At 41.4% G+C, this 60,948-nt stretch overlaps 3 protein-coding genes across 3 annotated transcripts in view; 2 read left to right on the forward strand and 1 right to left on the reverse strand.

The window, feature by feature from the left end:
- The window catches only part of LOC133367457 (vomeronasal type-2 receptor 26-like), a 10,230-nt gene extending 1,853 nt beyond the window's left edge, over positions 1–8,377 (reverse strand). The window contains exons 1-3 of the mRNA XM_061591559.1: positions 8,087–8,377; positions 5,481–5,598; positions 175–306 (exon numbers count right to left, since the gene is read on the reverse strand). Of these exons, the coding sequence (XP_061447543.1) occupies positions 175–306; positions 5,481–5,598; positions 8,087–8,377 (541 nt within the window). The remainder of the gene's footprint in view (positions 1–174; positions 307–5,480; positions 5,599–8,086) is intronic.
- Positions 8,378–26,169: 17,792 nt separating this feature from the next.
- Positions 26,170–37,159, forward strand: LOC133367458 (vomeronasal type-2 receptor 26-like). The gene is made up of 6 exons (XM_061591560.1): positions 26,170–26,420; positions 27,685–27,976; positions 29,768–30,625; positions 32,057–32,284; positions 33,815–33,941; positions 36,249–37,159. The coding sequence occupies exons 1-6, from the start codon at positions 26,170–26,172 to the stop codon at positions 37,157–37,159; spliced, it is 2,667 nt and encodes an 888-aa protein (XP_061447544.1).
- Positions 37,160–41,966: 4,807 nt separating this feature from the next.
- Positions 41,967–59,883, forward strand: LOC133367459 (vomeronasal type-2 receptor 26-like). The gene is made up of 5 exons (XM_061591561.1): positions 41,967–42,217; positions 46,302–46,593; positions 51,739–51,966; positions 54,651–54,777; positions 58,973–59,883. The coding sequence occupies exons 1-5, from the start codon at positions 41,967–41,969 to the stop codon at positions 59,881–59,883; spliced, it is 1,809 nt and encodes a 602-aa protein (XP_061447545.1).
- The last annotated feature ends 1,065 nt before the right edge of the window (positions 59,884–60,948 follow it).

Below are 60,948 nucleotides of genomic sequence, written 5' to 3' on the forward strand. Positions count from 1 at the left end.
TTTTTAAAATTATTGACAATGTTTGGATATTTATTTATTTATTTGGATTGTATTGCTTTGCATATTTTGTATGTTTGTCTTTCTTGGAAATGGCAACTTGGCAGGTATTTTAAAATAAAATAATTAAATAAGGGAACAAATAAGAACCATATTTCTTATAAGTGTTTGCCCTACCTTCCTGGTCTGAGATCATGTCTTCTGGACATGGAGAACAATCGTAGCAACAAAATTTCTCCCCTTCCTTCTTTTTCCTGCTGGAGCCAGGGTAGCATTGCTCATTGCATAAGGAGAATGGAGGCACCTGTTCTTAAAAAAAAAGTGGGATTTAGCATTGGATATTTGGAACATTTTGCTTTACATATAGAGATCAGTAAAAGCACAGCTGATGACATGAAACATTGACACCTGTGAACGCAGAAATGGCATATTCAGCGGAATTCCCATTTTTAGCCAGACCAATAGTCAATCTTCCTCAATACACCCAAACAAAGTCAGAAGACCAATGGCATGATGAGGAACAATATCAGTGCTCTGTTAGCCACCAGCCCCAGTATTCTGAGATGTCCTATTGTGATTAGCCTTTCTCAAGTAAGAAGTCTACACTACACATTGTAAGTTACCATCCTTTTTAATAATCACTGTTTATATCAATGGTGATCACGTTATGTTAACAAAAAGCATTAGCATTGCATGCAGATAGGCTTCCATTTATTTCCCATAAAAATATGGATGAACATGGATTTTATTATTTCAGACACAGTGTTAAATTTGCCCACCTGAGTCAAGTTTCTGTGCCACACAAGTATTTCCTTGTCAATGGTTAATGCTTTGTCTGGAGGAATGTGAGGATCTAGCCTTCCCACTATGGCTCTAACATAGGAGTTATTTGGGAAAGTGACCAAGTTTGTAATATCAAATCCAGCTACTAATTCTCCATGTTCATTAAACATAATGTTATCTCCGGCAGTGTTGTTGAACTGGATATCTCTAAGCAATGAATGGAGCTACACGGGGAGAAAGTTAGAATGAAGAGGATAGAAAACATTGCTGTGCTGAAGTCTACTCTCCAAGTCTCAAAAGTTTTCTTCCCGTGTGAGAGGTTTCCATTTTCACCCTTGTTCACAGTTACACTTTAGCAATTATTTGCAATTTTGCTACCTGTGAGGTTGAGCTGACATTATTGATGGGAGGGGGAATGACACTTTCAGTTCCACATTTATCCTGCACTTCCTGATCTGAAAAAAGCCTCATGAAAGGAGTTGCCTCATGAGATCTTCCCTTGGGCTTTGCAGGAGACAGGGAAGCTGCAGAATACAAACCACTGGTAATATAAAACTGGGCAGGCTGTCTACCAAGTGTCTGGGATTGGTTTAGTCCAGACTTTCCCAACTAGTGGGCCACCAGATGTTGTTGGACCACAATTCCCATCTTTCCTGACCATTGGCAATGCTGGCTGAGGCTGATGGGAGTTGTGGTCCAGCAATACCTGGTGGCCCACTAGTTGGGAAAGGCTGGTTTAGTCACACATTTTGATTTAAGGGAAATTTCTTGCACTATTGTATTGTATTTTGCACAGAGGGAAATAAAGAGGCACAACGACTGGATGAATTGGGCCACATTTATTTATTTAAGTATTTAACCCCAAACAGATCTTAGGGGAACTAAGGTGCAGGATCTAACTGTGGGTGAGCCAACCCCAACAAGGAGGAGAGGCTTCTTCACCTCTACCCCTTCCCTTAAGCACCACTCTTTCAGGTGAGTAGGGAAACCTTCCTGCTCTACCCCCTGCTGGGTTCTCACAGCTCCAGGCAGGTGTTACACATTGGACCTAAAGGCGTTCCCTAACCATGCCAGAAAGACAAACAGTCCTTGAAGGCAAGACTTAGGATTACACCTTTTAAAGGTGCCTAAGCATGCTCATCAAACCTTAACTACCATATAACCTCCCCATATGCTTTAATTTGGATTCCTGCGTTGAGCAGGGGGTTGGACTTGATGGCCTTATAGGCCCCTTCCAACTCTATAATTCTATGATTCTATGACGTGTACCTGCTATGGAAGGAGACAAACCTCAGCTTTGTCCCCCAACCCCAATTAATAACCTCAAGGACACCCCCCCTGCACATCTGATAAAAAATATGCAGGGTGGGATGAGCTTAAATAGCCCCAACAGGAGCCCCGACCCAGCTGGCACTAGCATTACATGTGTCCACACACTGAAGCCACTGCCAGCCTTCCTTCATTCCTTGAGTGGCTACAAAAGCCACTTGCCACCGCAGCCTCTTCAGGTGTGACAGGTGTGGGAATCTCTTTACAAATAAATAATGTAAAAACAACAGCAAGAATGAACTAATGCTAGGAGCACAGAGAACAGCCTCCTTGGCATGCCCTGTACTTATAGGAAAGCCCAGCTGAGTATATCATGGGGTTCTCAGGAAGTGCGGGCAGCTGGGGAATCTTAACTAGACAGACCACCAGAGAGATGATTCATAGAATGACACAAAAGGCACTCTCACAGACATTCACAAGCCACCTTGGAAGGAAGATAAGCACACACACACACACACACACACACACAAATAAACTCCCCACAATACACCAATGAGAATATCTTCAAATTTTTCTCTCCCCTTTTAAAAAAATTGAATCTGATCCTTTTTTTCCTAACTTGAGGGAGAATGTCCTTTTTTTAAAAAAAAAGCAGAAAAATATCAACACAATACTGTTATAAAGAGTTGGAATGTTCTCAGTAAGATTTCTGTGATGGACTTGCAGTATAATCCCATGCATCTCTCCTCAGAAATAGGTCTCACTAGGGATGGAAAGATCTGTCAGTTTTAGTTCTGTCCATTTCTCATTTTTCCAGTCTTAAATTCAGTTCTGCAGTAATTTGATGTTTTTAAAAAAAACATGAAAATTGAGCATTTTTCTCCTACTAAACACATTTTGTATTAAGTTTTGACTAATGTACACATTTTTTGCAAGCTATTCCTCCTAATATAATGCATTTTGTATGCTATTTTCATGAATATATTCATGCACATTTCCCCCTAATATAAGTTTTTGGGTAAACTTTGGTTGGAGAACTGCATCACAAAATCGGGGTAAGTGAAAATTTTGAAGGATGTCTGTGTTTTGGTTCTTATATTGTTTCAGAAAGTTTGAATATGATAAACTCAGCTTTAATATGAACCAAACCAAATTTGTCCCCATTCCTAGATTCCTCTATGTGAATTAAAACTTAATCCCAAGAAAGTGTGGTTAAGACTGAACCAACTTATGTTTGCAACTATTAGTCAATAAAGGAAAGTAAACCACTTAAGGTACCAGACACAAGGTACCATGTCAATCCGTGCTATTTCATCATCAACAACAACAACAATAATAATATTGTTGTTTTGCTGTCTGCTGGGGCAGATTACATAGAATTAAAAATATAAAACATGCATAAAAGCATACATAAACATCCATACAATCCTTAAACTCCTTAAAACTCCTTGGACCCAGATAACCTGAACAACTATGGACCTGTGGCGAATGTTCCATTCCTGGGCAAGGTGCTAGAACGGGTGGTTGCCGGCCAGCTCCAGGGGCTCTTGGATGACACTGATTATCTTGATCCATTTCAATCCGGTTTCAGGCCCGGTTTTGGCACCAAAACAGCCTTGGTCGCCCTGTATGATGACCTTTGTCGGGAGAGGGACAGGGGGAGTGTGACTCTGTTGATTCTCCTTGATCTCTCAGCTGCTTTTGATACCATCGACCATGGTATCCTTCTGGGAAGACTCACAGAGTTGGGAGTTGGGGGTACTGCTTGGCAGTGGCTCCGCTCCTACTTGGTGGGTCGCCACCAGCAGGTAGTGCTTGGGGAACATTGCTCGATGCCCTGGACTCTCCATTGTGGAGTCCCGCAGGGATCAGTACTGTCCCCCATGCTTTTCAACATCTACATGAAGCCACTGGGTGTGGTCATCAGGAGTTTTGGGGTGCGTTGCCATCAGTACGCTGATGACACGCAGCTCTATTTCTCCTTTTCATCCTCTTCAGGTGAGGCTGTTAACGTGCTAAACCACTGCCTGGCCACGATAATGGACTGGATGGGAGCTAACAGACTGAAGCTCAATCCTGACAAGACCGAGACGCTGTTGGTGAGTGCCTTCTCTGCCCAGATGGAGGATGTTCATCCTGTTCTTGATGGGGTTACACTCCCCTTGAAGGAACAGGTTCATAGCTTGGGGGTTCTTTTTGATCCTTCCTTGTCACTTGAGGCCTAGGTGGCCTCGGTGGCACGGAATGCTTTCTACCATCTTTGCCTGGTAGCCCAGCTACGTCCCTATCTGGACAGTGACGACCTCGCCTCAGTTGTTCATGCTCTGGTAACTTCTAGACTGGACTACTGCAATGCGCTCTATGTTGGGCTGCCCTTGAAGACTGTTCGGAAACTACAACTAGTCCAGAATGCAGCGGCCAGATTGCTGACGCGGACCAGAAGGTCCGCTCATATAACACCTGTTCTGGCTCGTCTGCACTGGCTTCCTGTTTGTTTCCGGGCTAAATTCAAAGTGCTGGTTTTGACCTATAAAGCCCTACACAGCATGGGACCGCAATACCTGGTGGAACACCTCTCCCAATATGAACCTACCCGGACACTGCGCTCAACATCTAAGGCCCTCCTCCGAGTGCCATCCCATTGAGAAGCTCGGAGGGTGGTGACTAGAACCAGGGCCTTTTCTGTGGTGGCCCCCAAACTGTGGAACAGCCTCCCCGATGAGGTGCGCCTGGCGCCGACGCTACTATCTTTTCGGCGCCAGGTGAAAACCTTTTTATACTCCCAGGCATTTTAAAGTGTGTTTTAATAGCATTTTCATCATTATTTGTATTTTGGATGTTGTTTGGTTCTTTTATTGTTTGTTTGTTTTGTTTTCTTGATTTATTGTATTTATTGTATTTATACATTGCTTGTTTTTTATCTTTTTGTACACCGCCCAGAGAGCCTTCGGGCTTAGGGCGGTATATAAATTAAATTAAATAAATAAAAAAAATAAAAAACATCAGTACAATGACATAAAGAGGTAGAAATTTAACCAAATGCTTGCCAAAAAGATGAGTCTTCAACAGCCATTGGAAAAGAGGTGATGCTTAGAAAGTTACCATTGTTAAAAGGTTTGTTTTAAACACTGTGGTCTTGTAATATCTGGAAAGGGGAGGAAATTGAGAAGATGGCGCCAGTTTGTGGTTAATGAGATACTGATTATTGTCTGTCATACTGCAGTACTCTACCCCCTAATCACAAGACATTACCTGCCAGGGTTCTATGATCAGTTTGCCAGCATTCTCCATTGTTCTGAATTTGGATCTTGATGAGTATATGATATGTAAGGCATGTGCCACAGCATAAACAGCATTATAGATGTTGTAGCTGTGACCTGTCATGCTCAATTGAAAAAACTGACCAGGAAGGCTCTCCAGTCTCTCCTCACCGGTACATGCTCCATCAATATCTGTGGGTCCGTTGGAATTTGGAACAATGCAGTCAAATGCTTGCTCCCAGAAATCTTTTATAAAACCATCTCCTTTGGGCTGGGTAGGCTTTACCGTCTGAAGAAATGTTTGAAAACCTGGAAGCTCATTTGAAGGAATTGTAAAGGAAATAGCCCCATGAAACATTTGGATATCCCAGCTCCTTTGCACTGTAAAGAGTGCAAAATCAATCTGGGCTGTTGTAATCCATACCTTTCCAAAAGATGTCTTCTTGTATGGAAAATCAGCTGCAAGTGAATCCTTTATCCCTAAGATAATGGCAGCCAACCACCTAATGTTGGCAGTTTCTCCATATATAATAACTGCATTGGCTTTGCTCTCCCTGAAAATTGGCATACTGTCCATAATGTATTTGTTCATATCATTCATTTGCAATATACGCATATAAATTGGAGCTTTATTTATGAAGGCTGAACACATTCCATTCTTGGAAAGCATTGGCTCTATGGTCTGCAAGAAATGCTCTCCACCATCATCATCAAAAGTCATCAGCCCGACCCACTTCCATCTGAAATGAAGAATCAACTGGACAATTCCTTCATACTGAAGGGCTTCATTGGGGACCATGCGGTAAAAGGAAGGGAACCTAGTTTCATCTTTTATTGTTGGTTGAAATGAGCCATATGAAAACTAAAATAAATAAATAATGGAGGTATATTTTGGAGAAGGAATATAGTAGGGCCTGGTTGTGCACCAACCACAAGATTTTGTTTAGATCTATATCTGTTGCTTGGTAAGCAGCCCAAACTGATCCAACCTGCTCTATGATTTGTCTGATGCATTCAGATCCAAATCAGGTGTTTTTTTTAAAATGAAGCTCTCTTTCCTACCATTCACTATTAAGGGGAATTAAAAAAAAATCTTCATGGAATGGCTTCAGTCCTACACTGATAATAATAATAATAATAATAATAATAAATTTTGTTAGTCGCCTATCTGTCCAAATTAACGGACACTCTAGGCGACTTACAACAACATAATAATAAAATACAATATACAATCTAAAAACACAATCATCAATTAATCTAACATCAAATATATCAAAAAGCTAATCTACCCCAAAACTTCAATGATAACTTCAATGCAGGTAATGTACAGGTCCTTTGGATTCTAAGCTCAAAGTCAGCACTTGGAATTATACTCAGAAACCAACTAGGAGTCACTGAATTATTTCTTTGTGGTGAGCACCAATAAATAATCCACCATGTGCTCAACTGTAGTTTCTGAACATTTTCTCATAGCAACACTATATATACATATATTGCATGGCAAAACATTTTACTCAGGAGTTCTCAAGACATGGCAACATCAAGATTAGCACTGGAAAAGTAGCCAACAATGCTGAAAAACATGGTTCAAGAGCACCTCCACAGAAATGCAACCTCATCTAACACTGACTTAATACTAGCTCCAAGGTCAGTTAAACTACTCAGTAACATTTCCCCATCTTAAATATTTTCAGTTTTACTTTTTCAGCCCTAGTTTATCCTGTTAGTGACTCAAGACACAAATTCTGCATCTTGCCTTACCTGGTAAGAGCAAGTCAGTTTGTAACCTCTGATGACTTTGCCCCTTGCTCCAAGCAATAGTGTTCTTCCAACTTGGGTCCCAAGATGTCATTGGACTACAACAGCCATAATTCCCAGCCAGTTTAGCTAATCATCAAGGAGATATGGCAGTTGCAGTCCAACAACATCTGCAGACCAAGGTTTGAAGAATACTGTTATGGAGGACATGAATTATATGAGTATAACACAATTTAATAGTTAGGAAGTACAGCAGAGGCGCCTCAGAACCAGCTTTTGAAATTTACCCTCGAAGTAGAAGTTGAACCATTGCAATGCAGTGCCTCCAGCTACCAATACAAAAAGGTAGTGAAAAAGAATGCCATAATCAATAGTAGTGAAAGCCACTGTGAGGTTAAGGAAAATTAACAGGGTTATATCCTCCCATTTGCTTCCTAAAGCAAACCCTTGACCAGAATAATCAAGACTACTTCCATCCTAAAACCAAAAAGATACCATTTAATAGTGTATGAAAGAGATGCCTCAAACAAGTGAAACCATCAGCCAAGACAAACATGGAACTCTGTCAAGTAGCTCTCTCAAGTAATTATACATATATTTCTGGATGAACTCCCTTTGAATGAAACAGATCCAATCATCAATATGATCTGGAATCTTCTCCCTCTTCTGTAAAATATAGTTCCTTTTAGTGGGAAAAAAGCTTCAATAACTTTTGAGACGCATTGGACAACCACTTCACAAAATACTAATCCTCAACAACTTTGAAGCACCCCCTTTCTAACATGCATTAAACAAGCACTCTTGATTTGTCCTCCATTTATGCATATAATAGCTCAAAGGAACTTCACATATTTCACTTCTTTCTCCCACCTCCACTCCAATCATGCTGTTTTTTCCTTTATTTGAAGAAGTCCTGTTTTGCAGTCTATAGTTGCAGCCTGAGAGGGAGAACTGAATTCCTACCAAACAGAGAAGGGAAGAGTGGCTTATTCCCCATGAACACAATCCATAAATCCTACCTGTGGAATCTTGTAAAGACCTAAGACATCTGCCATCTGTGTGGAAGTATCAGCATTAAGTCCACCAATGACACCCATCAGACGTGTCTGGGTGCCACATTTATAATGAGGAAGAAAATGATGTAATTTGAATAGAAGATCAAGTGTGGTACGATAAGTCATCCTTGCATCATTGTAACTGTCATAGATGTGGAACCCGAGTGTGACATTGGGCAAGATGTAGGGATTCTCATTGATCTCATAGATGGCAAATGCCAAGGCAAGGACATTCTGGTAGAACTTTGGCACCATACTAGAAATAGATTAACAAGCTCTTTTTACAGAATAATTCGACAGTATGTTAAAACAGTTTATTGACGTATAGGTCCAGTTCGGCTGTATGGTATTTAGTTGTCTGAGTGAAAGGAAAAGGTACAATCCACCAAAGACAGTTATGAGTCATATTTCTATTTGACACAAAAGTAAATCATTTATGGCTCACTTTTTCTGGATTGTTCCCAAAAGAATGTACATGCTAAACATATTTTTGAAGTAAGAAACTGCTGAGATTTCAGCTTCCATCATATGTATCAGAACATCCATATAGAATGGTGGGAAAATGTATCTTTTCCTGAAATTAAAATTCTTACTTTTTATGAGATAATTCAACAAGGCATGCAAACTTTTTTTGTTAATCAAGGTATGAGTCTGCTCTGGCTCTTTGATGCTGAACTGCCTGAGTGTAAGAAGAAGGCACATTACACCCCAAATTATAGCAGAGCATATACATTAAGGTGGAGCAAGGTAAATACCTTTTCTTTTTTTAAAAAATCACTTCTTAAATTTCAGTATTTCTATCCAAACCATCGATATTTCTTTTAGGGATCTTCACAGCAAGAACAAAGGCCAGAACAAGTTCTTTTTTTATTACACTGTAGGTGGCAACAAACATACATATTCTGCTAGAGATCTATGCTAGACTCCATGAAACCACTGCAAGTATCTTTTTGCTCTTGCCAGTGTAAAGTATGCCAGATTGAAACCCTATTGAGGAGTGAGGCTATTGCCAGCTCAGCCAGCCAAAGCCCGGCAGAGGGAAAACAAGCCTGTAAAATAGAGTTTGACTTTCACCACTCCATTTGCTAGCGTAAATTTAACTGGCTTGGCAGGTCACATGACTGAATTGAATCCAGTGAAAGTCCCCCCACCTTGTTCTCACCCTGCCACTTTCCTAGAACATCTGTTGGGGGGGGGCTACACCAGTATGTTACACTGGTCTCAGCTCAGATGGCTGAGCCCCAGCTGAGATAGTACAATCAAGTCAAGTTGGTGTATATCCAGTTGAGCCAGGATAAGCAATTTATGCTGGCATAGCCCAGCTGAGATGGGAACCAGCCAACTGAACCACAGATTTACCAGATCCTAACTTGCTCATCCCAGTGGATCTTGGGTGGGGATTGTGACCTACGTACTCACCATTAAGCACTTGCCTTTGCCAGGAACTCTCCTCCCCCACTGAGAGATTCACTTAAGGGAGTAAGGAATTTCAGTTCCAAATAACTAAGGATAACTGGAAGTGGTGAGCTGTCAATTTCAATAAGGTTAAGGGCACAGCTTTCTGCCTGTTTATTCAGAAGGAAGCCCTTCAGTAGAACTTCCACATAAATGAGCTCAAGACTGCAGCCTAATATTTCTTTAATCAGGGGACAGTTCTTTTTCAAATATTGCTTGGCCAAACACTTCAGAGTTGAATAATTTCATATTGACTCCTATGGAACAAGTTAGCTCTTGACTAATTTAATTCCCATTGCTTTTCTAGGGAACTTAGTAAGGAAAAAATTGAATCTGACTTTATTCATTTGTTCATAATATTTGTTACCTGCTTTCCATTATGAAATCATTCCTTTATAGGTACAGTGCCAGTAAAGCACAATAAAATCATACAGCCAACCTACTGCTGAGCAATAAAAAAGGAAAACAGACAACAACATGTTAGCAGTCAAATAACTATTTAGAAAGTGCAGCAACACAAATTCAAGTATTGACTGGATGGAAATAATGATAGCAGAACTCACAACAACAATAAACATTTTTATCAAAGTATCTTTCCCATTTTATTTAGTTGGTTAGGTTTTGCCCCCACCCCCAGGTATTCCACAGCCCTGCAAATTAGAACTATTGTGCACATGTTTGCTTGATTGTACACCAGTTTGGTGTGATTTAAAAACAAAAGACAAAACAAACAGAGAAACAAAAACTTGGTACTGTATACACACATTCCCCTCTAAAAATAGGATGACTCCGCATATGTCTATAATCTTAGTAGAGTGAAATAGTCTGATAGAGGTCTGATCACCCACAGGCCAGTGAAGGCACAGTTGATATATACCCTTTTGTCTGAGCATTTTATTCATCGCATCAACAGTGCTTAGTGTCCAATTTTAATTAATCATTTGCAGTAATAAAATATGGAGAGACACCAGGATAAAAGCAAGAGGAAGGAATAATCCCTTACACTTGGAAGTCAAACTCCTCCTCCGAAGGGTGTTTCAGGAAATAAACTTCAGGTAAAAGAAAGTAGATATGTGAAACAATTCCACCAATTATAATTTCACTTGGCTGGTACCATGTGTGTGGAATTTGTAATGGATCATTTCCAGTGCAGTTGAAATTTGGTACTTTGCAAACCATATGAGGAAGCAGTAGCAACAGCATCATCACCAATACCATCCTCCCAATGGCACAAGTTTCTTCCAGACCCAGATGCCCTTCTGACACTGCAGCTTGATTTCCTGTGTCTGCCTGACTTGAACAAGCTGGCTTGGACGGTTGCCTACTCTGACAAAACAATCTTGGGACCTGTATCAACTTTAACTAAAGGGTGTATCTAAAGGGTGACTAAAACATGCCTCAAATGGCCTTTGAGAGATAATGGTTCCAAATGTGACTTATGCAAGTAAAAGGGAAACTGACAGTGTGCAAACCTTGTCTGCCTCTAGTCCATAACTGTAGCTGCCGATAGCTCAATGGATCTTATAAAATCATATCAGACATGCTTATTCATTTTTCCCCTGTTGCCTTCTGGAAAGCCACTGGAGTTTTGGCCAGCTGTATAAAATACAATGATTCCAGTAATTACAGAGCAGATAAGAATTACTGCTGTGTTTTTCAGATCTGGGGGTATCACCAATAGCAAACCTGCTGATGCAAGCATGTTTGTGATATGTTGTCAGTGTTCTGCTGCTCCCTAGTGAGATTGCAACTGATCACTTAGTTGATACTGAGTTGATACTGATCTACTGTGATCCCAAGAATGGAATTGGCCTGGACGTTACAGTATTTGGAACAAAAATTACAATGGTGCAGTTGGTCTCCTCCCATTCAGTAACATTATTTAAAGCATTATTATTTATTATTATTATTTTTAAAACTTATATACCGCCCGACTAGCAATAGCTCTCTGGGCGGTTAACATAAATACAATAAAATACAATAAAATACAAAAACATCACCATCTAAAATCAAATTTCACAACCTAAAAAACTGGATAAGCTAAAATCAAATTACAAACATTACAATCTTTAACAAAGAATTAAAATGCCTTGGAGAAGAGAAAGGTTTTAACTTGGCGCCGAAAGGATGATAGTGTCGGCGCCAAGCGCACCTCCTCGGGGAGACTATTCCATAGTTCGGGGGCCACTACTGAGAAGGCCCTTGATCTTGTCACCGCCCTCCGGGCCTCCCTATGGGTCAGGACCCAGAGGAGGGCCTTCGTAGCAGACCATAGTGTACGAGCCGGTTCATAACGGGAGAGGCGTTCCGACAGATATCGTGGTCCCGTGCCGTATAAGGCTTTGTAGGTTAGTACCAACACTTTGAATCTGGCCCGGAAGTGTATTGGAAGCCAGTGCAAGTGGGCCAGAACAGGTGTTATATGGTCAGATCGCTTCGTTCTTGTTAGCAGTCTGGCCGCCGCATTTTGCACCAGCTGTAGCTTCCGAACTGTCTTCAGAGGTAGCCCTACGTAGAGCGCATTACAGTAATCCAAACATGAGGTTACCACGTGTAACCTCTTCCAACCCACATCCTGGTCCTAATTTCTCACTGAGCATCTGAAGATAAATTTTAGATTATTTAGGTTAGGACAACCACTGGAGGTCTCTAGGTTTTCATTAGCAAGGGGCTTGGCAGGCAGAAATGTTTAAAAGCAGAGATGATGTGGTCCAGGAAGACCTGGTGGATATGGGTGCCCAGGTGCAGCTTCTCAGTGAACTCTGATAACTTGGATAAGATATATATTTCCAGGGGTGGCCTTTTCCTTCATAGTACTCCATTGAACCATCTCAACCATCTCTACTGAACTTGTGAACCAAATTTGCACCAAACACAAAAATATTGATTATAAAAGGATGCAGTGATTAAGTGTGCAATACTGACTCATTAAGGGCCAGTAAACTGAGAATCAGTGTAGACAAGACAAGGATACTGTTAGTGGGCTTCCCCCCCATAACAGTTGGGTAGTGTTCAACCTGATTTGAAGGAGTGGAGAACCTTTTGAAGAGATGGACAACTTTTTAAAGTTGAGGTCTGCATTCTCTCAGGGAATAATAGTCATGAGGCATACATGGTGGTGAGTGTTGCTTGTAGTGGTGGGACCAAATCCATACTGGGTGGGACATGTCCTTGTTTGCAGTGGCAGTTGCAGTCCATTGGAGCTGTTGGGAAACAATGCAAGGGGAGTAATGAGTATGGGTGATGAGAAAGAGTATTTTGCTGCTGCTGCTGCTGCTGCTGCTACTGCTACTGCTACTGCTACTGCTACTGCTACTGCTACTGCTACTGCTACTACTTTGCCCCCATCTCCCAGCCATCACCATTCCTGCCATCCACATTAGTGTGCAGCTGCCTCTGCAAAGAAGGATGTGTCAGTAATAAGTGGCCGCATATGCCTTTCCTCTGTCAATCTCTCACATTTTTCCTGCATACTCTGGACTGAAGTTCCCTTTATCTCTTCTTACCATCCATCGCCTCTCCACCCAAAGCCAGCAATTTGTGCGATTGCAATCTGGGAGTGGGGATAATGCAGGAAATAATGTGGGATTTATGAGAGAATGAGGAGATGCATCAGATGACTGCCCTGCAGATGGAGGAGGTGCTGGAGCGGATGCCATATGCAGTCTGTTGCCCATAGGTTGCCAGCTTGTGCCGCAAAAGATCAGATGTGTAGTTTGGTTATGCTCTTGGATCCAGCAGTGTTTCTTGTATCAACGTGTACCTTTTATCAGCTTAAGCTGGTATCCTAACTGCGATCTGCTCTTGGTACAGTTATGTACAGATAGTCTGACTTAATTTGCTCATCCCAGCTCAGTCAGCTGAGCCAAGACTGACATAATTTATCCTGGCGTAAGCATTCTGGGGGAGAGGTGGTGGGGACTTACACTACATTTTAACTCCATTCAGCTCAGTCACATGATTTGGCAACCGAGCTGAATTTACACCAGCAAAAAGAGTAGTGTAAATCAAACTCTATTTTACAGGCTTGTTTTCCCTGTGCAAGACTTGGGGAAGCTTAGCCAGCTGTAGCCTCACTCCTGAATGGGGATTGGATCTGGCATACTTTCTGTCATCTTAACATAAACCAGCATAAATTGCACTGGCTTCCATGACTCAGCAGTGCTCTGTAGATTAGGTTATTTAATGTCAAGGCATCTGGTCTGAGTAGGAAAGACTTAATTGAATACAACCAATCTTTAGATACATATGCACATAAAACCAAAGCAAGTAAAACATCTCCAAGGGAGCAATCTCTATGGTCCATGGAGGGCATCCCAGCACCCATAGAATGTTCAGAGTACATGAGCAGAGTAGCCCATCCAGACGTGACTAAAAAGGCTCTAAACCAAGCATGATGGGTGAGCCAAGGACCAAATTTTGCTTTAGATTCAAGTACCTTGCTGTTGTTCCTCCATTGGTGGAGAGGACAAAAGAAGGTGTTTCTGGGGATGGGAGGACTTCAGAATATGATGATTCTGGGGATGGTGCACACGTTTTCCTTCAAATTGTTCATTTTATGCTAGTATATTTCTACAAAATGCAGTATAATATAATAATGTATTTCAACACAAAACAATCAGCACAGGGTCATTCCTTCATGGCCTTCCAATTCATTTATCCTTGTAAGGATACTAACAACATAAATGAAAAGAGAAACTGACCCATTATTTATTTATTTATTTCAAATTTAAAAGTTCCCTGTTGTTTAACTCAGGCTTCACCATAATGGATTTTATTTTTTAAAAAATGATGTAGCATTTTGGGAGAAAAGATGCAACCCAGTAAGCCTGCACCAGATGACAAGGAGATTTCCACAATCACCATGTATTGGTGCTCAGATAGGTTGGAACAAATGACAGCCAAACACTTGCAGAAGACCAACATGCTGAAGGTGATGAACTTGGCTTCATTAAAATTGTCAGGCAATTTCCTGGCTAGGAAAATCACCCTAAAGCTGATGGTTGCCAGAAAGCCCATATAGCCCAACCCAAAGTAGAACATGGTGACCAACCTTCATTACATTCTACAATGTTTTTACCACTTAATTAGTGTATTTCCAATTTGGGAATGGAGGAGATGTATTCAAGCAAATAGCACAAATGCCTACTTGAACAAAGGAGCAGTACAAGATGATTGAAAGTGCCAACCTTCCCATCACCCATTTCTGGAAAATGTTTCCTGACTTGGAGGCCATGAAAACTGCAACTTGTGTAATGATTTTGGCCAAAAGAGAAGAAACAGCAATGGAGAAGATGGTGCCAAAAGCTGTTTGTTGAAGGAGGCAGGTCACCTTATTGGGCTGTCTGATGAAGATAAGATCCACCTCCATACCTGAGGACTGGAGAGTGGCCAATGTAACACCAGCCTTTAAAAAGGGATCCGGGTTGGGGGGGGATCCTGGAAATTACAGGCCTGGGAACATCTGTCCTGGGAAAATTGATAGAAAGTATAATTAAAAACAAATTAACCAAGCATATAGAAGAACAAGTCCTGCTGAATCAGAGCCAGCATGGCTTCTGAAAAGGAAGGTCCTGTCTCATTAACCTATTAGAATTATAAGAGAGTGTCAACAAGCATATAGACAGAGGTGATCTAGTGGACATAGTGCAGAGCTTGGAAGTAACTCGTTACTTTTAACGAGTTACTTGTAATTCGTTACAATTTTAAATAACGAGTGGGTAATTCCATTACATTTGGCAAGTAACGGAACAACTAGTAATTTCCCTACTTTTCAGCTGCAACTTTAACGTTTCCACATTAGGCTGGACGTTACTTGGGGGCGGGAACAAGGGGAAGTCAGTTCCTGGCTGTGATTGGTTAACACAAGACATGTGCCTCACACTGATTGGACCTCTGTGCAGACTGTCTCTTCCCTCATGATCTGTGTTAGGAGGCATGAGGGAAGAGGTGAATAGGCAGGGCCTGCTAGCGTCTGAGAGGAAAAAATGGACACCGGAGGAAAAAGCCAGGGCAAGGACAACGGAGGAGAAGGCAGCAGCAGAATGGCGAAGAGCTGTGGAGGTGAGTGACAATGATTTGTGTGTGTGTGTGTGCCCCCCCGCGGCCCCTTCCACCCCCCCATGGCATTTCCCCCCCCGCTCCCATGGCCCCTTCTGCCCCCCCACTGCCTCTCCTTGCCTCGTTGCCGCCCCCTCCATCAATCACAAGGCACTTCTGAAACTTCGGCCTATCAGAGCTTGGAAAAGTTACTTTTTTGAACTACAACTCCCATCAGCCCTAGGCAACATGGCCACTGGATTAGGCTGATGGGAGCTGTAGTTCAAAAAAGTAACTTTTCCAAGCTCTGGCCTACTTCTCTTCCTTCCCCCCCTTTTTGAACTCTCCCCCTTGTTCCCATGCATAGCTGTGTGCTGTATTTATCCAGACAGAGCACTCCTGCCTTTTAAAATGCCGGCTAGCTTTTTATTGTATATTTATTTGAACTCCATCTTTCTTTTTATTTGTATTTTTGTCCTGTTTAATCACAAGACTGAATTGTATGTGGGACAAAAACTGTCTCAGTAATAATAATAATAATAATAATAATAAATCATTAGGCGTATAATAAATGGCTTAAGGCTGATTTTTTTGTTCTTGGCAGAGATGAGGTGAGAAGTAGTGTCCTTGCAGCTCCTCCTCTCAGTCCCCCAGCTCTCAAACTCATGTTCTGTGAGAAAGAGAGAGATTCCCAGTCCCAGAGAGAGATAGACTGTTGACAATCTCTGCTAATATCTACACAAATGTACATAACATGCATCACCTGAACTCACATGATCTAGAGTTACCTTAGATCTTGCAACATTTGCAAATGAGAAGCAATAGGGTTTTATATTAGTTCTGATTGTCTATTGGGCTATCATAGGTTATATGTTTTTTTCATTTTCTATGGCAAAAACTCCAACTTCAGTGGAATTTATGTGATGTGTTCTAATCATTTGAATTTGGCTAATGAATGTGCTTTATTCTTTCATCAGAACTTTAGTAGTAGTACTAAAATATTAATAAAAAAGAAAAGGGAAAGAAAAAATACTTTACATACATCATTCAGCTGTATTGCTAATTATAGATATAGATATAAAAGATAAACAGCATTTTGTCAAAAGTATTTTTGTCTACATTTTATACCTCATCCTTGGTTTTCCAAGCTTGGCATGGAATGCTTCTCATACAGAATTAATTTGAAATGCTGCATATTTATTATCATAATCATCATATTCAAAATAAAAAATATATGTACCGCCTTCAAGTTGATTCCAACTTATGGTGACCCTATGAATAGGGTTTTCATGAGGCTGAGAGGCCGTGACTGGCCCAAGGTCACCCAGTGAGCTTCATGGCTATGTGGGGATTTCAACCCTAGTCTCATTTTGTTCTCACAACAACCCTGTGAGATAGTAGGTTAGACTGGCCCAGGCAGGGTTATTCAGTGAGCAAAAATGATGCAAATAGGATCTCTTTTAATTGTGCTATCGACCTGCTTACTTCCACTCTGACTAGGGGATCTTGCAGCATGGGGAAGAGATGGGGGCACATCACAGTTGAAGTTCACCCATATAGGAGCATTATCTCTTGTGTGGGGGGATAGTAGGAGCATGTAGTGTTGGTGAATGTATTTGTTAAGTGCACGTTGATAAAGATTTCTGTTACTGGCACGAAGCTGGACTGTGTCGGAGTTCTTCATTCCTGTTTGCCGCCTTACTGGAACTGTTTTGGCTGTAAACCTCTGTGTCCTGTGCAGCAAGCTAATTCTGCCTTGCCTGTGCAGACTAGAGCTCAACACAGACAACCCTTGAGAGGTGGGGATCTGGCAGGGAGCCTGTCACCCAGAGCAATCTCGACAGGAGAATCATTGATTTCATTGTAGAGGAGACATTACCACTTCAGACTGTGGACAAACCATCATTCATTAATCTGCTTCGCATTGGACTCCCCAAAGATCTCACCATCATATGTGCCAAGACTCTGAGAGACAGAATTGAGAAGAGAGCATGCCACATGAGAGAAACTCTTGCAAACCGAATTGGTGCTGTGGCATATATAGCAACCACTGCAGATTGTTGGACCAATGGCAAGAAGAGTTACTTTGGGGTAACAGCCCACTGGATCAACCCAACTACCCTGAAACGTGAGGTCGGGGCCTTGGCTTGTAAGCGTCTGAAGGGGCGCCATACATACGATGTCCTTTCAAAAGCACTGCATGATGTACATGTGCAGTACAGGATCCACAACAAAGTTATGTGCACTACTACAGACAATGGCTCCAACTTTGTGAAAGCGTTCAGAGTTTTCATGGCCAAAGAACCAGTAGAAGCTGCAGGCACCAGTGACGATGATGGTGATAACCAGGAGGAGGCTGAGGTGGAGTTTGTGCCTATCTGTGAGATCCTGGACACAGGACCTGAGGCAGAGGAAGAAGCTGCAGACTCAGGAGAGGATTTTGTTTTACCACCACACCAGAGATGTGCTAGCCACACCCTCAACCTTGTGGCAACACAAGACATAGAGGCCATGCTTTCTGACTCCTCCAAAAGTAGTCTTCTTGGTCCTTTCAAGAAACAGTTTCGTTCCTTGATGGGAAAGTGCAGCAAGTTGTGGTCCAAGCAGAACCAGTCAGCCCAGATTGCTGAGTATATCCGTGCGCAATGTGGTGTGTATCTGAAGGTACAGAATAAGACCAGGTGGAATTCCACCTTTGATGCGTTGAAGCAACTACATGAGCTCCTGTCAACTGTGCCACTAAAAATGCATGCCATTATGGACTGCTGCTCCTTGTCCAGGATCACAGCTGCTGAGATTGAAGTGGTACAGGAATACACAGAGATTATGGAGCCACTAGCCCAGTCCCTAGATATCCTCAACGGGAGAACGGCATGTTCATGGGGTATTTGCTACCAACGCTCTGCAATCTGGACCGCAAGTTAGGACTGGAAAACAAACCTGAGAGGTACACATACTGTTTTCAGCTGCTGAGAGGTGTGCATGAAGCCCTAAGAAAGCGGTTTGCAGCTATCTGGGAGGACAAGAGGCTTCTTCTGGCAGCCTGCCTACACCCTCACTTCAAACTAGATTGGCTGGAATCGTGTCAGGCCACCACCCATACCAACAAGTAAGAACATTAGGGAAGCCCTTTGGGTGGATTACTCCAAGGGAAATGTTGTCTCAAGCGAGGCATCAGAGGGCTTAAGGTGGTAGGCAGGGGCTGGGCCTTTTCTTCTTGGGGCTCCTCATCACAACCTTGGGTTGCTGCAGGTAATCCTTAAGGGTCTGTTGTGCTGCCCCATGAGTGTGGTGACTTGGTCACCTTCCTACCTTCCATGTCATCATCCACAGGCTGGACCCTAAACCAGGGGACATGACAAGCATCAGGAAATGAAGAGCAGATGATGGTTTCCTAACATATATGTGTTAACATATCCTCTCTCTTTCTTAGATACACAATGGAAGCCTTGTTAAAAGCTGAAATAAAGATGGGTGTACTTAATGAGGACAGTGATCAGTCTTCAGGTAAAGACCAGGAAGGAGATGACTTAGAAGATGACTTCTTTAACTTTCTGCCCCCGGGCAAGAAGTCAGCAGTGGACACTGCTGAGGAGGAACTGGTGAGGTACCGGAGGTCTCCCAGCAGGGAAGTGTCATCACTCCATGGCTTTCCACGTGTGCTGCGGTGTTTTTTGCAGCACAACACAGGCATGCCTTCAAGTGCCGCAGTAGAACGCCTGTTCAGTATCGGTGGCAACGTAATGACTGTAAAAAGACATTCCTTGTCTGACATGCTCTTTGAGCATCTTGTTCTTTTGAGACATAACAGAAACATATTATAAAAGCATTTCAAGTGTAAAATTTGATTTCAAGAGTTGGGGTATCTTCATTGCTTGGGGGGATGTGAGATTCTGTTATGCCATTATGTTAATCTTATGGATAAATTTTTTTATTCTACTACCCCCTGTGTGTGTGTGTTTATTTTTAATATTGTTTTAGGCTTCTTAGATGTGCAGCAGCCAAGGCCAGCACCTTGTAGGAGTTTTTTAAAAAAGTAACTGAAATGTAATTGTAGTGATTACTTTTGAGAAAAAGTAAAGTAATCAGTTATTTTCAGAGCAATTGTAATTGTAACGGTAATTACTACTTTTTTGGGCCAAGTAATTGTAACTGTAATTTATTACTTTTTAAAAGTAATCTTCCAAGCTCTGACATAGTGTATGTAGACTTTCAAAAAGCTTTCAACAAGGTACCTCACCAAAGACTACAGAGGAAGCTTAGCATTCATGGAATAAGAGGAGAGGTCCTCTTGTGGATCAGGAATTGGTTAAGTAGCAGGAAGCAGAGAGTAGAAATAAATGGACAGTTCTCTCAATGGGGGGCTGTAGAAAGTGGTGTATCCCAAGGATCGGTATTGGGACCTGTGCATTTTAACTTGTTCATAAACAATCTAGAGTTTGTGGAGAGCAGTGAGGCGACCAGGTTTGCTGATCACACTAAATTGTTTAGGGTTGTTAAAACAAAAAGGGATTGTGAAGAGCTCCAAAAGGACCTCTCCAAACAGTGAATGGGTGGTAAAATGGCAATTCCACTCCTTACCGTCAGACTCTGAAGGCATTTGGGCAGGAGCACTTTTGTGACTGGAGATGGAAGGAGGGCATGAAGCCACTTCTGGCTTTTTGGTGCCAAGTGTGTCAATACAAAGGAAGAGCAGGGGCAGGCTATTAAACACCTTGCTCATGCTGACCTCTTTCAGTCTAGAGGAGCATGGCAGTGACAATGTTTGGTGGTGATGTTCAGCAATGGCTGGCAGCAGGTGGCAACAAGCAGATGTTATGAGTGGCAGCGGAGCTGCAGTTTGGAACACTGACTGGTGGCAGTTAAGAGAGGTGGCGGCAGCAGCTAAGAGCAGAGTGGCAAGAGGCCCAGTGGCACAGCTGTGACTATAAGGCATCGAAGAGTGTTGGGGGTTTGAGCCCCCTTTGTGGTGTGGAGGCAGGGGGAGGAGGAGAGGCCTAGGCCAGTGGGCAGCCCCAGGCAGGAAAGGTGGGCCTTAGAGTCAGTAGGTTCTGGGGCACCTTTCCTGGTGGGGTTCCTTGAGAGGAGGAGCTGTTAGGCCTTGACATTGGGCCTTCAGGTGGCCCAGTGGTTAGAGGAGTGGTGTCCATAGTGGTGTAACTTCAGGATGTGGGCCGCAACTGTGAAAGGCTTGCATCCTAGTGGTAGTGAGCAGGATTGGTGGGCCCATTGGGGAGGCCCTGTTTATAGGGGAGGAGTGGGCAAAGTAGGCCCAAAGCCTGATTGGTATTTGGTTAATTAGATGGTGAAGGCAATCCAGCTTCATCCTCTCCAGATTTGTACGCAGCTGCCCTGGGTGGTGGTGAGGTGCATAGGCATAGGAGGCAGATAGTCTTTAGGGACTATATTTGGACAGAGGTAGTGTGCCTGGGTGATCAGTATGGCACCCAAGAAGAGTTAGGTTTGGTTCCCCAGTGTTCCCGTTTGCCTGGGGATAAATGGTTAACATTGCATAAGAAGATCCCACAGGTAAGGTTGGCAAGGAAGGTTATGTCGAAGGAACTACAGGAGTTAATGGGATCACTCAGTTATGCATATTGGGTTGTGGCACCAGGTAGAGTGTTTATGAGAAATCTTTGTGATGCCATGAGGGGTTTTCAGGTGCCACAACATAGACAGAGGGTGATGGCTGTTTGGACCTTGGTGTGTGGTTGGAATTCATGAATCATTTTATTTATTTATTTATTTATTATTTATATCCTGCCCTTCCTCCCAGCAGGAGCGCAGGGCGGCAATCATTTCAATGGGGTTTCATTTTGGAGAGAGGACATATTGTTAGAAGGTGTCCTCAGATGCAGCGGGTGCATGTGGCTTTGGAGTCATATTAAGGGATAGGTGGTATGCTACACAGTAGCATCAGGAGGGGCTGACTCACAATTTTACTTTTTTAGAATTCTTCCAGATTATAGTGGCCATATAATGGTGGCCACCCCCTCTAAGATGCACACCTTAAAATGGTGAGTGGGTTTGAGTGTGTTGAAGAAGCTTCAATCAAGAGGCTAGACTCTTAGCAGGGGCACCCAAGGTGGAATGGTCAATGCTGAGACACCAGACTAAGATGTATCCAGACTCAGAGGAAGCCAATGGTAATCCACCTCTGAATACCTCTTACCATGAAAACTTATGAACAGAGTATCCAAAATGCAACAGCAGATAGTGCCGGAAGATGAGACCCCCAGGTCAGATAGCACTCAGTGAGCTACTGGGGAAGAACAACAGACGAGTAGCACTGTGACTAATGATACAACTGGGTCAAAGCCAAAAGGAAACTCAGAGGCCAATGCACACAGATACAAAAGGAGAGTCAGGAGTTGTACAATGCACACAATAGGAACATGGAATGTGAGAAGCATGAACCAGGGAAATTTAGAAATTGTCTAGCAAGAAATGGAATGTATCAACATTACAATACTTGGTGTGAGTTAATTAAAATGGACAGGAATGGGACGTTATCATTCAGGTAACAACAACAAAATTTATACAGGAAATGCGAAATTAAGAAGAAATGGGGTTGCTTTAATAGTGAGAAGTGATGTAGCAAAAGTAATTAGGAGCTATACTGCTAGGTCTGAGCAAGTGATATCAATGAGACTCAATGGGAAACCTACTAATATAACCATCATCCAACTGTATGCTCCAAGGGTGAATGCAGAAGAATAGAAATTGGAGAGATTTACGCAGAATTACAAGAAGAAATTGATCACACACCAAAAAAGGATGTGCTGATAATCATGGTGGACTGGAATGCAAAAGTAGGGAACAGAGAAGAATGAGGAATTGTGGGAAAATGGGGTTTAGGAGATAGAAATGAAGCAAGAGAAAGGCTTATTGAATTCTGTGAAGCCAATAATCTGTTTCTAGCAAACATTTTTTGAGCAACCAAAATGACAACTGTACACGTGGACATCTCCAAATGGTCAATATAGGAATCAAATTGATTATATCATTGGTAGAAGAAGATGGAGAAGTTCCATACTTTCTGCAAAAACAAGATCAGGAGCAGACTTCAGTACAGATCATGAACTCATAATATCAAAAATCAGAGTAAAGCTAAAAACAACAAAGCAATCATAATGCCAAGATACAATTTAAACAACATCCCAGAAAAATATAAAGAGCAAATAAGGAACAGATTTGAGGCTTTAAACTTAGTTGATAGAGAACCAGAAGATCTATAGATTGAAGCAAGAGACATTATCAGGGAAGAATGTAAAAAGACAATACCTCTAGTTAAAAAGAAAGAAAGACCTCAATGGATGACAGACAAAACTCTGAAAATGGTTAAAGAGAGAAGGAAAGCAAAAGCAAAAGCAGACAGAAACACAGTCAGAACCCTAAATGCAATAATACAGTGACTAGTACATAGGGACAGAGAGAACAATTATGATGACTATTGTAGAGAAAAAGAAGAGGACAATAAAAAGGTAGAACAAGAGCCCTATTCCAAAAGATTAGAGAAATTAAAGGAAATTTTAAACCAAGAGTAAGGATGTTGAATAATCAACAGGGGAATACACTGACTGACTGAGATAAAATAAAAGGAAGATGGAAGCAATACACTGAAGAACTCTATAAAAGAGATGCAAGGATAACAGATTTATTCATGGAGGAACCATATGATAACGAACCAGAAATTTTAGAATGTGAGGTGAAAGCTGCTCTTAAAATACTTGGAAGAAACAAATCACCAAGAATAGATGGCATACCAATAGAGTTGCTACAGATTACAGAGACTGAATCTGTCCAAATTTTGACAAAAAATTGTCAACAAATATGGAAAACAAAACCATGGCCTACAGACTGGAAACATTTAATATATAGCCCAATTCCAAAGAAAGGGAATCCCAGGGAATGTAGTAATTTTCAAACTATTGCCTTAATATCCCATGCAAATAAAGTAATGCTCAAGATTCTACAGCAAAGGCTCTTACCATATATGGAGCGACAAACACCAGATGTCCAAGCTGGATTTAGAAAAGGAAAAGGCACCAGAGATCATATCATAAACATAAGTTGGATAATGGAATGGACCAAGGAATATCAGAAGAAAATCACCCTGTGCTTTAAAAACCTTTGACTGTGTAGATCATGAAAAACTATGGGATGCTTTAAAAGAAAGGGGGGGGGGGTGCCACAGCATCTGATTGTCCTGATGCGCAACCTATACTCTGGACAAGAGGCAACTGTAAGGACAGAACATGGAGAAAGTGATTGGTTCCCAATTGGAAAGGCTGTGAGACAGGGGTGTATTTTATCATCCTATTTGTTTAATCTATAAGCAGAACATATCATACGGAAAGCAGGATTAGGCCACGATGAAGGAGGTGTGAAAATTGGAGGGAGAAATATCAATAATTTAAGATATGCAGACGATACCATACTACTAGCAGAAACCAGTAATGATTTGAAACGAATGCTGATGAAAGTTAAAGAGGAAAGCACAAAAGCAGAACTACAGCTGAACATCAAGAAGACTAACGTAATGACAACTGAAGATTTATGTATCTTTAAAATTGACAATGAGGAACTTGTCAAGGATTATCAATGCCTTGGCACAGTCATTAACCAAAATGGAGACAATAGTCAAGAAATCAGGCTAGGACTGGGGAGGGCAGCTATGAGAAAACTAGAAAAGGTCCTCAAATGCAAAGATGTATCGCTGAACACTAAAGTCAGGATCATTCAGACCATGGTATTCCCAATTTCAATGAATGGATGTGAAAGTTGGACAGTGAAAAAAGTGGAGTGTTGGAGGAGAGCTTTGCACATACCATGGACCGTGAAAAACACAAATAACTGGGTGTTAGAACAAATTAAACCAGAACTGTCACTAGAAGCTAAAATGATGAAACTGAGGTTTTCATACTTTGGGCACAAAATGAGAAGACATGATTCATTAGAAAAGATAATAATGCTGGGAAAAACAAAAAGGAGCAGAAAAAGAGGAAGACCAAACAAGAGATGGATTGATTCCATAAAGGAAGCCACAGACCTGAACTTAGAAGATCTGAACAGGGTGGTTTGTAACAGATGCTATTGGAGGTCACTGATTCATAGGGTCTCCATAAGTCGTAATTGACATGAAGGCACATAACAACAGCAAACATACAAACAGAACATCAAACATTATCAGACTATAAAGACACCATGGCTTCACCAGAAGATTTGAGAAGCTTCTACCACAGCCAGCATTGAGATTATCAGGGGTCCCCTCCCCTCCCCCTTTTCCACACTTCCTCGCCACAGTAACCTGGTTGGCCATCGATTAGTTGAGTGATTGTGCAAATACGAAATATCTTGACTATTGGGCATATCTAATTTTGCATTTTACCATTTCTGCAATGGGGTGAATAAAAAGGCATTCTTGGCTGTATTAAAATTGGACATCTTTCAATAAACCTTTTAAAAACTTTTAAATTGGTGTGGTCTCATAACTCCCTCTGTTTGTTCCCACTCACTCGTGTCTTGATCACGCAGGGGAGGCTTTTGGGTTCATTGGTAAAATCTAATTTCCCCAAAACTATGTCAGATATTTTAGTGTGGGGATGGTTGTTTGTGAACTTGCAGAGTGGGATGGAGTAGGGGGCTTACTGTGCAGTGGGGTGTAGTCTGTGTAGTGAGGTTTGACACTTGTTAAATACATGATATTTGTCTAGTAAGAATATATTGTCACTGTAGCTATATGTCCATGTGCCCGACCTCACACGGTTATTATGAGATTAAATATTAGTAGAGAATCACCACTGTCCCTGTGTGTGCATGCGTGTGAGTCTATTAATGTAGCATGGTGTATTTGGAGGGAGGTTTCAGTGCTGGGCTGTTTGTTTACAGGGCAGAATGATTTAGGTCTTGTAGTATGAGGTGGGTGTGAGGAGGTTGCAATGGGCTGGATGTATGGCCCCCATGACAGTTTCTCAGGTTTTCAAATAAACTCATGGAACCTAAAAGGTTTTAAACATTGCACCACACTGTCATATGGGCTGTGATGAGTTGCAGTAGGAGAGCATGCATGACTATGGGATGACAGTTTCTTAGGTTTCCACATGTGCCCATGGGTATCAAACTCCAATGTTCCTATAATACCCAATATCGCTTGAAATCCTGCACTGACTATTTCATTAGCAGTCATTGTATAGAACAATGATAAGTAAGTTTTATTGACTTTGCTGAGAGCTGAGTATCTTGGAAAAGGGAATAATCTACCCTGTAATTATGAAAACCACTGTCCTCATGTAATTGTAGTGAGATCCCGCTGCTATCAGAAAGAAAAGAGAAAGAGACCAACTCACTCTGGGAGTTGCTCAAACGCTCCTCTCCATGTATAAAGATGAATGTCAAAACAAATTTTTTACACTTTTTTACACAGCTCTTTGGAAGAGGTCTAGGAAACATATCTTTGAGAATCCACACTGGTGAAACAGCAAAGTTTGTGAAACCCCTTATGGGGTTTCAGGGTGGATCTGGAGCTACTCTTGTTCTGTGCATCAGCTGCAATGAATGTGTCCAGCTGGGGACAAGATTTGCTGTTAGCCAGATGGATATTGTTGCTGCTCCTGCTGCTGCTCCTGCAGCTGCCTCAGATTGTGAACAAGAATACGGTCGACAGATTTGGTCAGCAGCCAAAGGTTCGTAATGACTTTGGCATTCCAAATAATATTGTCATTGGTGAATTTGTGTTTTTTTTAATTCACAAGTTTAATGAGATCACATTTGATACAACTCCAGATCCAGATATGAGAAGCTAGTAAGTAAACTTTTTTATTGCATGAAAGGAGTCTACAGGACTGAATTGAAATTCCAGTAGAATTGCGTTGTAAAGTAAGCTATGCTAACATAGGGAACACAGAAAGATGCCTTATACTGAGTCAGCCATTGGTCTGTCTAGCTCACTATTGCCAACACTGGCTGGCAGTGGCTCTCCAGGGCTTCAGAAAGGGGATATTCCTAGCTTCTCCTGGACATGCCAGGGTTTGAACCTGGGACCTTCCACATGCAAACTAGATGCTATATCACTGAGCTGTGGCTCTTCTCCAATAGTCAGAGAAATTTATAAGTTCTGACTGAATAAAGAATCACTTTTGAAGCTGACCCTTCCACAGGAAAACCCAACAGCCTAGTCACTACATCACGGGTTTAAATTACATTTCACATTCAGCAGTTAAAGAAAGTTTCTGCAAGAGATACAGTCCTGGCAATCTTAACTCTCGTGCAATTAAGGCATAATGTATCTGATCAGTTCCAAAGGTTCTCCCTTGAGGCACCTTCCACACCTAAATTTAAACAGCTTAGCCACAACATCACAGGACTTTGAATTCAACCTCTTATACATTAAGAAATGAAGTTCTTGCATGAGATAAATTCCTTTCAATCTTAACTTCCTTCAGCATAAGGCATAGCTTTCAGTGTGGCCCTGTTCAGAAGGTTCAGCCTGGAGGAAGAAGCTGAGATGACAGACAAAGCCTCAATGTAAAAAAGAAAAATGATCCATCAGTCAGGTGAGATTCCACTTGTAGGGTGAGGCAATAGAGCCAAGTTGCTGGTTGACTATCCCACTTAGTATGAGAAGCATAAAAGAAGAAAGGGGGGGGACCAGACAGCCAGGACTTTTGTAGAGCAGCAAGTGGATGTGTCTTTATTCATTCACTTATTAATAAATTAGATGGATAGATAGATGCAGAGAGAGAGAGAGAGAGAGAGAGAGAGATCACAAAGCAGAAAACCATTCCACATAAACAGAGGTATATAAATCATAGTCCTCAAAGAGCATGTGGCCTTAGTATGAAAATTATAGAGCTGTGGGAAATGAAAAATGAAAAAGAAACCTAATGAGGTGACAATAATATTTTAAAGGCTAACGATATATAGCAGATATAATTAAATTTTCTGCTGTATAACTCCATACCTGGTATTTCCAGAAGAGCCTCTAAATGGTAATTTTAGTCTGCTGTATGTGTATTACATCAATGAATATTCAACAGCACTAAATTTACATTGAAATTTCATTGCAGCTTATTGCCAAATTACTACCACCAATTCCTAGTCTTTATGTTTGCCATGAATGAGATCAACAAGAATGCCCATCTCTTACCCAACAGCACACTGTCTTCCACCTTCGCTCAAAACGCTCACAATGAAATGGGAGCCTGTGCTGGGACTATGGAAGTCCTTTTCCTACAACAGGGGAACCGCCTGAACTACATCTGTGGCAAGACATACAAGCTAATGGCCATCATTGGTGGGCTCAACGCTCAAAACTCCAAGCAGATGCCCCATATTTTAAATATCTACAAGATGGCACAGGTGTGTCTATCTGCCTACATATATAGGTTCAACCTACCAGGGGGATTAGTGGAGCAGAATGATTTGTGTCGCTGTCCATGTTCTTCCTGTGATCAAAATTGGTGTGGCTAAAAGGCTGTGCTCTTAGTTCTGCACAGATCTTGTTCAACTCAGGGGCTAACTACACCTTATGGGAAAATGCATGCATTGGGTGTTGTGTACTGCTTCATTTAGAGTCAAGTCTAGAATTATTATTATTATTATTAATTTATATCCAACTTTTTCCAAGAACTGGGACTCAAGACGACTTACAAAAATTAAAACAGTTAAAACATATAAGTGCAAATACACAGAAATGTGTTATTAAAATGTCATTAAACTATCTATAGAATTAAAACAATGTCTAAATGCAACCCTGATGACTTGTAATACCATCTACTCCAGGAGCACTCTTGGAGAAGGGCACATCTCTACTTTCTATTACTGGTGGTCTTGGGAGGGTTCTTAATCTTGGGGGCCTGGGAGTGTTCTTTGCTGACCGTTGGACAGTGGCTCTGTTTCTGCATTTGCCTCCCATCATGCAGTTCATGGTAATGGAGCTGTCTTGGGGTGGGTTTTTCCAAGGTGATCAAGAGAAGGTCTTTCTCTGTCAACACTGGTTTCTCTGTCTGATCTGCTGCAAATCAGACAGGGAAACCAGTTTCAAATATTTTTGGCACACTGAATATATGTGCCAAAACTATTTGAAATTGACTATCAAGCTTATAAATCTGTCATAATCTAGTTGAGACAATCCTGTAGGAAGGAAAGGTCACTTAATTCCACCTTTCTCCTGATGCCACACTGTTCAGGTGAGGAGGAGGCCTTCCTGTCCCACATGCCCTCAGAGCTCCACAACCCTAAGTGTGTGTCAGAGATTAGCCTCAAAAATGATCCACACTTTCCCCTTGGGTCCCAAAGTCCTATGCGCAAGTCTCTGGAATCGCTATTCACCTAAGACGTGTCTCAAGGTACTCGACATTTGTCCTAACAAATGTCCCACACAAACCTGCCAAATAACCAAAGCAATTTACCCTTATATGAAGCTCCCACCCCTAACTGCACCAGCCCTGCACAGCAGCATGGAGCAGGTGAAAAAACTCTCTCCACAGGCCAATTGCAAATAAAAAATTCCTACTTAGCCCCAACAGGTTGAGCTGCCACTCCCACACTGCATAAAAGAAAGGTGGTCTGGGTGCTGGCTGCATATTAAAGAGGGGAAGATCTGAGTGGGGACATCTTATTTATCTCATATACTCCTCCCAAGTCCTGCCAAGTCTCTAAAGTGGATACCAGGAAATGGGTTCCTGCCCATCTTTCAGTCCCTCTGCAAAAATACTCCCACCCAGACCACTTTAAGGTTGGAGGGAGGAGAGCTATTGTTGATGCTCTTTTCACTTAAATACTACTTGGAGTATTTTTTCCCTCCAAAACGGAAAATTTGTACTTGAACAATGCCTTGGTTAAAACTGTGCATGTAAAAGGGTGTGTCTGTGCTCTCACTCATTCTCACTAACACATTTAACTTTTTCACTGTTTTCTACATATCTACTCCAAATCATCCTCTCACTGGGTTTTTCTCAGCACATGTGCCCATTCTTCAAGAGAGAAAAAACTGCTAGGAGTGGAGTATTGTAGGAGAATATTAACATGGTCACAAAATGGATGCTCACCCTTTTTCTCCACTGTTCCTCAAATCCAAATTTTCCTCTCCCAATTTTTTTTAAGAGAGATTATTGTTCAGTATATAAGTATTATTGTCATTCTCCTCAGCTTAGTTACAGCTCCTTTGACTCTCAACTGAGTGATAAAATACAGTTCCCTTCTGTCTATCGGATGATCCCAAATGAAAACCATCAATATGTTGGGATTGTTCAGCTGCTTCAGCATTTTGGATGGACCTGGATTGGCCTTGTTGTTTCAGATGATGACAGTGGAGAAGTGTTATTGAGGACTCTCATTCCTCGCCTGCTCCAGAACAATATTTGTATTGCCTTTAAGGAAGTTATTCCAATACAGAAGGGGTTTGGTAGAATAACAATGCAAATGAAGAAGCAAATGGCAAGAATCAGATCTATTCTCTTATCATCCAAAACCCATGTAATCCTTGTTCATGGGGATTCAAGGTCTATGGAACTCTTACGAACAGCTCTGTCATTACAAGAAAATGTTAAAATAAATCCAATAGAGAAGGTTTGGATCACAACAGCTCAGTGGGATTTTGCAACTGTATCCCACATTGATATATTCACACCCAAATCCTTCAATGGGACCTTGTCCTTTGTGCTCCATACTAATGATGTGGCAGAATATGAAGAGTTCCTTGAGACTTTAAATCCTAATCAATCTATGCTTTATTTCATCCACCATTTCTGGTCTACTGCATTTACGTGCTCATTCCCCATATACAACATTTATCGACAAGATGCAGGAGACTGTACTGGGGAAGAGAAGTTGAGGAGCCTCCCTGGGACTGTGTTCGAAATGGGAATGTCTGGTCAGAGCTACAGTATCTACAATGCTGTTTATGCTGTAGCACATGCTCTCCATGCCATGTTCTCATCAAGATATAAGCAGAAGGCAATGGGAGATGGAGCCACATGGCACCTTTTGAACATCTCCCCATGGCAGGTAGGAGTCTCCTGTCCATCTCTACTTCAATGGATGGGTAAAAATGTCTTTCACTGGCTGGAATCAGATTCTTTACTTTAGTGAAGCAATTTATTGAATTCGATAAAAGCTCATAGATGGCTGGATGGGTAGATTGCTAAATAGACATTTAGAGTCTTCCTTTGTATAGTTTTCAAATGTTATAAACTAGCATTCCTCAACCTTGTATCCTCCAGAATATTTTGACTACAACTCCCGTGAGTACCAGCAAACCTGGTCAATAGTTAGGGATGATTGGTGTTGTAATCCAAGACCTGGAGGGTGCAAAGTTGAGGAATCCGGTTGTAAAAAGCAATAGAAATTGTTTACCAAAAGAACCTGCCCTGTACATCTTGCAAGCTAAACACATCCACGATCAGCCACATATTCTGGACTCCAAAAAACTGCAAATCTGTCTCTCACACACACACGCCAGGCCTAGTGCCAGTGGGCAGCCAGGTAGAGCCCGGGCTGAGAGGGCCCCTGAAGGGCCCCTCCATAGGCTGGGATGGTAGAGCTTCCATTCTGTGATCTGTGCCCTCAGCAGTTTGTGGGTCCCTGCAACCTGATGCTGCTATGGATAGCAGAGCAGGAGCTCCCAGGCAACGCACATACCCCAGATACAGGCAGCACATGCTTAAATAACCCTGCCTACCACACCTACCTACTGCATTGCTGAGTCAGTGTGTTAGCACACTGTGTGTGCATACCTCCCTTCACCCAAGAGGGCAGCAGAGACATACCTAAGGGGGTGATGCTCCTACTGCCATCTCGGGTGGTGTCAGGTGTGCATGTGTAGTGCACAGGGCATGCACACTGACACATTGGTGTGGGAGGTAGGTGCGCTCGGCTGGCCCATTTAAGCTCTGTGCTGCCTACATCTGGAGGTAGTGTTGGGGGGGTATGACACTGCAGGCCTGGGGCAGACTGGTGCCCAAAGCCCAAGCCATGCCTGGTGCCGGCCCTGTCCCCCACAGACAAAAAAGGACACTGTTTCTTCAGGTCCAGTGAAATGGAAGTTATAAAATATATCAAGCCTTTGTCTGAGAGCCATGATTGGCTGATGGGTTATAGCAAAAAGAAACTTCTTTGATTTTTTTAAAATTATTTTCTAGCCTCTTTGATTTATTGGTTGGCTCATTTAGCTGAAACCAGCTTTAAATCAAGCCCAGGAAAGTTGGCACATTATTAATATGATCTTATGCTTTGGGGTGCCAGAGAAAGGAGAAGGGCAATGAATCGTGAGTTTCTTGTGAATCAGGAACAATAGTTCACAAATAACATTACAGCATTGGACCTTTTTTGTCCGGTATGTATTATTGTCAAGAAAACAAGACAGCAGATTCCAGGAAGATCAAAGTAATCCTTTTCCACCACTGGACTTAGTTCATGTTTTCTCCTTCTCTAATGTAGCTTCACTCCTTCCTAAAAAACATCCGCTTCAACAATACTGCTGGGGAAGAAATATTTTTTGATGAAAACAGAGAGTTAGCTACTGGATATGATGTCATGAACACCATCACTTTCCCCAATCGGTCCATCCATAAAGTCCGTGTTGGAAGGATAGAGCCACAGGTTCCTGAAGGGGAAAAATTCACCATTAATGGAAGTGCTGTTGTGTGGAATCACAAGTTTAACCAGGTGGGAACAAATGTTATTTCCAGACCTATTGGTTTATTAATGGCCCCCAACACCAAATTCTGCCTGACCCTGTTTCACTCAGGAGTGTGGTAAACCCTGCCCTGTTCTGGTTCTGTGCAGATATTTTTAGGAGGAATCTGCCCAAAATTTGCACGCACACACACACACACACACACACACACACAAACCTTTTAAAAACTTTGTCCACCAGAGATGGCATTTATAATGCCACTACATACAAAGTCACACAACCCTTTTCTATAACATATGAACATCTGAACTGGGATGAGTAATATCTATATTTGCAAACATCAAAGGTATGTCTAGACAGTGTATACTTTACATGAAAATAATGATAGCTATGCTTTGTAGTTTGTTTCTTTGTTTACACTTAACCTTTAGTCTTCCTCCCCTTTCACTCTGACAGCTACAGTCTCCCTTCAAAACTGTCTTGCCTACTCCATCATCCCATATCTCCATGGGGATTGGGGTGGGTGGGGCTCTGTCCATAACTCTTTTAAGCTTGGCACATTGGGCTAAAGTGACCAAAGGCCTGATGGGTTGCAGGGCTGAAATAAACATGGAAATGAGGGGCAAATGTAAGAGAGAGAAAGGAAGAAGGCAAGGAATATGATGGAATATGCTTGGGACTACTTGAGGAATATAGTAAATGAATAAGGGATTGGTTCTTATGTGCAATTATATAGAATAGATTTAATTCAAAATAATAGACATAAAGCTTTATACGACCTAGGTCCAGGCTATTTGTCAGACCATATCTCCCCATATGAGCCTGCCTGGGCACTGAGATCCTCAGGAGAGGCCCTTCTCTCAGTCCCAACACCTTCGCAAGCGCGATTGGTGGGGACGCAAGATAGGGCCTTTTCGGTGGCTGCCCCCAGGTTCTGGAACTCTCTTCCTAGGGAAGCACGAACGGCACATTCCTTGCTATATTTTTGTATGTTTTTTTACCTGTGTGTAGTTTTTATTTGTAAGCCACCCTGAGTTCCAGTTTTGGAAGAAGGGTGGGGTAAAAATAAAGATTCATTCATTCATTCATTCATAAAGAGAAACCAATTGGCTTATGTCTCCGTTGTGGGTTAGGATCCAACAAGTGGGCCAGTTCCTGGGCTCCCCTATGCCCAGCTTGAACTCTGCAAAGGAACACTGGGAACATTGTAATATAGCCAAGCTTGGAGGGGCTTGAAGTTACTGCCAATTAGTTGATCAGTGCTGACTTCAGGCTCTGCTTTCAAGTGCCAATTTGGAGTTTCCAAGTGGAACCAATGATAGTTAGAATTTCATGTGGCACCAAATCTGAAAGTTTGTTTGCTCTCAATTGTTCCTTTGCAGTCATGTCTTTATCCACCCCACACCTGACACCATATACTGGGGACGGGTGGGCATGACTTGGAGACAATGTCACAGCAGTCCAAATTAGGACTCCTGCAAGGCCGAAGTAATCTTGTGGGCTGCAAGTTCCCCATCGCTGGTTTATACCCTAATTATTTTCTTTTGGGATATTAATAGATTCTCCCACAATCCACATGTGTTGAGAGTTGCCATCCTGGACATAGCAGGATTGTGCGACAGGGGGAACAGATCTGCTGTTATGATTGTCCTCAGTGCTCTGAAGGAATGATTTCAAACCTGACAGGTACGTAGACTAGAACTTGGGGGCATACAATGAAACTGAACATTAGAAGATTTGGGACAGACGAAAGTACTTTGAAAGTATGGAAGGGTTACATCGGGATGATGCTCTAGATGTCCGTTAAATACAATTTCTCAAAGAGCTGGTTCACACATGCATATTCATCACATCTTGACTTAGATTTGTGAAGGGCCACTGTAGATATAAGACCTTAGAAAGACCTTTCATATCACTTTATATATAATTCTTTTCATGGAGTCTTTTCACACATTTATCTATTTTTACTCAATTGTTCTGTGATGAGAGACATAGAATTTCTCTGTAACAGATTAATTTATTGATTTTTTTACTTATAAATTGTTTCTCATAAAATATCTTGAAGCAATTTAAAAATAAAACAATGCAAACATAGGTAAAGCAATCTCAAAATCAATACAAATAAAGATTTCTATAAAAATATACAGTGAAAAGGTTCACTGGAAAAGAGGTGTCAAAATATAATAGGGATGATGCCTGTCTGATATGTAATGAGAGGGAGTTTCTATATTGCATGGAATATAGATGAGATGGCATCTGCAGGAAGCCCTCTTTTGTAGAGCAGTGTTCAGTTGGGTATAGAGAGTGTGAAACTATATCTTAGTCATCCTGCTCCTAAGCTGTAGATAGATATGTTTATGAGAACTGGTGCCCTGAATTTAGACAAGTAGCTAACCAGCAACCAGTGTCATTATTTCAGCAATGGTTGTAGCATGATAGTCATAATATTCTGCTCCAGTGAGCAGTCAAGTTCCCACATTTTGAACTAGCTACAGCTTCTGGCTAACATCCAGAGTAGTCCCACATATAGCAAATTGCAGTAATTCAGTCTGGAGGTTACTGGCATATGGATGACAGCGGTCAGGCTATCCTACTTGGGAAACAACTGTAGCTGTCTTACCAGCTGAAACTGGTAAAAAAAATACACTCATACACAATGAGGTCACCTGGGCCTCTTCTGAGAGACATGGATTCCAAAACACTCCCAGTTCTTGAATTTACAAACACAGATCTTATTCATCTCTCTTATTTCCCTTTCCCATCCTTTAAATATGTTTCACCAAATCCTAAAGGCTCAGATAGTGCTGTTTTTATGGTCAGTGCATTGACCACAGAGCAACAAGCAGGAAGGTTTTTGAAGATAGACCACCTCCGCTGAATGAGGCAGAGAGAGATCCACTGTATTCTATGCCCTCTGAGACACCTTTCTGCGGCTTTCAGCATGCAGTTGTCCATGGTATCCTTCTGAATGTATTGCTTTGGTTAGGGGTAGGAGGCACTGCTTCGTATTAGTTCCTGAACTGAATACCACTGCTTGCTGTGAGTTCAGTTATGGGCATACCGAGAGGGAAGAAGTGTACGGAGCAACAGAACTGATTCTTGACTTTCTATAGTATGCTACTTTCAAGCCATGCACAATGGAGAGATTTTCTGCACTCACATCTCTCCATCCAAGCACATAAGAAGCATTGTCACAGTTCAAGGACACAACCCAGCCAGGCAAAATAGTTCAAGGAGGGGTGTGGAGCAGTGACAATCAGGGGTGTGGCCAGAGATGGGGCATAGCCTGGTGGCCAGATACACAAGCTTGGATGCCTGCATTTGGCTGCTGGGCCTGATGTCCCCCACCATTAGAGCCCTAAATGGCTTGGGGCCATGCTAGCTGAAAGACTACCTCCTTCCATGCCTACCTGAACCTTAAGTTGTTCTTCAGGGGCTCTGCTCTGCTGATAGAAGGGGGGACAACCACTTTGAAGTAGGCCTTCTCATTAGTGGCACCAAGGTTATGGAATAACCTTCCCAGGGAGGCTTGTCTGGTGCCATCTTTGTAGTCTTCTTGGTGTTGGCAAATAACTTTCCATTCACCCAGGATTTTTAAATAATACCTTTTAAAAAAAACCTCCCGTCTTTAATTTTGAGGACTGGGAGTTCTGTTTGATATATTTATGCAGGGATTCCCTTACTTTCTAATGGTTTTATGTTTTATTTTGTACTTTAATTCATTTTACTCTTTTGGGAAGCCGTTCAGAGTAATGCATGTTAATTGGAATAACACAAAATTAATTGATTCAGCAAGTGTCATTCCCATCTCTCTGCTTTACCACAACGTTCTACATTATTATTATCACATTAGTTCATCCAAAATGGAAAGGAGTTCTTCTCCAAGAGAAATATGATCGAAGCCATATTTCATGCCACAGTATAAAATGGTTGATGCCCTACAGGCTACAATGATACATGAAAATTTGAACTATTGAAACTTGTAACTTTCAGATGCAGATAATTGCAACAATTGCCCTGAGGACCAGCATCCAAACAAGAACCAGAATGACTGCATCCCTAAACACATAATCTATCTAGCATATGGAGAGCCCTTGGGAATAATTCTAGCAACACTTGCACTTTTTGTTTCTCTGGTCACCCTTGTAGTAATGTGGATCTTCATTCAACACCAGAATACTCCCATTGTCAAGGCCAACAACTGGAACATCACATGCACCCTCCTCATGTCCCTCTTCCTTTGCTTTCTGTGCTCCTTCTTATTCATTGGACAGCCTGGGAAGGTGACCTGCCTCCTCCGTCAAACAGTGTTTGGTATCATCTTCTCCCTCGCTGTTTCTTGTGTGTTGGCTAAAACCATCACTGTGGTTCTGGCCTTCATGGCCACCAAGCCAGGAAACAGGATGAGGAAATGGGTAGGGAAGAGGCTGGCAGTCTCAGTCATAATTCTCTGTACTCTTATTCAAACCAGCATCTGTGTAGTGTGGCTGGCAACCTCTCCTCCTTTTCCAGAGTTTGACATGCTCTCCCAGACTGGCCTGATCATTGTTCAGTGCAATGAAGGATCAGACTTCATGTTTTATATTGTCCTGAGCTACATGGGGCTTCTGGCCATCATCAGCTTCACTGTGGCTTTCTTTGCCAGGAAGTTGCCTGATACATTCAATGAAGCCAAGCTCATCACTTTCAGCATGTTGGTGTTTTGCAGTGTTTGGTTATCCTTTGTCCCAACCTACCTGAGCACCAAAGGGAAATACATGGTGGCCGTGGAGATCTTCTCCATCTTGGCCTCTAGTGCTGGATTGCTGGGTTGCATCTTCCTCCCCAAATTCTACATTATTGTCCTGAGGCCTGAGCTGAACACCAGGGATCAGTTAGTAAGGAAAAAGTATTATGGAACCTGAGTAATATCCCATTTCTTCTCATAATTTACTTCAGCTGCTTTTATTTTCTTGTTATTTATTTTATTTTTTAAAGAATGTAAACCCAGATAAAAGATTGTGTGTGCTTACATGTTTTTAAAGCATTAGTGCAGTGTGAAATTCCAAGGTTTGTTGTCTCTTACCACAGAAGTGGTGTATATGTGTGAATAAAACCTTGTTTGAATAATGCTGCTAAGGCTCTTTTGGATGCTAGATAATCCTCCTTCTCTGTTGAATGTATACTTAGAGAGACAATCAAATGTTTTTCTGGCTTAACTTCATGCTGATCAGCAGCAAATCAGTCTCTCAAGTTTGGCTTTGTGTGTCATGCAGATTACTCCATTATGTCAATTACATGAATGCAATTGGTAAACACTTCTGCAAACTTTGGATTGCAGCTACAGGGAGTGAGGAAGCCCTTCCATCCCCTCCTGCTTTGCTGCCATTGAAATCCAGTTGTCCCCAAGGTTACTCTCAGTTCTAGGAGAGATGCTGCTAATTGCTAATACATCATTTTGTTTGGTATCACTTCAGCTGTTGCTCCTGCTTCCTTCCTCCTCCCCATTCTTGCCAAGTCTTGCTTGTTTAAATCATGTATTCATCTCCCTAACCTGAAAGGTGGGGAAAAATAGAAATATATATTAAATCAATAAAATCATGAGAGACCCACAACTTTTCCCATTTACTACACAACATGCATTTAAAATGTGCGTGCATGTGCATGCAGACACACACACACGCACACACACTATTGAGGACATGCCCCTTAGTCCTAGTAAGGTTTCCTATGTAGTTTGCCTATGTTCAGATGAACACTGAACACAGTAATTATAGTGGCATCCCACTGATATCAGAAAAACAGAAACACAGATGGATCCACCTCAGGAGCTGGTGTAATGGTCCTCTTCACGTATAAAGATGAGAATTAAAACAACCTTTTATTAACAATTCAAGGTAGTTTTGGAGTTACTCCTGTATTGTATATCTGTCACAATGAATGTGTCCAGTTCGTGGAGAGATTTGCTAGTAGTCAGACAAGTGTCGTTGCTGCTGCTACTTTTGCTCCTTGAGCGATTGTCAGCAAGAATGCAGATAAAAGATGTGCCCAGGAGCCAAAGATTCAAGATTAGTTAGGCATTCCAGAGTATATTTTCATTGGTGAATTTCTTTTTCTCGTCCATGATTTTTGATGAGATCACACATAAGAGAAAACCAGATGAGACAATGATAACTTTGTATGTAAACTTTTTATTATGTCAAAGGAGTCCACAGGACTGGATTATAATTCCAGTTGAATAGTTTAGTGTGAATATGGAAAAAGTATTCAACTTACTAGGTCATTTTTTTTTATTTATTCTACTGTGCCTGGTAGGACAATGTGAGAAAATGAGAGTCACAAGAGAACCAATACAGTTATGGCCTTGTAGTAGGATTACTGCTGTTCTCCATTAATAAAAATGATGCTAAATGAAAACCATTCATAAAATTCTTTCTCCAGCAAGAATATTGTTGTTGGTGAATTCTTTTCTTTTTTGATTCTACTTGTTATTTTAATGAGATCGCATAAAACAGAAATCTAGAACAGCAAATAGGTGTCTAGCAAATAGATGTTTTATTATGTGATAGGTTAGAGTGTTGGACTACAACCTGGCAGACCAAGATTTGAATCCCCACACAGCCATGAAGCTCACTGGGTGACCTTGGGGCAGTCACTGCCTCTCAACCTCAGAGGAAGGCAATAATAAACCACCTCTGAATATTGCTTACCATGAAAACCCTATTCATAGGGTTGCCGTAAGTCAGGATCGACTTGAAGGCAGTCCATTTCCATGTAGAGCATATATTGCTGATATATATATCACTGTGTGTGGTAGTACAGTTTGAGAAAATGGGGATCATAAGAGAACCAAAGAACTTAACTCATTGTGGCAAGATTGTTTCCATTGATAACAATGTTCTAAATGTGCTTAGGTGGTGGAAAGAAGAAAATCTATTTAAGGGGACTTTCTAACCAAATTATTCCCAGAGCAGAAAAGTCCTTGCCTGGCCAGTGGAGCCTTGCTCTTAAGTGTTGGTCACACATTACGTGTTTTGGTTTCATTGGAGATATGGTGTGGTTAAAGTTTTCATTCTATGAAGAGGAATTGTGATAGATGGAGTTCCTATGCTCTACTGAAGAGTTCTGTTTCACTGCTGACATCTCAGGATAATAAACATAATTTGAGAGAAATTCTTGCTACATGCAATTATGTATCTTCCAGACAGGGAGTATGAGAATAGACAATCTCCTGTATAAAGTTCTTGGCCAATTTTCAACCTAACAATTTATAATACTAAAGAGACTCCATCATTGTGTACTAGAGTTGCCAGTTCAGAAGCATCCCAAACCCTGAGATTTCAGGGGTGGGCACTAGTGATGTCAGGGGGGTGGGCCGGAGTGATGTCACAGGGGCAGGCCCGAGTGATGTCACAGGGGTGGGCCCAAGTGATGTCATTAAGCATGATACATTCAGCATCAATTACAGTTGCTTGGAGCATACAATTAAAATAAAAACATTTATCTGATTGGAAATTAAGATAGAAATCTTAGCTGAAAAATGGAGCCTGGGTAGGGAACATTTAATCTAGCCTACTTGCTTACAGTGATGGGCATGGCCAGAGGCAGAACATGGGTGGAGTAGCACATGTGACTCTTGCCTTTGTACAGTAGGTTACATTCAATCCATGCACAAATCAAAGGTGTCTACACAGCCATCTCTTCTTCTAGGCAACTATGAGGCATTATCAGACTTCAAGGCCACATTCCAGCCAGGTAGATGTGGTAGAGCAAGGCAATGAGGGCTGTGGTCTGAGGCAGGGTGGTGGCCTGAGGAGTGAATAGTGAGCCCTGGAGGTCTGTATTGCCCAGAGCTTAGAGAGCTGCATTTGGCTATTTGGCCTGGTGTCCCCTGGCCCCATGTTAGAGCCCTGAAAGGTTTGGAGACAAGGCTACCTGAAAGACCACATCCTGCCATATATACTGACATGAACCATAAGTTCCTCTTCAGAGGCCCTGCTCTGCTGAATGGACAACCTTTAGAGAGAGAGTCTTTTGAGTAGTGTTACCATGGCTATGGAATAGCTTTCCCAGTAAGGTATACATGATGGCATCATAGTGGTCTTTTCAGTGGTAATTTTAGGGGTGTGGGGAGTTCTCTACTGATACATTTTTAGTACTATTTTAGCTGCTGCTCCTGGTTTTTCCCCATTTGTAAGTTAGTTCTGCTTGTTTAAATTTGTATTCATCTAGGTAACTTACAAGGTAGGTATACATAGAAATATATATTAAGCAACTAAACTCATGAGGGCAAAAATCTTATCCCTATCTAGTTTCTTCACAGCATGCATATATCCAATACAGTTCTTTTTACCTGGCATCTGAAAGAAAATCTATCTAAGAATATCAAAGAAGGCAGCTGTCAATTTCCCTTTGGAAGACACACAAAAAAGCCCTGTTCCACTAGTAAGACTCCCACCTAACCACCATAGGAGAAGTCATCACCAAAGGAGGAGCCATTCAAAGCCTGGCTTCTGAAGATGTCCTATGTGGATGGGCAGGTTCATACTGGAAGGTATCTTAAGTGTATATGTGATTAGTCACACAAAAATATCCTAGAGATTAATACTTAGGAGGTGTTAGTCCTTTCAAAACCCATCTCCCAGGCTGTTTTAAGGTTTTATAGGCCAAAAACAATACTTTTTTGCCTGGAAACAAAGTGGGGGGCATTGGTGGCATTTCAACAACAATGAAATGCAAGGCCAGGAGGATCAAGGGTTGGCAGTATTGGGCAACTATCAAGGTTTATGCCCCAGAAGGGGACAGCGTTTGCAAGCTTGCAGAGAGGGATGGGATATGGTTTATTGTGTAGGCTACATGTTGTGGGGTATGGTCTGCTCTTGTAGTTTGACTATTTGACTGGTTAAACACACAACATTTCTCTTGCATGAATACATCATCACTGGAACAAACTGTCCATGTGTCCTACCTCACAGGGTTGTTATGAGATTACATCTAGAACAGAATCACCAGTCTCTTCTTGTGTGGAGGAATATTCCTGTGGGGCGGTGTATTTTTGAAGGAGGTTTCAGTTTTGGGCTGGTAGTGTGAAGGGTAGAATGATTTGGGGGTTCCAACGTGAGGTGAGTGTGAGGAAGTTGCAATGGGCTGGATATATATACATCCTGTAGGATGTATAGTCTCCCATAATGATTTCTGAGGTTTCCAACTATACCCATGGAGCTTATAACGTTGGTGAACTCTCAACATGGCTTGTGGGGGATTGCTGTGGGGGTACATATGTGGCTATGGGGTGACAGTTTCTTAGGCTTCCAAATCTGCCCATGGACCCAGAGCTCCAACACTCCTATAATACCCAGCATTCCTGTGCTGTACATTTCATTAGCAGGCATTGGCTATAACTATGAAAAATAAGTTTTTGTTGACTTTGCTGAGAGTTGAGAATCTTGGGAAAGAAAATTATCTACCCTGCAATTATCAAAATCACTGGTCTCATGTAATTGTAGTGGGATTTCACTGCTATCAGAAACAAAGAGACACAAATGAATCCATCTTGGAAGTTGCTGAAATGCTCTTCTCCATGCTTAAATATGAATTTCAAAACATCTCCTTGGAAAAGGTTTATCAAACATATATTTGAGATATGAATCAGTGAAACAACAATTTGTTTAAATCCCGTATAGGATTTTCAGGGTGGTTTTGGAGCTACTCCTGTTCTGTGCATTACCCACAATGAATGTGTCCAGTTGGGGTCAAGATCTGCTGGTAGCCAGAATGATGTCTTTGCTGCTGCTCCTTTTGCTACTTCAGCTGCCTCAGATTGTTAGCCAAAATGTGGACAACAGATCTGGTCAGCAACCAAAGGTTCGTAATGACTTGGGCATTCCAGAGAACATAGCTATTGGTGAATTTCTCTCTTTTTTAAACTATAAATTTAATGAGATCACATTTGATACAACACCAGATCCAGATACGAGAACTTTGTAAGTAAACATTTTATTTTATGAAAGGAGTCCAGAGGGCAGAATAAAAATTCCAGTTGAATGGCTGAGTGTGTATATAAAAAAATATTCATTACTCTTGGCTTAAAACTAACCAACCACACACAAAAAAAACTACTATGCAGAATTTGAGGAACTTTGATTTATGAATTTAAGTCCTTGGAAGTGAGATTACTGTTGCCCTCTTTGAATAAAAATCATGACTGAAGACATCAAACCCATTCATTCATTCATTATTTCTTTCTCCAGAATGGATTAGGTGTATGTGTTTTAGTAATTTGCTCAATATTAATCCTGCTTTCTTTCAAATGTAACAATTTCCTTGTGATGTAAGGTATGATAACATAGATTACATAGGAAGATGCCGTACGGAGTTAGGCAATCAGTTAATCTAGTTTTTATTGTCAAAAGTGACTGGCAGTAACTCAAGAGTTTCAGACAGGGAATATTTGCAGCTCTTCCTTTAGATGCCAGTATTGAACCTGGAACCTTCTGTATGAAAAGCAGATGTTCTATCACTGACCTACAGCTCTTCCTCAATAGGCAGTCAATTTCTAAGTTCTGATTTCATAACGTGATTATTTTTGAAGCCTACTATTCCACAGCAAAAATCCAACATCATAGCAACTAAGGTAATACTTTAGAGAGGTAGATAGACCATAACTCTTCTGTTTGACATCAATTTATGCTCAGTAGATAGACCAATGAGAGCCAGTGTGGTGTAGTGGTTAAGGTGTTGGACTATGACCTGGGAGACCAGGGTTCGAATCCTCACACAGCCATGAAGCTCACTGGGTGACCTTGGGCCAGTCACTGCCTCTCAGCCTCAGAGGGAGGCAATGGTAAAACCACCTCTGAATACCACTTACCATGGAAACCCTATTCATAGGGTCACCATAAGTCAGAATCGACTTGAAGGCAATCCATTTAATTTTTTCAAATAGAACAATACCCCTTCATTAAATATCTGGGTATTTTATTTCAAGAGTCCCTGTCATGAAAGATGCAGCTTAATGAAGCCCTACCAATTGTTCATTGATCAGTGGAGGTTATTATAAAATTCTTCTTTTCTAAGAGCAGCTAATCAATCGCCCCTGCACTAAAAAATACTTCAAGGCAAAGTAACTACACAGCTCCTGTATGGAGCTGAGATTTGTAAATGGAATGAGAAGATGCTGGGGGATTCCTGTTTGACCCCTTGGCCATTGACCTGTGCGGTCCCTCAGGGCTCAGTTTTATCCCCTATGCTATTTAACATCTACATGAAACCACTGGGAGAGGTTGTCCGGGGGTTTGGGGTTCGGTGCCATCAGTATGCTGATGACACCCAACTCTATGTCTCCTTTCCACCTAATTCCAAGGAAGCTGTCTCGGTTTTAAACCAGTGTCTGTCATCAGTGGTGGACTGGATGAGGGTGAACAAATTGAAGCTTAATCCAGACAAGACAGAGGTGCTCCTGGTCAGTCGTAAGGCGAATCAGGAAATAGGGATACAGCCTGTGCTGGATGGGGTTACACTCCCCCTGAAGACACAGGTTCGCAGTTTGGGTGTGCTCCTGGACTCAGCGTTAAATTTGGAGGCCCAGGTTTCTGCAGTGGCCAGGAGTGCTTTTGCACAATTAAGATTAGTGCGCCAACTGCGCCCGTTCCTTGAGCTGTCTGATCTGGCCACGGTGACACATGCCTTAGTTACATCCCGTTTAGATTACTGTAACGCGCTCTACATGGGGCTGCCTCTGAAGACTGTTCGGAAACTTCAGTTGGTACAACGTGCTGCAGCCAGAACGTTAACTGGGGCTGGTTACAGGGACCGTACTACCCCCCTGTTAAAAAAGCTCCACTGGTTGCCAGTCTGTTTCTGGACACAATTCAAAGTGCTGGTGTTGACCTATAAAGCCCTATATGGCTTAGGTCCAGGCTATTTATCAGACCGTATCTCCCTGTCTGACCCCCTCTTTGCAGTCCTTCCGCCGACAAGCAAAGACCTTCCTATTCCAACAAGCTTTTGGAGTTGAAGGCTAAGGATAGGGTGTGAAGGGTGCTGCATTGCTAATGTCTATTATATCATTTTTAAACTAGTTTGAACTTTTTTAGCTATATGTGTGTATGGTTTTAATATTGGAAATAGTTTAATCTTATTTTAATGTAGACTGTATGTTTTTAATTATATGTATTTTTTATCTGGAAGCCGCCATGAGTTCCAGTTTTGGAAAAATGGTGGGGTATAAATAAAGATAATAATAATAATAATAATAATAATAATAATAATAATAATAACTGCTCATCTGGAAATAAGTCCAGAATAACTTTCTAAAGAAAATTTTGGGTCTCCCCAGGGCAACCCAATGCACACTTAAGGTTGGAGATAGGGTTGCTTTCAATTACCATAAGAGTCCATCTGATATTGTTAAAAAAATTCAAGACACTTGATAGCTTCCCTGTAGATCACTCAGTTAAATCCTGTTATTGACACTACAGGAATGGGAACCAGTGAGCAAGCATGTTGCCCCATATCTTGAAAACGTATTTTGTCCTCGTCAGCAGATGTTAAGTCTTCGGACACAAATAAAATTTGTGACTAGCTCGTCATGCAGGACGCCAATCGAGATGTCAGCCTGGTTTTTCACTCAAGATTCTCCCTGTGGTACCCTTATTTTAAGAAAAATAAATTTATTTCACAATACTTAATTGGTGCACCTAACCAATGCACCATTAAGAAAGGTATTTACTAATTTATGTTTTAAAACCATGTTTTCTGTGTATGTTGAGGGTAGATTCTGTAAAGCCTCCATGAAGCCTCCTTGTGGTCAGGGTCAAGTGGAGAACATTCAACATTATGTCCTACAGTGCCCCTTGTATGAAGCAATAAAAGAAAGATTTCTGGGTGAGATGATTGTTAACTGATGGGTTCCGAAATGGAATGCATCAGTTACAGTATCTATTGGTGGATGCACTTCCTTACGTTAGTTATCAAGGGGCCATTTTTACTATTTTTATCTCTTAAAATTAGAAAGAGATCTGTACCAGCCAATCGTGCTAGGCGTCTGGTTAAATTGTAGTATTAGGGCAAACCTTATTATCTGGATTGCTTTTATTAGTGTTGTAACTACTATTTGAAGACCCTCCGTGGTGCAGAGTGGTAAGCGGCGGTAACGCAGCCGAAGCTCTGCTCACGGCCGGAGTTCGATTCCAACGGAAGGAGGAAGTCGAATCTCTGGTAAAAGGGGTCAAGGTCCACTCAGCCTTCCATCCATCCGTGGTTGGTAAAATGAGTACCCAGCAAATGCTGGGGGGTAAAGAAAGGCCAGGGAAGGAACTGGCAATCCCACCCCATATATACGGTCTGCCTAGTAAACGTCGCAAGACATCACCCTAATAGTCAGAAACGACTCGCACTGTAAGTGTGGGGACACCTTAACCTTTAACTACTATTTGGTATTTTGGATTTTACAGTTTTATTCATATTTTGTATTAATGCTTTTAATCTTATTGGATGTATGACATTTTAATGGTTTTTATGTAAGTTTTGACCTGTGGTTACAACATTAAACTAAACTTAGCTTGCCATGCTGCTTGAGGGATTTTCATTGTAGGGAGGATCCATCCATCAGGAGAGACTTCACTTGTAGTGCAAGGCAATATAGCTCAGCCACTGGTTTACTGTCCCAGGCATAAAGGAAGAAAGCTATAACTTGATAGCCAAGCCTTTTGTAGCGCAGCAAGTGGGTGAAAACATGTGTCTTTATTAATTCACTTATTTATAAATTAAATGGATAGACAGATAGATGCATAGGGAGAGAGAAAGAGAGCACAGAGACAGTTGAATGAATCACAGTCCTCAAAGAGCATGAAGCCTTAGTAAGAAAATTAAAGAACTGTGGAGGATGGAATATGAGAAAGAACCCTAATGAGGATCTGATATTTAAAAGTCTGAAGAAACATAACAGATATAACAAACGTTTATCCTGTGTAACTCCATGCCTTTAATTTCCAGAAGAGCTTCTAACAGTGATTTTAGTCCACTGTAAGTATATTACATCATTGACGTTTTGATATTTCATTGCAGCCTAGTGCCGAATTACTACCATCAATACCTTGTATTTACTTTTGCCATGAATGAGATCAACAAGAATGTCAACCTCTTACCCAACACAACCCTCTCTTCCATCTTCGCTCAAAATGCTGACAATGAAATGGGAAACTGTTCTGGGACTATGGAACTCCTTTTCCTAAGACAGGGGAACCCCGTCAACTATATGTGTGGCAATACATACAAGCTAATGACCATCATTGGTGGGCTGTCCTCTCATACCTCCAAGGAGATGCCCCACATCTTGAATATCTACAAGATGCCACAGGTGGGTCTGGATGCCTATATACATTGGTGTGAGCTAGTGAGGGAGCAAGAGGAACAGGCCTTGGGTGACCGGATCAGTTTCAGTTTCTTTCCATTTTTCTTTTTTCCTGTCTTAAGATTGGTTCTCCACATTGCCACAGCAGTTTGGCTTAAAAAATAAGGTCTCATGAAAATTCATTTGAGAGTTTACCCTTGTCCTCCCCTTTTTAAAACGTTTGTTGCTAAATGGCTCTGATCTTATTTATTTTATTTATTTATTGTACTTATATACCGCCCCATAGCTGAAGCTCTCTGAGCGGTTTACAGTAACTAAAAACATTAAAACAAATGTACAAATTTAAAAAACACATCTTTTAAAAACAATTTAAAACACAATTTAAAAATGTAAGACAATTTAAAACACATGCTAAAATGCCTGGGAGAAGAGGAAGATCTTAGCTTTGCACAGACCCTGTTAGGCCCTACATTTTGGGGAGAAATGCATGCATTGGAGCCTGGGTGTTGTGTACTGCTTCTTTAAGAGTCCAGTCCAGAAGGCCTCACCATTAAGCCTTTACAGCGGAAGCCTCTTTGAGTGGTTAGGGCAGCATAATCCTGAACTGGAGCAGTTAACTTGGGCTTGTGGCTTTTTTACCCTCCTCCATTCCAAGTTTTCTACTTGAGCTTTTCCAGTAAATTGTAAAAACACTGCCCATCACAGAAGCACACTTTGGAGAAGGGCACATCTCAGACTGCCTTCTATTAATTACAGGCTTAAGGCTCCTTGATCTGCTGCTCTTGAAGTCCTGGGAGCATGCCCTGCTGAATGCTGGACAGTGGGGCTAGAGTGTGCTGTAAACCCACTGGTGCCTCCCATCATGAACTTTATGATGATGGAGCTCTTTTGTGGTAGACAGGAAGTCTTTTGCTCACCATCATTACAGGTTTCCCTGCCTGAATTGTGACAGTTTTGCTCAGTTTGCTGCAGATCCTCAAGCTACGTTGAATAAATCTACCATACCAAAATACTAACTGTTGAGTCTTCATTCTGGGTGCATGGACAATAACTAGTCTGTTTAAAAAGAAAGAAATCAGGTTGCACAGGGAGATCGGAATAAATAAGCAAGACATGGATCCAAACTAGGGCCACTTTATTAAATATAAATGAATTTCTGATTTGCATAGGTGAAATTCAATGTGCAGGAAACAGTTAAAAAGTAACTATCTGGCTCCTAAGCCTGACATAATCTGGTTGAGTTTACACTGTAGGGAGGAAAAAGTTTAATTCTACCTCTCCCCTCATGCCACACAATTCAGGTGAGGTGGGAGGCCTTCCTGACCCACATCCCCCAGAACCCCACAACTCAGAGTGAGTGACACAATTTAGCTTCAAAGAGTCTTATGTGCAAGTCTCTGGAATCGCTATTCATCTGAAAAGTGCCTCAGGGTACTCATCACTCATAACCTATTTTTATTTTATTTATTAGATTTATATCCTGCCCTTCCTCCCAGTGGATGCCCAGGGTGGCAAACAAATGCACTACAAACACTCTGAAACATCATAAAAACAGACTTTAAAATATATTACAAAACATCCTTAAAAACACATTAAAACAAACCATCTTTAACATCTTTTTTTTAAAAAAGCTCTAAAAAAATCTTTAAAAGGAATTCCAACACAGACCTATTTCCTTTGTCTCTCATACCTGCCAAGTGACCACTCCAATTAACCTATTTATGCAGTCCCCACCACTAAATGCACCAAGCTTGCACAACAGTATGGAATAAGCAGAAAAATCTCTCCTACAGGTCAATCACAGATGAGGATGAAAAATTCCTATTTAGCCCCGACATCACAACCAGCTAATCTCAAAACTGCAGGGAAAAAGTGGGGAGAATGTGGGTGGGGCCATCTTTTATACCCCACACACTCCTCCCAGATCTTGGGAACCTTGCAATGTGGAGGTCAGAAATTAACTTCCTGGCCATCTTCCACCCAGACCTCTTTTGAGGCCGGAAAGAGGAGCAATATTCTTGATGCTCTTTTCATTTATATAATCCTGGGAGCTTTTTCCCTTTCTTGAATGTGGAAATGTGCATTTGTATATTACCTTTTAAAAGCATGCATGTAAAAGTGTGTGTCTATGTGCACACACTCACCCACGTGCACTCACACATTTAACTCATACCTCATTTCCTACTTATTCACTCCAAATCATCACCACACTGGGCTCTTCTGAGCAAATGTGCCCATTTGTTTGAATTCTTAAAGGAGTGGAAAAACTGCCAGGAATGGAACATTTCTAAAAGAGTATTAACATGGTTACAAAGCAGGTGAAGCTTGTCCTTTTTCTGCACTATTTCTCAGATCCAAATTCCCCTCTGCCAAAAGATCGTTTTGTGGGAGAAAAAGTGTATGTGGTGCTGATTCATTTGTTTGTACATTCAGTAATATTCAGTTCTATTATCATCAACATTATCATCACCACCACCACCATTTTTATTACCTGCGGTCCCAGGTTGGATCACAACAATATAATGCTCAATGTAAAAAAAGTTTACAATAAATTACAATCACTACTACAGACATTTGTGTGTGTGTGTGATATCTCAAGTGTCAAAGGCCAGGTTGAAGAGGTGTATCTTCAACATGGGGTGGAAGCTGTATAATAACGTGTCAAACACATCTCTGTGAGGAAGGAATTCCACAACGTGGGGGCTCCCATTGAGAATGCCCTCTCCGGACACCCCCACTAAAAAAAAACCCTCTGAAGGTGCTGGAACTACCAAGAGGGCTCCCTCTCCTCATCTCAACACCTGAAAAGGTCCATTGAAGTTAACGACGTGGCTAAGTTGGATTCATTAATTTCAACAGGTCTATTCTTGGTAGCACTTACTTGAATATATCCCTTAGTCTTTAGTTAGCCCATTTCTAATCTTGTACTGGAGAGCATATAGGTTCTGCAGTATTTTCTGGAGGATCAAATATACAATTATCTCAATCTCTTATTATTCTTGGCAATTGAAGCAAATAATTTAAACATCAGAATAACCGGAGATGATTGTTAGAACTAAAAAGATTATTGTCCTTCTCTTTAGCTCAGCTATGCTTCCTTTGACCCTACATTGAGTGATAAAACACAGTTCCCTTCTGTCTATCGGATGATCCCAAATGAAAGTCCTCAGTATGCTGGGATTGTGCAGCTCCTTCAGCATTTTGGATGGACCTGGATTGGCCTTATTGTTTCAGATGATGACAGTGGAGAAATGTTATTGAGAACACTCATTCCTTGCCTGATCCAGAACAATATTTGTTTTGCTTTAAAGGAAATTATTCCAGTGCTGAAAGAGCTCAGTAGAATAACAGTGCAAATTCACAAGAAAATAGAAAGAATAAGTTCCATTCTATCATCAACTGAAACGAATGTGATTCTTGTTCATGGGGATTCACAATCTATGGAGGGCTTACGATTTGTCCTATTCTCACATGAATATACTGAAATGAAAGCAATAGAGAAGGTTTGGATCATAACAGCTTGGTGGGATTTTTCATTTGCATTCCGCAGTAGTGCATTCACACCAAAATCCTTCAATGGTTCCTTGGCCTTCGCACTCCACACAAAGTATGTTGCAGAATATGAAGAGTTCCTTGAGACTTTAAATCCTAATCAATCTATGCTTTATTTCATCCATGGGTTCTGGTCCAATTTATTTGTGTGCTCATTCCCAGCATACAACATTTACACACGAGGTGCGGGAAACTGTACTGGGGAAGAGCCACTGAGGAGCCGTCCTAGTGTTGTGTTTGAAATGGGAATGTCTGGTCAGAGCTACAGTATCTACAATGCTGTCTATGCTGTAGCACATGCTCTCCATGCCATATTCTCATCAAGATCTAAGCAGAAGGCAATGGGAGACGGAGCCAGATGGAAACATTGGACCATTTACCCATGGCAGGTAGGATTCTCATGTCTCTTTCTACAATACAGTATGGACATAAATGCTTTTTACAGGATGGATTCATGTCTTTTATTTCAGTGCAGCAAACTATTGAATTTGAAAGGAGCAAGACAATTATATTTAGCTTGCCTTGTATCACTCCCTTGTTTTGTGATGGACTGTTTATTTTGAAATAGTTTACCCCAGAGTTCACCAAGCTGGCGGTCTCCAGATAATGTTGATCATAGATGGATCTAGGGAGTGCTTAGTGCCTCATTATGGGAGGGAGTTACACCCACTGCCTTGATAAAGGTAACAAGCTTCTTGAAGAGGCCCTCCCTAGATTCAGAAGTTTTAGAAAACTATCATCTGGGCTCTACTATTCCCTCCTTGGGTAATGTGATTGGCCAGCCAGCCAGCTACAGGTTGCTTGGAGGAAGCAGATTATTGAGGCCCATTTCAGTCTGGCTTCAGGTCTGGATCTGGTACTGAAACAGCCTATAACATATTTCAAGGATTCAAGCACGGTTTATTGGCCCTCATCTAGTCCACTACAGTGTTCAGACACCAGTCCAGAGCATTCACAGCTTCTCCTGATTCAGATGATATGGGGGGAAAGAGCTGTGTGTCACCAGCATACTGATGACACTTTGCTCAGAAACACCTAATGCCCACTCTCAACAGGACTGGGAAGTGAATAGTACCTGGCAGGATCCCATAGCACAAGTGCCAGGGGGCTAAGGAACACTCATCCAATGGATATGGCCCTGACGTTAGGAGTGGAACCGCTGCAATACAGTAGCTGTGATGCCCATCTCACTGAGTGGGTCCAGCAGGATACAAAGAAAAGAGTTTGACAAATCCAACTTTTTAAATCTTTGTAAAACCCAATGTAGTTTTTAAAGCATCAAAGTGTACTGAGTAAGCTGTTGAGTACACCAAACTGCTACTCCCAAGTGGATTTTTTTTTTTTTTAAGGAGCCAATCTGTTGCTCCTACTGGTGCATCCATGCAATCACGACCTCACTGATACCCTTCCCACTCCCTGCCCTACCAGCAAACCAATAAAGGTAAGCTGCAGCATTGCTGGTGTTGGAAGAGAACCTTTCATTTTCATATGAAATTGGAGGTGGGGAACATTTACTGTTCAATAGCAAAATCCTGGGAAATCACAGTACCCCTTTCCCACCACAGGCTTCAGTTCATGTTCTTTCCTTCTCCAATCTAGCTTCACTCCTTCCTGAAGCACATCCGCTTCAACAACAGTGCTGGGGAAGAAATATTTTTTGATAAAAATGGAGAGTTGACAACTGGATATGATATTATCAACACAGTCACATTCCCTAATTGGTCCATCCATAAAGTCTTGATTGGACGGTTGGACCCACAGGCTCCTGAAGGGGAAAAAATCACTATTAATGGAAGTGCTGTTGTGTGGAATCACAAATTTAACCAGGTGGGAAGGACTATTATTTTGAGATCTTTCAGTTTATGGATGGCTCTGAAGGCCAATTTCTGCCCTGCTCGAGCTCCACACAGAGTGTGGTAAACCCTGCCCTGTTCTGTGCAGATGTTTTAGGAGGAATTTGTACAAATTCTAAACACATACACACACTTTTTAAAAAGTTAAAAATAACACAAGGTGGTGTGAGGGATGCTTCTCTGTCTTGCTTTTGCAAGTTTCCCTGGGCAGAATCCATAATGGAATCATGAAATCAGTGGCAGCTTGTATCATTTTGACTTGGTAGGTCTGTCATTTTTAACCATGCTGTTTTCATCACAATTGGATTTATACAGCACTTATTCAGGAAAGTGTGTCATTACACATGTGGAGAATGCCACTGTCTCCTCGCTAAAATATATATAAATTCTTTGCACATCTGTAAATATTGGAAAACCTTCCATGTCAGAAGACCAAGTATGATTTTCAGACAATACTGACTCCAAAACTCTTATTTAGACATTATCCCATGCCACATGACATAATTTTTGAATTCATATATTGATTACATCTACACAACCATTACCAAAAAAACTAAACACACACAAAAATTGTGAAGAACACTTGCTTCCAGTTGCATGCAGTTTTACTCTCCCCCCCAAAATTATCTAGAACACCTTTTTCTCTATATTAAAAAGAAAAAAAAGTATTCCAACCAATAGACAAAAAATAAAATGTTTAATTTGAGCCAAGGCACATCAGAGCACAAGCAGAATGTATTTGCAATGCACTGCTCAGTCCCAAAAATGTAAAGTAATAATCTCTGCTCATGTGCAAAGTACATCACACCAGATTAATCTTAATAAACTTCTATTAGGTCTTTGATTAGGGAGAATATCTTCCAGGTTGGGGGAAGGATATAGAATCTGGCAACAGGCATAATTTTTCATTTTAGAAATCACTGACAAAACTCACAAAAAACAAGTTAGAAGTAAAAACACCAGCATCTTCCTCCATTCCTATGCACTGAAAACATTCTGAACTCTTGGAGGGACTTGTTAGAAGACAATCCACACACTTTTTCTGGAAATACTCTGGCACTGAAAGTGACTCAGATCAATTTGCCCTGCTCTACTCACCTTTAATGGGTGAAGGCAGGGAAATGATTAATATAGAGTTTGTTGCAATACATAGGCCACATTCACACTGCATCTTTATTCCACTATTATTCCACTATTATTCCACTTTAAACCGTCATGGCTTCCCCCAAAGTACCCTGGGAAGTATAGTTTGTGAAGGGTGCTGAGAGCTGTTAGGAGACTCCTATTCTCACAGAGCTACAATTGCCATAATGGTTTAATAGTCAGTCCCTCTTCCCAGAGAACTTTGGGAATTATAGTATGAGGGGAATAGGTATCTCCTCTCAGCACCCTTCACTTCTTGACCAGCCTCCACTATCTATAATATTTAAACTTCTAACGTTGGATGAGTAGTATATGTTTCTGTTTTAAAATGGACCACCCATGGTAAACAAGCTTCATTCAGGTGATCCTTGGCATGTCCACATTAATATATTTAATTTTAACTGTGTTAATTGCTTCTTTTATTATATTGTATTGCAGTAAGGACTGCAAACTGTAGTACAATAAAATACAATATATGAGAAATAAAGAAACGAGAAAAGTACTATTAAAAGCATGCAGCATCTAGCACTACACATTAATCACATTGGAATGTTGCTACAATAGGCAGAAAAAATCATTATGTGGTCCACCAAGATCATCAGCAATTTTCAAATGGCCCATGGGAATGGGGGAAAGGTTTGAGAATCACAGGTCTAGACAATGCATAATTTATATGAAAAGAAGAAAATGCCATCTATTCTTTGCTTCCTTTCTTTCCTTTCACTCTCACCTCTACAGCATAGCATCCCTTCCTTATGAGTTATGAGCCCAGAATAATCATAGAGAGGAGAGGAGAATGTGTGTGAGAGAGACAGAGAGCGCATGCGCGCACGCAAGAGAGCAAGGAATAATTATGGAACATCTTTGGTATGACTGGGGGATTCAAGGAAATGAGCCAGGGATTGGTTCTGGATGTGTAATTATGTATAATGGATGAAATTCAATATTATAGACATGAGAAATCAGTTCATCTGGACCTTGGATGTGGACTAGAATTCGACAACTGGGTTAGAGCTCCCCTACCCCCAGTGGTCTATTTTCACAGAGGGTCCCACCCTCTTGCCAATCACCTGACAGCACTATGCCATCAGGTGATACATGTATCCTCTGAGTGCAGCTTGAGCTGTGCAATGGAACATTAGGAACTCTGTAGTATAACTGCGCCTTAGGTGGGGGTGGGTGGATTTGAAGTTACCGCCAGTCAGCTGATCAATGCTAACTTTAGGCTCTGCTTTCAAACACTGATTTGAAGTTTCCAAGTGGACCCAATCCCAGTTGAAATTACATTTATCAACAAAGTGGAAAGTTGAATACAAGCCCTAATTGTATTCTTTGCAGCCACATCTTTATCTAACCCACACCTGATGCTGTATATGTAGGATGGGCGGACATGATTTGGAGAAAATCCCACAGTAATCCAAATTAGGGCTCCTGCGAGGCTTAGGTAGGCTTGTGGGTTGAAAGTTCTCCACCACTGGTCTATACCCTAAATCTTTCTTTTCTGGGTATAAATAGATCCTACCGAAATCCACATGTGTTGAAAGTTGCCATCCTGGACAAAGCATGATCATGCGACAGGGGGAACAGATTTGTTGTTATGATTGTTCTCGGTGCTCTGAAGGAATGATTTCAAACCTGATGGGTAAGTAAAGATGAAAGGGTTACATTGGGATGATGTTCCAGATGTCAGGAAAATAAAGTTCCTCAAAGGGCTGGTTCACACAAGCATATCCATCACATTTTGTCTTAGATGTGTAAATGAGCCATTGTAGATATAAGACTGTAGAAAGAATTTTGGTATCACTTCAGATATAATTATTTCCATAGTATCTGTTCACACATTTAGCTATTTGTACTCAATTCTACAATGATCAGGGGCATTGGATTTTTCTCTCACAAATACTGTAGATACTTTAAGTATTGGTTTTTACTTTGACTTGTTTCTCAGAAAACATTATGAATCAATTTGAAAATAAAAATATGAACAAGCAAAAAAGTAGATAAACTATTCCAAATCCAATACTAATGCAGATTTCAATAAAACAAATAAACAAAGAAAAGGCTTGTTGGAAAAGAGGGTGTCCAATCATAACAGAGATGATGCTGTCTGATATGTAATGAGAAGAAATTCCAAAGAGAAGGTGTTGCCATGCTAAAGCAGAGCTTGGAAAAGTTACTTTTTTGAACTACAACTCCCATCAGCCCCAGCCAGCATGGCCACTGGATTGGGCTGATGGGAGTTGTAGTTCAAAACAGTAACTTTTCCAAGCTCTGCGCTAAAGTCCTATATTGTGTGGAACAAATTGCTTGCTAATGAGATGGCATCTGCAGGAGGCCCTCTTTTGTAGAGCACAGTGGTCAGCTGGATATAGAAGGTGTGAAACAATCGTGCTCCCAAACTGTACAGGGACGTGTTTATCAGTCCCACTGCCTTGAACAAGTAGCTAATTAGCAACTGGTGACATTTTTAGCAGTGGCGAAACATGATGATGATAATATTCTGCCCCAATCAGCAGTCAAGGTATTGAATTTTGCACTAGCTGAAGATTCTGGCCAATGTCTGTAGCCCCACATCAGGAAAGGGTGACAAATTTGATTCAGTTGGCATTTCAAGCCAAATTTATCAAATCTTACTCTCCGAATCAATAAGAGAACCTAAACGCAGCCATTCTTTGAAATTTGCTCTTTTTCTAATTTTGCATTGCTGTTCTCCAACTAATGTTTACCCTCCCCCCCAAAAATAAGCATATGTTAGGGGAAGGTGTGCATAAAAATGAATATGATTGAAAATAGCATACGAACTTACATTATATAACATGAAAATGGTTGCAAAAATTGGTGCATTGGTCAAAACGTCCTACAAAAATATATGTTTATCAGGAGAAATTAGCACTAAAGTACTGGAGAATTTTCATGAGATTTTTTTTTTTAAAAAAATGCAAATTGCTGCAGAAATGTGGAGAACTGGATTTAAGATTGGGAAAATGAGAAACTGGGAGAACCAAAATTGAAAGACCTTTCCATCCCTACCCCACATAGATTGAATTGCAGTAATCCAATCTGGAAGTTACTGGAATATGAATGGCAATGGTTGGGCCATCCCAGTCAAGAAGTAGTTGTTTTCTTTTTGGTTACTAGTTTCCCTTGGTAAGACAACTTACCCACTGTGGCCACCTAGGCCTCTAGTGACAGAGATAGATCCAGAAGGCTGAACTTACAGATGCGAGTCTTATTCATCCTCTGTTTCCCTTTCCCTTCCTTTAAATATAAGCTACACTAGATCTTTTAGGTTCAAATAGAGCTGTTTCTGTGGTCATTACAGAACTGACTTGACATACCATAGTACACCACATTCAAGCAATGCACTGTTGAGTGGTCTTCTATACACACATCTCTCCATCCAGGCATATAAGAAGCCTCATCACAGTTCAAGAACATGTTCTTGTTTTTGAGGCTGGATATTCTGCTCTAATGTATTGGTGTAGGGATTTCCTTTTTAATGGCTTTATGCTTTATTTTCTACTACAATTATTATCACTTCTTTTTGGAGACTGTTCAGAAAAATGTATGTTAGTAGTAATGTGTGGCAAAAGAAATGCAAGAAGACAATAAGGGATGCTAAAAAAGAACTTGAGGAGCACATTGCTAAAAACATAAAAACCAACAACAAAAAATTCTATAAATACATTCAAAGCAGGAGAACATCTAGGGAGGCGATTGGACCCTTGGATGATAAGGGAGTCAAAGGTGTACTAAAGAATGATAAGGAGATTGCAGAGAAGCTAAATGAATTCTTTGCATCTGTCTTCACAGTGGAAGATATAGGGCAGATCCCTGAACCTGAACTAACATTTGCAGGAAGGGATTCTGAGGAACTGAGACAAATAGTGGTAACGAGAGAGGAAGTTCTAAGCTTAATGGACAATATAAAAACTGACAAATCACCGGGCCTGGATGGCATCCACCCGAGAGTTCTCAAAGAACTCAAATGAGAAATTGCTGATCTGCTAACTAAAATATGTAACTTTTCCCTCGGGTCCTCCTCCGTGCCTGAGGACTGGAAAGTGGCAAATGTAACGCCAATCTTCAAAAAGGGATCCAGAGGGGATCCCGGAAATTACAGGCCAGTTAGCTTAACTTCTGTCCCTGGAAAACTGGTAGAAAGTATTATTAAAGCTAGATTAACTAAGCACATAGAAGAACAAGCCTTGCTGAAGCAGAGCCAGCATGGCTTCTTCAAAGGAAAGTCCTGTCTCAGTAACCTATTAGAATTCTTTGAGAGTGTCAACAAGCATATAGATAGAGGTGATCCAGTGGACATAGTGTACTTAGACTTTCAAAAAGCGTTTGACAAGGTACCTCACCAAAGACTTCTGAGGAAGCTTAGCAGTCATGGAATAAGAGGAGAGGTCCTCTTGTGGATAAGGAATTGGTTAAGAAGCAGAAAGCAGAGAGTAGGAATAAACGAACAGTTCTCCCAATGGAGGTCTGTAGAAAGTGGAGTCCCTCAAGGATCGGTATTGGGACCTGTACTTTTCAACTTGTTCATTAATGACCTAGAATTAGGAGTGAGCAGTGAAGTGGCCAAGTTTGCTGATGACACTAAATTGTTCAGGGTTGTTAAAACAAAAAGGGATTGTGAAGAGCTCCAAAAAGATCTCTCCAAACTGAGTGAATGGGCGGAAAAATGGCAAATGCAATTCAATATAAACAAGTGTAAAATTATGCATATTGGAGCAAAAAATCTTAATTTCACATATACGCTCATGGGGTCTGAACTGGCGGTGACCGACCAGGAGAGAGACCTCGGGGTTGTAGTGGACAGCACGATGAAAATGTCGACCCAGTGTGCGGCAGCTGTGAAAAAGGCAAATTCCATGCTAGCAATAATTAGGAAAGGTATTGAAAATAAAACAGCCGATATCATAATGCCGTTGTATAAATCTATGGTGCGGCCGCATTTGGAATACTGTGTACAGTTCTGGTCGCCTCATCTCAAAAAGGATATTCTAGAGTTGGAAAAGGTTCAGAAGAGGGCAACCAGAATGATCAAGGGGATGGAGCGACTCCCTTACGAGGAAAGGTTGCAGCATTTGGGGCTTTTTAGTTTAGAGAAAAGGCGGGTCAGAGGAGACATGATAGAAGTGTATAAAATTATGCATGGCATTGAGAAAGTGGATAGAGAAAAGTTCTTCTCCCTCTCTCATAATACTAGAACTCATGGACATTCAAAGAAGCTGAATGTTGGAAGATTCAGGACAGACAAAAGGAAGTACTTCTTTACTCAGCGCATAGTTAAACTATGGAATTTGCTCCCACAAGATGCAGTAATGGCCACCAGCTTGGACGGCTTTAAAAGAAGATTAGACAAATTCATGGAGGACAGGGCTATCAATGGCTACTAGCCGTGATGGCTGTGCTGTGCCACCCTAGTCAGAGGCAGCATGCTTCTGAAAACCAGTTGCCGGAAGCCTCAGGAGGGGAGAGTGTTCTTGCACTCGGGTCCTGCTTGCAGGCTTCCCCCAGGCAACTGGTTGGCCACTGTGAGAACAGGATGCTGGACTAGATGGGCCACTGGCCTCATCCAGCAGGCTCTTCTTATGTTCTTATGTTCTTAAGTTTCTAAATATGAACACCAAATTAACTGAATCATCATGCATGATTATCATCTCTCTGCTTTAACACAAAGGTCTATATTTATTATATCATACCTGTTTTTCAAAAATGAAATGAAGGGATTTAATTCTTCTTCTCCAAGAGAAATGAGACCAAATCCACATGTCATGCCACAATATAAAATGTTTGATGCTATCTAACTATTGAAACATATCTTTCAGATGCAGACCATTGCAACAAGTGCCCTGAGGATCAGCATCCAAACAAGAACCACAACCACTGCATCCCTAAAGCTATAATCTATTTATCATATAGTGAGCCCTTGGGGATCATTCTGACTTCATTTGCTCTTTCTATTTCTCTGGTCACCGTTGTGGTAATGTGGATCTTCATTCAACATCGGAATACTCCCATTGTCAAGGCCAACAACTGGACCATTACCTGCACCCTCTTTATTTCCATATTGCTTTGCTTTCTGTGCTCTTTCTTATTCATTGGGAAGCCTGGGAAGGTAACCTGCCTTTTCCGTCAATCAGTGTTTGGAATCATCTTCTCCCTTGTTGTTGCTTGTGTGCTGGCTAAAACAATTACTGTGGTTCTTGCTTTTATGGCCACCAAGCCAGGAAACAAGATGAGGAAATGGCTAGGGAAGAGGCTGGCAGTGTCCATCATCATTCTCTGTACTCTTATTCAAACCAGCATCTGTGCAGTGTGGCTGGCAACCTCTCCTCCCTTCCCAGAATTTGACATGCATTCTCAATTCAGTGAAATTATAGCACAGTGTAATGAAGGCTCAGACTTCATGTTCTACATTGTCCTGAGCTACATGGGGCTTTTAGCCATCATCAGCTTCACTGTGGCTTTCTTTGCCAGGAAGTTGCCTGATACTTTTAATGAAGCCAAGCTCATCACCTTCAGTATGTTGGTTTTCTGCACTGTTTGGTTATCTTTTGTCCCAACTTACTTGAGCACGAAAGGAAAATACATGGTGGCTGTGGAGATCTTCTCCATCTTGGCCTCTAGTGCTGGATTGCTGGGTTGCATTTTCCTTCCCAAATTCTATATTATTGTCCTGAGGCCAGAGATGAACACCAGGGATCAATTAGTAAGGAAAAAGATCACTGATCACTGAGTGAGATTTTTCTTGTAACATATTTTCTACTGACTTCCCATGTTGCTTTGTCTTTTTAAAAAAGCTAAACAGATAATGTACTGTCTTCTTTTGTGCCTCCAATGTCCTTAGAAGGATATAAAATTTCTAGCTAGCCTGATATTGTAGTCCCCTGCTACCTGATGGTTTGCTTATAACTAGAGTTGCCATGTTCTTGGCCTGAGACTGATCCTGTATCTTTAGGAGAAGAGAAAATCAGCCAAGTGCAGGTGTTCTTGCAACATTGTAATGGGGAAAAAAATCACAAGGTGGAATTCTCCCCCCCCCGCACAACTTTTAAATATACAGAAGACCTCTTGGTTACCAGGCCCGGCCTCCAAGAGGTCTTCTGTATCTTTAAAAGTTGTGCAGGTGGAAGGGAGAATTCCACCTTGTGGTTGTTCCTATTACAGGGTTGCAAGAGCACCTGCACTTGGCTGACTTTCTCTTCTCCTAAAGAAGGATCAGTCTCAGGGATTGAACCTGGCAACCCTAGTTATAGAGGAGGTTGGGGTGCAATGACCCATGAAAGCCATACCACTCTCAGTGGTAGAGTATCTGCCTTGCATGCAAAAGGTCCTGGGTTCAATCCCTTGCATCTTCAGGTAGAGCTTGGAGAGACTCCCTACTAAAAACCCTGCCAGTCTGTTCAGTCAGTACTGAGCTAGATGGAACAATGGTCTGACTCACTATAGGGCAGCTTCCTTTGGCCCTATGGCCCTAGATCCCCCTGCTGTGCCTCACTATCAACTGACATATTTTCAGCAAGAGTCAGAGCCTCTCATGCATTTGGCACCCAGTTGTTCACAGTGACATAAACAGCTCCATGGATTATGTTATCAATGATGAAAATCCCAGTTGTCTCAGTTCAATCCCTGGCCTTTTCAGGGAGAGACCCCTTTCTGAAACCTTGGTTTTGCTGCCAGTGAATGTATGTCTAAGTATATGTGTGCAGCTGTGTTGAGTTGAGAGGGCTGTAAGTATGGTGCAGAGAATGTACGAGAGGTTGGTGTTAAGTGTGGGACAAGGCATGTCTGCTTTTCAGGG

The sequence above is a fragment of the Rhineura floridana genome, chromosome 11 (genome assembly GCF_030035675.1).
Source record: "Rhineura floridana isolate rRhiFlo1 chromosome 11, rRhiFlo1.hap2, whole genome shotgun sequence".
Classification (NCBI taxonomy): Eukaryota; Metazoa; Chordata; class Lepidosauria; order Squamata; family Rhineuridae; genus Rhineura; species Rhineura floridana.

Bases quoted from the DNA above. Each gene is read 5' to 3' on its own strand.
- LOC133367458 (XM_061591560.1), top strand. From the start codon at position 26,170: ATGAATGTGTCCAGCTGGGGACAAGATTTGCTGTTAGCCAGATGGATA. The intron at 32,285-33,814 runs GTGGGAACAAAT...GGATATTAATAG, and splicing joins GGAATCACAAGTTTAACCAG to ATTCTCCCACAATCCACATG. The intron at 33,942-36,248 runs GTACGTAGACTA...TGTAACTTTCAG, and splicing joins AATGATTTCAAACCTGACAG to ATGCAGATAATTGCAACAAT.
- LOC133367459 (XM_061591561.1), top strand. From the start codon at position 41,967: ATGAATGTGTCCAGTTGGGGTCAAGATCTGCTGGTAGCCAGAATGATG. The intron at 46,594-51,738 runs GTGGGTCTGGAT...TCTCCAATCTAG, and splicing joins ATATCTACAAGATGCCACAG to CTTCACTCCTTCCTGAAGCA. The intron at 54,778-58,972 runs GTAAGTAAAGAT...CATATCTTTCAG, and splicing joins AATGATTTCAAACCTGATGG to ATGCAGACCATTGCAACAAG.